At 48.0% G+C, this 55,081-nt stretch overlaps 2 protein-coding genes and 2 long non-coding RNA genes across 10 annotated transcripts; 2 read left to right on the plus strand and 2 right to left on the minus strand.

Moving 5' to 3' along the window:
- The first annotated feature begins 3,719 nt into the window (after nt 1-3,719).
- On the plus strand, nt 3,720-27,754 carry Ddx23 (DEAD-box helicase 23). Of its 2 annotated transcripts, XM_040753873.1 has the most exons (18): nt 3,720-3,841; nt 6,268-6,345; nt 11,393-11,598; nt 13,472-13,582; nt 20,418-20,508; nt 20,769-20,834; nt 21,276-21,414; nt 21,757-21,890; nt 21,990-22,102; nt 22,324-22,467; nt 22,557-22,782; nt 23,062-23,207; nt 24,122-24,299; nt 24,901-25,143; nt 25,288-25,439; nt 25,648-25,756; nt 26,428-26,602; nt 26,907-27,754. In XM_040753873.1, exons 3-18 carry the CDS (start codon nt 11,393-11,395, stop codon nt 27,128-27,130), a joined length of 2,457 nt encoding a protein of 818 aa, XP_040609807.1. In that variant the 5' UTR covers nt 3,720-3,841; nt 6,268-6,345; the 3' UTR covers nt 27,131-27,754. The 2 variants fall into 2 exon arrangements, with proteins under 2 accessions (XP_040609807.1, XP_005067249.1); XM_005067192.4 differs by lacking the exon at nt 6,268-6,345 and having other exon boundaries at nt 3,722-3,841.
- Nucleotides 27,755-28,468: 714 nt separating this feature from the next.
- Nucleotides 28,469-39,691, minus strand: Cacnb3 (calcium voltage-gated channel auxiliary subunit beta 3). Of its 4 annotated transcripts, none has more exons than XM_005067188.4 (13): nt 39,539-39,691; nt 33,084-33,206; nt 32,776-32,898; nt 32,279-32,394; nt 32,008-32,072; nt 31,789-31,808; nt 31,550-31,630; nt 31,360-31,418; nt 31,104-31,213; nt 30,735-30,886; nt 30,397-30,492; nt 30,155-30,304; nt 28,469-29,707 (listed from the first exon to the last, which is right to left on the minus strand). In XM_005067188.4, the coding sequence occupies exons 1-13, from the start codon at nt 39,578-39,580 to the stop codon at nt 29,393-29,395; spliced, it is 1,452 nt and encodes a 483-aa protein (XP_005067245.1). In that variant the 5' UTR covers nt 39,581-39,691; the 3' UTR covers nt 28,469-29,392. The 4 variants fall into 4 exon arrangements, with proteins under 4 accessions (XP_005067245.1, XP_040609809.1, XP_012966783.1 ...); XM_040753875.1 differs by having other exon boundaries at nt 33,084-33,221; nt 39,539-39,666; XM_013111329.3 differs by lacking the exon at nt 39,539-39,691 and adding an exon at nt 36,891-37,113 and having other exon boundaries at nt 33,084-33,221.
- Nucleotides 37,153-47,730, plus strand: LOC121142886. Of its 3 annotated transcripts, none has more exons than XR_005880008.1 (3): nt 37,153-37,276; nt 41,229-41,359; nt 47,391-47,730. It is a non-coding gene; the product is annotated as an uncharacterized LOC121142886 (long non-coding RNA). The 3 variants fall into 3 exon arrangements; XR_005880009.1 differs by lacking the exon at nt 37,153-37,276 and adding an exon at nt 39,772-40,752; XR_005880007.1 differs by lacking the exons at nt 37,153-37,276; nt 41,229-41,359 and adding an exon at nt 45,182-46,647.
- A 1,264-nt stretch (nt 47,731-48,994) lies between these two features.
- Nucleotides 48,995-54,368, minus strand: LOC121142887. Its single transcript, XR_005880010.1, has 3 exons — nt 54,247-54,368; nt 50,518-50,668; nt 48,995-49,189 (listed from the first exon to the last, which is right to left on the minus strand). It is a non-coding gene; the product is annotated as an uncharacterized LOC121142887 (long non-coding RNA).
- Nucleotides 54,369-55,081: the final 713 nt, after the last annotated feature.

Genomic DNA, 55,081 nt, shown 5'->3' on the forward strand with positions numbered 1-55,081 from the left:
TTCCTTCCTTCCTTCCTTCTTCCTTTCTGTTTTTTTTTGTTTTGTTTTAGGAGACAGGGTTTCTCTGTTTTGGAGGCTGTCAGTCCAGCCTGGCCTCGAACTCACAGAGATCCGCCTGCCTCTGCCTTCCGAGTGCTGAGATTAAAGGCGTGCACCACCAACGCCCAGCCTTTCTGTTTTTTTTTTTTAAGACAGGGTTTTTCTGTATAACAACTTTGGTTGTCCTGGAACTTGCTTTGAAGACAAGGCTGACCTCAAACTCACAGAGATCCACCTGCCTCTGCCTCCCAAGGGCTGGGATTACAGGTGTGTACCACCATCACCGGGCTCTTTTTATTTTCAATCATTTGTGTATGTGTATCTGTGTATGGGTGTGTTCATGTGTGAATTCCCAGGAGCTCTTAGAGACTAGAGGCATCAGATCCTCTGGAGCTGGAGTTAAAAGTTAGTTATGAGCTGCCCTACATACGATGTGGGTATCAGGAGTTGAAATCAGGTCCTCTGAAAGAGCAAAAGATGCTCTTAATTGCTGAGTCACCTCTCCAGCCCCATCCTGTGCCTCTGCTTCAAATCCATCAAATTTAACCTTATAAAGCAAAACTAGTTAATATTTGTTATATGCTTGCTATGTGTCAGAGTGCTTTATATTCTGTGATAAGCTTTTCAGGTATTACCTATTTCATTATACAGGCAAGGAGGTCCAGAGAGATTCATACACCTAAACCATGCAGCTGTGGAGTAGTAAAACATGGATAAAGCCGGGCCGTGATGGCACACACTTTTAATCCTTGGGAGACAAGAGGCAGATGGAGCTCTGAGTTGGAGGCCAGCCTGGTCTGCAGAGCAAGTTCCAGGAGAGCCAGGGCTACACAGAGAAACCCACCACCACCACCACCACCAGGGGTTTTACATAGTTTATGTTGACCTTAAACTCCCTTAGTAGCTAAGGGTGACCTTAAACCCATGATACTTGTACCTCACAAGTGCTGGTATTACAGGCATGCATCATCATGCCTGCAGAATATGCACTTTTAACTGCCTTGCTAAATACCATCCTGTAAGACAAGGGATATTCTTATTTCTGTTTTATAAGTGAGGAAATAGAAAAGCCTATATAATATACAATGTGCATATTATATAGTATATATAACATATGATGTAACTATGTTTTATGATATGCATGTTACATAATATGCATTTAATTTGTATACTATATAACATGCAGAATAGCATACTGAGAGGGACTAAGTTAGCATTCAAACAAAATCTCACTGTTAACCATATTGCACATACCCCTTATTATTAGCCATGTGACTAAATAGGAGACTAGCTTTGATGCTTGCTAAACATAATCTTGGGGGCTGGAGAGTGGCAAACATGAGGGACTGAGCTCAAACCCTTGAACCCATATAAAGCTGTGTGTGCTGCATGTATCAATCCCAGGACTCCTACAGCAAGATGGGAGGTAGAAGGTGACAGGCAGGGACTGAGACTGCGGGTTGTCATGTGACCTCCACAAAGTGGCAAGCCTGTGACACACACATGAACACACATCACACATACACCCAACACAAGCATACCTGCATTAGTCTTTATGTCCTTAATCACAAGAATAAATGTTTGTGAGAGACCTACAAGAGCAAAGTCAACAAGTGTCTTGAAGGTCACTGTCTCCCCTGAACATGTCAAGAGAGGTACAAAGCACTAGGGGACTGCCACTGTGAACTCATCTTTCTGAGTCTCAATTTATCCTTTTAGAAATTGTTCACGGGCTGGAGAGATGGCTCAGCAGTTAAGAACACTGGCTGTTCTTCTAGAGGACCTGGGTTTGATTCCCAGCACCCACACGGCAGCTCACAGCCCTCTGTGACTCCAGTTCCAGGGGTCTGACACCCTGCTTTGGCTTCCTTATGTCCCAGGTACAACATGGTGTACACACACACACACACACACACACAGAGAGAGAGAGAGAACAAAACAAAAAACAATAAAACAAAAACAAAAAATAAACCCATACACATAGAGTTAAATAAATCTAAATAGATCATTATTATTATAGTATTTAGTATTCTGAAAATAGGGAATGGTAGGAACTCCAAAATTAAATGAACACGAGGAAATCAGATCTCCATATTTTAACTTTGTGGCCTTGGAAGGTATATATATTAGGCCACACTCCTTATCAGTAAAATCAAGGGATGCCCATCTCATACTGATGTGACAACTAAGTAAGATAAGCAGCCTAAGTGTCTGGTCGGAGCTGGACATTAGAAAGGCTGTCAATAAACAGCTGAAGATGGTCAATCAATAGTTGAAGACTGTCAATCAACATCTGAAGGCTGTCAATCAATAGCTGAAGGCTGTCAACAGCTCAAGGTGTTTAAAGCTCTCAGTCTCCTTTGGTCTGTAGGGGGTTTGTTGGTGTTTTTGGTGTTTTGTTTTGTTTGTTTTGGGTTAGGGTTTCAGTCTATGAGTGGAGAGCCCTCTAGTGTTCATTATTCCCAAATAGTTCTCAGGCTGACTGAGCCCTCCCTGTGCTAGAAGTTGCAATGTGAAACGCTACTAGAGCTCTCCTAAAGTCTCCTAAACTACACTGAGCACTGTCTGGGAAGCTGAGATTTTGGCTTGGGATATATTTGGAGACCCTGTTTGAGAACAGAAATAATATACAGAGTGGAAAAACGAGACTGGAGGCTGGAGAGATAAAGGACTCAGCCATAGGATCACTGGCTGCTCTTCCAGAGGATCCAGATCCAATGCCCGGCACCCACATGGCAGCTCACAACTGTCTGTAACTCCAGTTCCAGGGGATCTGACACCCTCACACAGGCATGCAGGCAGGCAAAACACCAATGCACATTAAATATAAATAGGTAAATAAAAAGACAAACAAGACCAACAGCTCTGTGGGATTAAAGCAAAGTTGATGGGGAAATGTGGAAGGAAGTGCTGGGTACCCCAGTTTCCTCAGTCATCTTAGCAGGTACAACTTTCATTTTCTTTTGGCAGGTGCTAATGGTGCAGTTTGAACCAAAAGAAAGGAAGTGGGTATGTGATCAGAAGAAAAATTCAGTGGACTGATGTAGGGAAGTCCTGTAGGAAGAAACCAACAATAACAAGTAGCCCAAGCAACTCAAATGATCCTAAAGAAAATCATTTTCTTGGGTCCCACTGAAATGTTGAGTCAACAGTAAGAGTTTAGGAGAAAGTTCTTCCCGGGAAGCCTTTGGAATGTTCGTTTATTATTTATTGGAGGGGGACTTGGAGTATTAAGGAATTTACCCTCCTCCTGGTTGCTAAAGTACCTTCCTACGATTGTAGTAGTCCTACCACGAAAACTGTATCACCTTCATCTACGCTGCTCCAGTTAACTAACCTTTAGTTCACCCAGCAGTAAAAGGGAGGCAATAAGCTCACTCACGACTTTTATGAAAACGTTTTTTTCAAAAACAGTAAATTATTTGTTGCCGCAAAAATTCCCTGGCTGTCAGCTATGACTGCGATTAACTGCAGTGTCTATTAGAAAATTCCAGAGAGACTGAGCCACGAGAGAACCTTGCGCGCTGGGAAGACAACATTTGGAAAATTCTTTCTCCCACAGAAACCGAACCTTCGGCGGACCACACTACCCAGAAGACCTTGCGGCTCGGCGGGCCCTCTCGCCGTGCATTCTGGGATTGGTAGTTTTGGCGCCAGTTCGTCAGCTCGCGCGGTGGGGGCCCAGGAACTCGCCTTCCCGGCTACCCGCGCGGCCAGGGTGCTCCTCCGCTATCAGGAAACGTGAAAGATGGCGACTGCTCGGCGACGTTGAGGCCGCGTTAGGCGGTTCAGGCGCGGGGTGGTGAGTGTTGGGCGGCGGAGGCGGCTCCCACGAGTTTGGAGAGTGGGCAAGAGCGAGGAGATAGCCCTGGCTTCCGCTTCTGAGTGCGGACGGGGAAGAACGCCTCAGGGAAGGGGCACGAGCCCGGGAAGCTCTGGCGGTCAGGAGCGAAGGGGCACGGGCCCCGGGAGCAGTGTTGACTGTCTGGGGCACAGGCCACTTCCAGGACGGTGTTATGAGCCCAGACTTTGGCCCATGGACTTTGCGCTTGCTATACCTTAGTCAGACTTTATTCTTAGCTTATTTCCGCCAGACTGGACCTCTGATGTACTTCCCAGTCTGTGCTTTCCCGCTGCGGCGTCGCCAGTATTGCTGCATTTGCCGGCAATTAGTTCTTTTTTTTTTTTTTTTTTGGTTTTTTTGAGACAGGGTTTCTCTGTGGCTTTGGAGGTTGTCCTGGAACTCGCTTGGTAGTCCAGGCTGGTCTCGAACTCACAGAGATCCGCCTGCCTCTGCCTCCCGAGTGCTGGGATTAAAGGCGTGCGCCACCAACGCCCGGCGCGGCAATTAGTTCTAACCCTCACCCTCATCTTCAGATTCTCAGGAGCCACTTCTTCCGTGGACCCTTCCGTATCCTCTCTTACGAATGGAAAGAAACTGCTACTTTGGATTCTCGCAGTACTTACCTGAGCAGTCTTCATCTTGGCATGCCTCATGCCTTCTGCTGCTTCCTGTGGACAGAATTTCATTTTGTAACTTCCATAGGATCTAGGACTGAGTCTTGCATCTTGATAAACAGTTAAATGAAAATAGTTTGCCTTTGCTCTACAGCAGAACTGGGAAACACAGCCAGGGTCTTCTATAATCATTATCGCCTATATTTGCATTTTTGGTTTTGCAGACAGGGTTTCTTGTAGGTCAAGCTGGCCTTGAACTCAATATGCAGTTTAGTCCTGACTTTGAACTTAGTCCTGCCTTCATCTTCCTAATGCTAAAATTATGTATATGTATATGTGTGTGTGTGTGTGTGTGTGTGTGTGTGTGTGGTTAGATATCGAGAGAGAGAGAGAGAGAGAGAGAAGCAATATTAGCAGGGAGGCAGAGGCAGATGGATCTCAGTGAGTTCGAGGCCAGCCTGGTCTACAGAGTGAGTTCCAGGACAGCCAGAGCTACACAGAGAAACCCTGTCTCGAAGAACCACACACACACACACACACACACACACACACACACACACACACACACTCTCTCTTTCTTGTAAGTCACCACAGCAATTCTTTTCTAATGTAATTTTAAGTTGTTACATACTCTGCTTAAAGCTCTTTTAATGTTCTCATTGAGATTAAGTTGAAATTCAGGTGTTTTTGCCCTGGCCCCTAACAGCTTATTTTGCTTTTGTTGTCGGTTTCAGTTCTCTTCCAGACACACTCCATTCAAGTTTGTGTTCTTCCCCTTCCCACCATTGAAACAGCTGTCGTGAAGGCCACCAGTCATCTCCACACCTCCCAAATCTTCAGTGGTTCTGTGTTGACTATTCTCTTTGAAATGTGTTTGGTGTCTGCATTGTTAGAGTTTACACCCCTACCCCCATCCCTGCTGCTGTTTTTTCTAGACTTTTCTCTTGTTTCTTCCTGGTACCTTTGAGTGTGTGTGTGTGTGCTAGAGCTGCACTGTGGGTCTCCTCTTCTGCTTTTTCTTTACTCTGCTGCCTACTTAGGTGATGTTTAAGACAGGACGACTCAACAGCTATCTCTGTATTGGTGGCTCATATTTTTGTCTTCCCGTGTCTCTTTTGAGTTCCAGATTCTCTTTCTGTTTGCTTTCTAGAATCAATCTTTGGTTGCTTTCTTGATATCTCACAAGCTGGCAAAAATGGCACTTTTGTTCTGTTCCTTCCCTAGACTTCTCTGGTTGCTTCACTGATGCAACAAAAACCAGTAGGTTCCTCAAACTCTGTATTTGGGAACTGTCTTCTCACTCTCTCATCCCTTCCCCAGACTTTGACGGTAACGTGTTTATTTTATCATCAAGCAGAGAATGCAAAAGAAGTTTTGTTTTTGTAAATTGTGTATGTGTGTGTATGAGTGGTGAATCCACAGTATATGTGTTGGGGGACAGAGAAGGACTCTGGGGAACTTGGGATGGCCTCCTGCTTCCCCCTTCCTGGTAGCCCTGGAGTTGCAGGCATATTTAGCTATGTCTAACTTTTTAACATGAGCACTGGGAGCTTAGCATGTACAGCAGACACTCCTACCTGCTGAGCTGTCTCCATGTCTATCTTTAACATGGGCACAGGGAGCTTAGCATGTATAGCAGACACTCCTACCTGCTGAGCTGTCTCCCCAGCCCCAGGCTGTCCTCATGTCTCCTCTGTAGGGTTTTCTCTTTATCAGTGAGTTTTGTCAGCTCTTCTTTCAAAGTATGCCTGTCTCTTTTTGCATCCCTAGAACAAGCCACTGTCATCTCCTGCTTAGATATAGTTGCCTCTTGTAATTATCTGAGGAGAATTGGTTCCAGGACCCTAGGTGAGTAATGAAATCAGCATATGCTCATGTGTCTTCCATAAAATGTCACAGTATTTGCATATACCCTACATTATCCCCCTGCATACTTTAAAATTTTTCTAGATTAATTATAAATTATGAAGGCTATGTAAATTGTTGTTTTGCATTGTTTGGGGAATAGTAGTTTTAAAAATGTACACGTTCAGTATAGAATTTTCTTGAATAATTTTGATTAATGGTTGAATCTGTGGGTACTGATGGGTGTACAAGACTCACTGTACTCTATAGCATTCTAAGTCACTTGAGTAATTCTTTTCTAATATGATACTGGGTTTTATACTCTGTTTAAAGCCCTCCAGGCATTTCTATTGGTTTTAAGTTGAAATCCAGTGGCTTTTCCTTGGTTTCTAGCAAGTTTTGTGATTTGATTTCTACTCACTGGTCTAATGATCTAAATTATCTGTCTGTCTGTCTATCAGTCTGGTATATATGGGTGCTTTGTGTTCATTCATATCTGTGCACCACTTGAGTGACTGGTCTAATGATCTAAATTATCTGTCTGTCTGTCTATCAGTCTGGTATATATGGGTGCTTTGTGTTCATTCATATCTGTGCACCACTTGAGTGACTGGTGCTTGAGGCAGGGTGTTAGATTCTCTGGAGTTACAGGTGGTTGTGAGCCATGTGGATGCTGGGGACCAAACCTAGGTCCCCTGGTAGAGCAGTCAGTGCTCTTAACCATCTCTCCAGCCCCATCTTACCTTTTTTTTTTTTTTTTTTGGTTTTACGAGACAGGGTTTCTCTGTATTGTTTTGGAGGCTGTCGGTCCAGCCTGGCCTCGAACTCACAGAGATCCGCCTGCCTCTGCCTCCCGAGTGCTGGGATTAAAGGCGTGCGCCACCACCGCCTGGTGTCCATCTTACCTTTTAAAGAATTGTGTATTTATTTTATTGTGTGGTGTAGGAGGAGTGTGTGCCACAGTGCTGCATGCAGAGGTCAGAGCATGTAAAACTCAGCTTTCCTTCTGTCGTGTGGGTCCCAAGGATCATACAGACCATCAGGCCTGCCAGCAGGCATGCTTTCCCCCTGAGCCATCTTGTGGACCTCACACGACCTCATCTGGAATTAGCTTTCCTTTGTTGCCCTAGTGTCTTGGTGTTGTCTGTCTGTCTTTCCTGATCTTGATGGCTGTCTCTGCCATCATCAATCTCAGTAAATTCAGTAAATGTCAACCTAAGAATTCTCCCCTGAGCATTCTCTTGTTCATATCTCCATCTCACATCACCTGTTTTATTGTCTTTTTTTGGTGTTCATTCTGAGTATTAGTAATGTGCTATGCTGAGTTTAGATTGTATGAACTCAGAGGCTTTGTGTGTTTACTGTCTCATCCCCAGGACCTAGAACAGCTTCTGGCACTGAGGATGCTCAGTACATACTTGTCGAAAGAAAGAAGCCTGACATGGTGTTGTATACTTTTAATCCCAGCATTTAGGATTAAAGGCAGACAGGTCGCTATGAATTAGAAACCATCCTGAGCTACATAGTGAATTCCAAGCCAGTCAGGATCATATAGAAATACCCTGTCCTAAAATAAAAACAATAGCAAAAGTCAACCAAACCAAGAAAAAAAAAAAAAAAAAAAAAAGAGAATGAAAAAGGCCCCGGCTACTTTATAGAGAAAACAAGCTTTCTTTTGGATTGTTTTCTTGGGGTTATAAGAGGAGAGCCATGCTGAGAAATGTATGATATACTGATTTGGAATATTCTGTGGTTTTTTTTTGTGAATTATGAGATAAAAATAGGCTGTCTTCACCTTTAGAAAGTGCTATTTGTTCATTTTGGTTTTTTCATCCTTAACATTTTCCCTTCTTAAGCATATGGCAGTTACTGGCATGGGAAAGGAGGCTTGTAACAAATGTTTAGGAGACTGATAAATATTCCAGCTGAGTCACTTGAGAATAATAAACTCCTAAGTCATGGAATCATTTCAGACTTGCATGTCTCTTTAACCCCTGGCTGAAGTAGTTTTTATAGTCCAAGAACAGTTGGCAGTGTGGTGTGCTGTGCAGTGTACCTTAGGTAGGGGGGACTAGGTGAGATTCCTGCTCAGACCTTTCAGGAGGAGGATAGACAGACAACCATCAGACTGTAAGGGTTTGAGGAGAGAATGCCACGCAGTATTCTGTGCTTAATATTTTATATTGGAATAATTCCAGTTTCCTAGGAAGTTAGGAAAAGTGTGCTTGGAGTTTCTGTGCACTCTTCACCGCGTTTTCCCCATTGCTTAACTAGAGCTGCTGTTACTTTTCTCCTCCTCTGGTGTGTATGTAGGTGTGTGCATGTGTGTATTTGTATGTGTGTATGTCAGAGGTTGACATCAGGTGCCACTTATTTTACTTTATTTAAAATCTTTGACACTTTGCATTTATTCCTTTTGTGTAGACACACTCACTTGCCATAACGCAGGTGTGGAGGTCAGAGGACAACTTATAGGAGCCAGTTCTTTCCTTCCACTACTTAGGTTCTGGGGAGCAGGCTTGGCAGCTTGCACTTCACCCACATTCATCCCACCAGCCTTCCACATTATTTTTGAAACAAAAGTCTTGCATTGAACCTGGAGCTCACTAACTTGGCCAGGCTGGCTGGCCATTGGCTGCAGAGACCACCTGTCTGCCCTCATAGCACTGGGTCATGGGTGCATGCACCACGCCTGGCTTTTCCATGTGGGCAGTGGGATCCAGGTCTGGTCTTTGTGCTGTGCAGTGGGCATCTTACAGACTGAGTTATTTCCCAGCCACTACAACAGTGATCTCAACCTGTGAGTTGAGACCCTTCTGGGAAGCCTCTGTCTCCAAAAATATTTACACTACGATTCATAACAGTAACAAAATACAGTTATGAAGTAGCAACAAAAATAATTTCATGGTTGGGGGGGGCCACTCCAGTATAAGGAACTATATTACAGAGTCACAGCATTAGGAAGGCTAAGAATCTCTGTTCTGGAGCTGGGCGTTGGTGGTGCACGCCTTTAATCACAGCACTTGGGAGGCAGAGGCAGGCAGGCGGATCTCTGTGAATTCAAGGCCAGCCTGGTCTACAGAGTGAGTTCCAGGATAGCCTCCAAACAATGCAGAGAAACCCTGTCTCAAAAAAAAAAAATCTTTGTTCTAAAGGTACATTTCTTTAAACCTGAATATTTTGTTTCTCCTCTGGTGTTTTATTTTAAAAAATGGTGTTGATTACTTTTTGCTTTTGAGACAGTAGTCCTGGCTAACCTAGCTGGGCTGATCTTGAACTACAATCGTCCTCCTGTACTTTATTTATTTATTTTGGTTTTTCAAGACTGGGTTTCTCTGTGTAGCCCTGAATCTCTTGGGAGTCTGTAGACCAGGCTGGCCTCGAACCCACAGAGATCTGCCTGTCTCTGCCTCCTGAGTTCTGGGTTAAAGGCATACACAGGTTCTCTGACTGCTACATTTTGAGTACTGTGATTATAGGCTACAAATGAGTCACCACATCTAGTTCTGTGTGTTACAAATGTCCAAATGTCTGGGTACATGTTTTTCTTATGAGCTCAAGAGAATTTTCGGAGTCTTTTCGTGGCTGGACATGATGGTACACACGCTTAATGCCAGCACTCAGGAGGCAGAGACAGCCTTTCTTTTTTTTTTTGGTGGAGGTTATCCTGGTCTACATAGTGAGTGTGAGTTCTAGGCCAGCTGGGGCTACATAGTGAGAATCTATCTCCAAAAAATATATATATCTTTTTATGGTGCATGCATGCGTGTGTGTAAGATAGGTGCAGAGGAAAAGAAAGAAAGGCAATGTGTATGGCATATATTATGTGTGGAGATCAGAGGACAACTTGCCAGGGGTTGGTTCTCTTCCGTCATGAGGATCCTAGGGATAAAACTCAGGTCATCAGGCTTGGCATTAGGCAGCTTTGCTTCCACATCCACCCCTGAGCCATCTTGCTAGTCCAAGAAAATGTATTTGTACTAGATGGTAACTGATTATGGAGGGGTGAGCATATCTTATAGATACCTAGAAGCAGAAATAGATGGTGTTTGCTAATGCTTCTTTTTCACACACACCCCAGACAGAGTAGCCCAGGCTGCTCTTGAATTTGTGGTTATTGTCCTGCATCAGTTTTCCAAGTACTGGGGTTACAGGTGTAAGCTAATACATTTGGCTTCTAACACATATTTTTAATAATAATTCTTTATAGTTTAATTACAAATACATGGTATACTTATTGTATATATTTAGAAGTGAGTCTACACCTAGGTGTGGTGGTGGGCCCTTTTTTGGGGGTGGGGTGGGGTTCGAGACAGGGTTTCTCTGTGGCTTTGGAGGCTATCCTGGAACTAGCTCTTGTAGACCAGATCGATCTCGAACTCACAGAGATCCATCTGCCTCTGCCTCCCGAGTGCTGGCCTTAAAGGCATGTGCCATCACCACCTGACTTGTGGTAGCTTCTAATCCTAGCACTTGGGAAGCTGAGGCAGGAAGATCACCATGGGTTAAAGGCTAGCCTGTGCTATAAAGTGAGACCCTGTCTCAACAAGTGAATAAATGAATATATAAAAAGAAAATGAAATCACCGGGTGGTGGCACACGCCTTTAATCCCAGCACTTGGGAGGCAGAAAGTCACAGAGAAACCCTGCCTTGAAAAACCCCCCCAAAAACCAAAACAAAGCAAAAAGAAAAAGAAATCACAGGGAGACAATATAGTGCAACAAATAAGAATGGGGGTTTTTTGTTTGTTTGTTTTTTTGAAACAAGGTTTCTATGTGTAGCAGTCCTGGCTGTCCTGGAGCTCACTCTGTAGACCAGGCTGGCCTTGAACTCACAGAGATTTGTCTGCCTCTGCCTCCTAAGTGCAGGGATTAAAGGCGTGTGCCAACCTTTCCAGCATAAGAATGGGCTTGCTATCTAGCATTAGTGTTACCTCAAGCAATTAGGGTATGTACCTGTGCCTCAGTCTTCTCATCTATGAAGTAGGTATACTAATGCATGGATTGTTCTGGATTTACTACACTGTGCATATTTGTCTTTCACACACAGATGGCAGGAGAACTGGCTGACAAAAAGGACCGAGACGCATCACCCAAGGAGGAAAGGAAGCGATCACGGACTCCTGATAGAGAGAGAGATAGAGACCGAGACCGGAAGTCCTCCCCATCTAAAGATAGGAAGCGGCATCGGTCACGGGATAGGCGGCGAGGAGGTAGCCGTTCTCGCTCTCGGTCACGTTCCAAGTCTACAGAGAGGTAAAGTCACTTTGCATGTCTGTTACCCAGGAAGGAGGAAGACATTTGGTGCCTCCAGTACTAAGCAACTGCTTTTCATATAGTAACCTACCCTTGTCCCAGGTGTACCTGAGGTAGTTTCAGTTTTCTCTTCTTTTTTCCTTTGGTTTTCTGAAATGTAGTCTCACTGTGTGGCCCAGGTGGACCAGGACTCATGGTGTTCCTCTGTCCCGGCCTCCTGGACGTTGTGGTTTTAGGTGTTTCCATGACACACAGCTGAGTGACCAATTCCTGCAGGTTAAAAGGGAGCTTATAAGGTGAAGGTAAAGACGGTGAAGGACAGTGGTTAAAGGGGAACAAAGAGGAAGACGGCTCACTTGTCTCCCAGTCCATGATCTTCGCTTGCACTGCAGAGCACTACAGCGGTGTCTGGAAGAAGCTCTTAAGACAAGGAACTATGTGCTGTTAGATACAAGCCTGCGCCCAGTGGGTAGCGTGCTTGCTGTGCCAGCATGAGGACCTGAGTTGGGATCCTGGGCACACATGTAAGAAGCCATGTGTGCCAGCATGCACCTGTAATGCCAGCTGTGGCAGGGCCCTGCGTAGTCAGCCAGACATCTTAGTCAATTGGTAAGCTCCAGGTTCAGTGAAGGATCTGTTTTAAAAGAAAAAAGATGAGGGAGATGGCCCAGTGGCTAAGGCACTGGCTACTCTTCCAGAGGACCAGGTGTGAGTTCTAGGATTCCTAACACTCACATGGTAGCTCACAACAGTCTGTAACTCTAGTTCAAGGGGATCTGATACCCTTTTCTGGCCTCCTTGGGCAACAGGCACACGCATGGTGCATGAACATCCGTGCAAGAGAACACACACATAAAACAACTTTCTCTTTTTAAGGTGGAAGGTCTGGTGAGATGGTTAGGTGGTAAGCATCAGGACCTGAGTTCAAATCCCCAGCACCCAAGTAAGAAGCTAGGAGTGCCTGTAGTCACTGGGACAGGCAGGTGCCACCAGCTGACTGGCCAGTCAGCTTAGCCAAAATGGCAAGTTTCCAGTCCAGTGAATCTAGTGGTCAGGGTTCTCAGGAACTGAACTTACAGAGTGTGTTGCTATATACAGAGAAAGGGATTCACTAGAGTGGCTTGCAGACTGTGGTCCAGCTACTCCAACAATGACTGGCTGTGAACAGAAAGTCCAAGAATCCAGTAGTTGTTCAATCCACAAGGATAGATGTCTCCACTGGTCTTCATTATACATTAGAATCCTGTGGAAGTAGACTCTAAGGTCACTGAAGGAATGGACTTGGTAGCAAGGTGAAGGCAAGCAGACAAACATCAAAAGCTTCTTTCTTCCTTGTCCTTATATGGACTTCCAGTGGGAGGTGTGGCCCAGATTAGATCTTCTTACCTCAAAGATTTGGATAAGTAGATATTCCTACTTCAAATTAAGTAAAACCCTCTCACAGGTGTGCCTTCCATTTTTGGGTTTTGGTTCCAGATGTAGTCACAGTAACAGCCAAGTGTAGCCATCACAAGCGAGACCCTGTCTGAGGCTGAGAGCAGTGGAGGAAAGTATCTGTGCCCGGGGGCTTGCACCTGCGCACTACCATGCATACTCCATGCACTCACACAAACTCGCAGACACACAAATGAAACGGAGTGCAGTAGAAGCCATTTGGTGTCAGCTCTAGCCTCCACACATGTATACAGGGTATCTACATATACCGCACACATAGATCTTTCTAGAATTTCCTCATGGTTTCCCTGAGAAATGTATTTTCCAGTTTGTTAAACATTACTTTAAGGAAAAAGAAATATGGGAACCTTCTTAGGACCTCTGTGAAGGAAGAAATTCTAGAAATAGCAACTTATTTCTTAAATTTTCCATCTTCCAGAGAACGACGACACAAAGAACGAGAGCGAGATAAAGAACGGGATCGGAATAAGAAAGAACGGGACCGTGACAAGGATGGACACAGGAGGGACAAGGACCGAAAAAGACCCAGGTAACAGAGTGGGTTTTAGATGATGCTTCCGTCTCTCCTACCCTGTAGTTCAGGCTCATAAGAAAGAAAAAGTAGATTTCTCTTAGCAGATACTATTTATAGTTTCTACAGAATGGACTTACAAAGAAAGTTTGTTTTTTTTTCCATTTATTTGTTTATTTCATCAGTGTCTTACTGGCTCTGGGTGGCCTGCAACTTCCCATGTAGACCAGGCTTGCCTTGAACTTACTATCTAGTTATGAATGGCCTTGAACTCTTGCTCCTCCTGCCTCTGCCTTGAAAGTGTTGGGATTGCAGGCGTGAGTCACTGTGTTTGACTCAGCATTTATCTTCTTTAGAAAGTAAAATGGCTCTTTCTTTAAGCAGTCTGTGACCGGTGGAAATAATTGCCTACTGTCCTAACTCAGAAAACCCTACAAAATCATGAAAATCAAGGAGTTCAAATGTCACATTTACTTTAAGAACACTTGTTTAATTGCCCATGCCATCAAGGGTATGCACATCTAAAAAGCCACCAGATGTCACTTCGTAAGTTGTGCCATCCACACTGGGCAGTGGTGGCACACACCTTTAGTCCCAGCACTTGGAAGGCAGATGCAGGCGGATTTCTGTGACTTTATGGCCAGCCTGGTCTAAAGAACTAGTTCCAGGACAACCAGGACTGTTACACAGAAACCCTGACTCAAACAAACAAACAAACAAACAAACAATAAATAAATAAATAAATTGTGCCATCCCAGCAGTATAATGACAGAGTCCATAGGTGCACCCATGCCAAACAGTGGAGCTGTACACAGCATTGGTGCCTCCAAAACAGTGCTGATTTCTGCTACACTTGCAGAGTAGTGCTGAAGCTAAGGGTTTGGATGTTGATTTTCTAGTCATTGAACAGCCGGGTGAATAGAGCACCTGAGATGTGCTGGAGCTCTGACAGAGTTCATAGTCAGATCAATCCATGTATGTTTCCCTCCACATTAAGATGATTCTCTTGGAAGAGGAACACGTTTCCTAAGCCAAATGAAGAAGAAGCTATCTATACAAAAGGCAAAGACAGCCTAGAAGGAAGTGAGGAAACACAAATTTAAGACACAGGGATCATTCAGCATAAATAAATGCAAATAAAAATAAAAAACAAAAAAAGAAAGTAAAGTGGGGTAGAGATGTTCAGTGGTAAGAGCATCCCAGCACCCAAAATGAAAGCCATTGCTGCTGGGCAGTGGTGACACATGGGGAGAGGCAGAGGCATGCAGATCTCTGTGAGTTCAAGACCAGTGTGGTCTACAGAGTGAGTTCCAGGACAGCCAGAGCTACTCAGAGAAACCCTCTCTCGAAAAACCAAAATAAAAGAGAGAGAAATAAAGAGGGCATGAACACACATTCAACACACCTGCACCCACACCCATACACAAACAAAAAACTGGAAAGTAAAATAATTAAGGTCACATCTTGAGGTTCAGATTATTCTTAGAATTTATAAATTTCTATTGCTCCATTATACCATTCAATTTCTTATCTAGGCTACACAAATAAATTTAATAGAATATCTTTTAAATTTTTTTATTTGAGGGGGGGCTAGAGTGAAAGATGGTTTTGTGGTTAAGAGTACTCACAGTTGTACTCCAGGAGCTTGGCCCAATGGTTAGTTGTAGATTTCTGCATCTGCTTCCATCTGTTTCAGGAAGAGGGTTCTAGCTTCTCTGGGGTTGTGGATTGTAGGCTGGGTATCTTTTGCTTTATGTCTGGTATCCACTTATGAATGAGTACATACTAATTTGTCTTCCTGGTTCTGGGTAACCTCACTCAGGATTTTTTTTTTCTAGTTCTGTCCATTTGTCTGCAAATTTTAGTATGTCATTGTTTTTTATTGCTGAATAGTACTCCATTGTGTAAATGAACCACATTTTCTTTAGCCATACTTCAGTTGAGGGGCATCTAGATTGTATCCAAAGTCTGACTATTACAAATAATGTTGCTATGAACATAGTTGAGCAAATGTCCTTGTGGTGTGAATGTGCCTCCTTTGAGTATATGCCCAATAGTGGTATTGCAGGATCTTGAGGTAGGTTGATCCCTAATTTTCTGAGAAATCGCCATACTGATTTACACAGCGGCTGTACAAGTTTGCACTCCCACCAGCAATGGAGGAGTGTTCCCCTTTCCCTCTCCAGCATAAGCTGTCGTTGATGTTTTTGATCTTAGCCATTCTGATTGGTATAAGATGGAATCTCAGAGTGGTTTTGATTTGCATTTCTCTGAAGACTAAGGATGCTGAGCATTTCCTTAAGTGTCTTTCCACCATTTGAGATTTTTTTTTTTTGTTGAGAATTTTCTGTTTAGATCTACACCCCATTTTTTAATTTGATTATTTGGTAGTTTGATGTCTAGTTTCTTGAGTTCTTTGTATATTTTGGCGATCAGCCCCCTGTGAGATGTGGGGTTGGTGAAGATCTTTTCCCATTCTATAGGGAGCCGTTTTGTCTTGTTGCCTGTGTTCTTTGCTTTACAGAAGCTTCTCAGTTTCAGGTTGTTGCTCTCAGTGTCTGTGCTACTGGTGTTCTATTTGGGAAGTGGTCTCCTGTGCCTATGTGTTCAAATGTAGTTCCCTCTTTCTCTTCTTTGAGGTTCAGTGTGGATGGATTTATATTGAGGTCTTTGATCCATTTGGACTTGAGTGTTGTGTGTGGCGATAGATACGGATCTATTTGCATTCTTCTACATGTTGACAGCCAGTTATACCAGCACCATTTGTTGAATATATTTTCTTTTTTCTGTTTTATATTTTTAGCATCTTTGTCAAAAATTAGGTGTTCATAGGTATGTGGGTTGATATCAGGGTCTTTGATTTGATTTCATTGGTCCACCTGTCTGTTTTTATGCCAATATCAAGCTGTTTTCATTACTATAGCTGTATAGTAGAGCTTGAAGTCAGGAATGGTGATGCCCCCAGATGATCCTTTATTGTACAGGATTATTTTGGCTATATCTTCTTTAATTTCTTTCTTTAAAGACTTGAAGTTCTTGTCATACAGGTCTTTCATTTGTTGGGTTAGACTTACCCAAGATATTTTATGTTATTAGTTACTATTGCAAAGGGCGATGTTTCTCTGATTTTTTTGTTAGCCCTTTTATCATCTGTATATAGGAGGGCTACTGATTTTTTGAGTTAATCTTGTATCCTACTACATTACTGAAGGTGTTTATCAGTTGTAGGAGTTCTCTGGTAGAATTTTGGGGGCCGCTTATGTAAACTATCATATCATCAGCAAATAGCGAGAGTTTGAATTCTTCTTTTCCAGTTTGTATCTTCTTGATCTCCTTTTGTTGTCTTATTGCTCTAGCTAAAATGTAGAGTACTGTGTTGAATATAGATATGGAGAGAGTCGACAGCCTTGTCTTGTTCCAGATTTCAGTGGGATTGCTTTGATTTTCTCTCCATTTAGTTTGATGTTAGCTGTTGGGTTACTGTTTGTTGCCCTAATTATGTTTATGTATGTTCCTTGTATCCCTATTCTATCTAAGACCTGTATCATGAAGGGGTGTTGAATTTTGGCGAAGCCTTTTTCAGCATCTAATGAGATGATAGTGTGGATTTTGTTTTCTTTCAGTTTGTTTATATGGTGAATTACAGTGATGGACTTTTGTATGTTGAGCCATCCCTGCATCTCAGGTTATGGTGGATGATTTTTCTGATGTGTTCTTGGATTCTGTTTGCCAGTATTTTATTGAGTATTTTTGCCTCTATGTTCATGAGGGAAACTGGTCTGTAATTCTCTTTCTTAGTTGTGTCTTTGTGTGCTTTGGTATCAGGGTAACTGTAGCCTCGTAAAAAGAATTTGGCAATGTTCCTTCTGTTTCTATTGTTTGGAATAATTTGAGGAGTATTGGTATTAGTTCTTCTTTGAACATCTGGTAGAATTCTGCCCTTAAACCATCTGGGCCTGGACTATTTTGGAGACTATTGATAACTTTTTCTATTTCCTGAAGGGTTATAGGTGTATTTAAGTTATTTAAATGGCTGGGCGTTGGTGGCAAACACCTTTAATCCCAGCACTCGGGAGGCAGAGGCAGATGGATCTCTGTGAGTTTGAGGCCAGCCTGGTCTACAGAGAGAGTTCCAGGATAGCCTCCAAAACAATACAGAGAAATCCTGTCTCAAAAAAAAAACAAAAACAAGTTGTTTAAATGTTCTTGATTTAATTTTGGTATGTGGTACTTACCTAGAAAATTGTCCATCTCCTTAAAGTTTTCCAATTTTGTGGAGTACAAGTTTTTGAAGTATGACCTGATGATTCTCTGGATTTCCTCAGTGTCTGTTGTTATATCCCTCTTTTCATTTCTGATTTTGTTAATTTGGATATTCTTTCTCTGTCTTCTCAAAGAACCAACTCTTTGTCTCATTGATTCTTTGCATTTTTTGTTTATTTCTATTTTATTGATTTCAACCCTCAATTTGACTATTTCTTGCCATCTGCTACTTCTGGGTGGGTTTGCTTCTTTTTGTTGTAGAACTTTCAGTTGTTAATTCACTAGTGTGGGATTTTTCCAGCTTCTTTATGAACGTGCCTCTTAGCACTGTGTTCATTGTGTCCCATAAATTTTCATATGTTGTGCTATAGTTTTCATTAAATTTTAGGAAGTCTTTAATCTCTTTATTTCTTCCTTGACCCAATGGTGATTTGGTGGATCATTGTTCAATTTCCATGTGTTTGTGGGCTTTCTGAAATTAATGTTGCAGTTGAACTCTAACTTTAAGCTGTGGTGATCTAATAGGATACAGGGGGTTATTCCAATTATTTTGTATCTGTTGAGGTTTGCTTTGTTACTGAGTATGTGGTCTATTTTTTAGAAGGTTCCGTGAGGTGCACAAAAGAAATTATATTCTTTGGGGGGGGGGGTTGAGGCAGGGTTTCTCTGTGGCTTTGGAGACTGTCCTGGAACTAGCTCTTGTAGACCCGACTGGTCTCAAACTCACAGAGATCTGCCATACTCTGCTTCCCAAGTGCTGGGATTAAAGGCATGCACCACCACCGCCCGACTGGCAAGAAAGCATATTCTTTTGTGTTTGGGTGGAATATTCTATAGATGTTTGTTAAGACTATTTGAATCATGATATCTGCTGTTGATTCCCTTATTCTGTTAAACTTCTGTCTGACAGATCTGTCCAGTGGTGAGAGTGGGTGTTGAAGTTTCCCACTATTAGTGTGTGGGGGCTTGATTTGTGATTTAAGCTTTAGTAATGTTTCTTTTACAAATGCAGGAGCCCTTGTGTTTGGGGCATAGATGTTCAGAATTGAGATTTCCTCTTGATGGATTTTCCTGTGATGAATATGAAATGCCCTTTTTTATCTTTTTTTTTATTAATTTTAGTTTGAAGTCTATTTTGTTAGAATCAGGATAGCTATACCAACTTGCTTTTTAGGTCCATTTGATTGGAAAAATTTCCCCAACCCTTTACTCTGAGGTGATGTTTGTGAGGTTGAGGTGTGTGTTTCTTGTATGCAGTACAAGGGTGGATTCTGTTTTCATATCCATTTTGTTAGCCTGTGTCTTTTTATGGTGAGTTGAGACCATTTATATTAATTACCAGTGATTGTTAGTACCTGCTTTTTTGTTGTTGGTGGTGGTGGTGATGGCATTGTGTGTTAAATTCCCTTCTTTGGGATTTGCTGCTATAAGCTCGTCTATTACCTGTGTTCTTGTGGATGTAGGTGATTTCCTTGGGCTGGCATTTTCCTTCTAGTGCTTTCTGTAGGGCTGAGTTTGTGGATAGGTATAATTTAAATTTGATTTTGTCATGGAATGTCTTGTGTTCTCTATCTATGGTTATTGAAAACTTTCCTGGGTAAAGTAGTATGGGCTGGCATCTATGGTCCCTCAGTGTCTGCATAACTTCTGACCAGGACCTTCTGGCTTTCATTGTTTCCATTGAGAACTCAGATGTTATTCTAATAGGTCTACCTTTATATGTTACCTGGACTTTATCCTTTGTAGCTTTTAATATTCTTTCTTTATTCTTTATGTTTATTGTTTTGATTATTATGTGACCCCAGGGAACTTTTTTTTTTGTCCAGTCTATTTGGTATTCTGAAAGCTTCTTGTACTTTGATAAGCATGTCCTTCTTTAGGTTGGGAAAGTTTTCGTCTATGATTTTATTGAATATATTTTCTTTGAGTTGGACTTCTTCTATCCCTATTGACTGATGAATCTATTTACTCCAAATTATCTTCAATGCCTGAAATTCTTTCTTCCATCTCTTGTATTCTGTTGTTTATGCTTGCATTTGCGGTTCCTGATCGTTTACCCAGATTTTCTGTTTCCAGAATTTTCTCTGTTTGGGTTTTCTTTATTGCCTCTATTTCAGAGTTCAAGTCTTGAATTGTTTCCTTCACTTGTTTGATTGCTTTTTCTTGGTTTTCTTTAAGGGATTTGTTGATATCTTCCAACATTTTTGTTTTTCTTTCCTGGTGGTCGCCCCTCACTCCTGGGCCTGAGACTTCCTCTGACACTGCTCCTAGGTCTGAGGCTCAGGCCTCCCTCTGATGCTGCTCTGGGCCTCTTGTTTAGAACTTTTGATGACAGTTGTGAAGATCCACTTCCCTGAAGGGATTAATCAGAAGGAGGTTCAGGGAGAGTGGGGACAAGATAGGGCATAATTAGGTTTCAGAGCAGGCAGAGGGACTAGACCTTGCTTAAGAGAGCTTTAGGACAGGGGGTGACCATGGGCTGGCCTTGACTAATAGGAAAATGTCAATACTGTTTTGGGGCCTCAGCCTGAGTCTTATCCACAGGCTAGGATAAGAGAGCTATGACCTTTCTCCTTTTTTTTCCTTAAAGTTTGTCTCCTGGTCGAGGAAAAGATTTCAAATCCCGGAAGGACAGAGACACCAAGAAGGGCGATGAGGATGAGCATGACAAGAAGCCTAAGGTAAAGAAGTCTCACGGGCATTTTTGTATTTGTCTTCTTCAGCTCAAGGGAGGGAATCTTCTTTTTTCTTCAAGACAGGGTTTCTCTGTGTAGACCTGGCTGTCCTGTCCTAGAACTCACCCTGTAGACTAGATTGGCCTCAAACTCATAGAGATCCGCCTGCCTCTGCCTCCCAAGTGCTGGGATTAAAGGCATGTGCCACCAATGCCCAACTAATGGAGAGAATCTTTCTGAACCAAATTTCCATGTTTTATGCTCAGATCCAGCCACTGTCCCTGGAGGAACTTCTGGCCAAGAAAAAGGCTGAGGAAGAAGCTGAGGCAAAGGTAAGAATTTGGGGTCAATATGTTCTGGCTGCCCTAACAGAACACCACAGACTGGGCAGCTTTAACCTCAGAGCTCTAGAAGGTAGAAGTCTCAGCTGCAGCGGCAGTAGTGATGTCTTCTGAGGCCCCTATTCTAGATGGAGATGCCTTTTATGCCCTAACACAGACAGTACTCTCTTTGTTGCTTGTCTCACCCAAGATCCATCCTCTGTGTTGTTTCTCATGGAACTGGGGCTTGAACACGAGGTCTTACTTGCCATGCTAGAAAACTGTTCTCGCCATGGCACCCAACTGTGTCTGCAGTTTATGCTTTCTATTATGATGAGGGGAGCTTCAGCTAATATCTAAGCAAGTATCTAGGGGCTTTCTGGGGTCTCTGTGGCAGTGATGTGATTGTTCCTGCCCCAGGCCCTGTGATAATCATTCCCATCTGTCTTGAAGCCCAAGTTCCTCTCCAAAGCAGAGCGGGAGGCTGAGGCTCTGAAGCGACGGCAGCAGGAGGTGGAAGAGCGCCAGAAGATGCTAGAGGAAGAGAGGAAGAAAAGGAAACAGTTCCAGGATTTGGGCAGGAAGATGCTAGGTTTGTGTTCTATCCTATAGAAAGGACGGGCTGAAATCATGGAGAGAGAGAAATGTAGACTGGAGCTGTAGCTCAGGGGTGGAATACTTGCCTACTGAATGTGTAAGGTCCTGGGTTTGATCCCCAGCCATTGCAAAAGGGGGGTGGTGGAGAATAGGAACTCGTTTGTTCTAGGATTTGGAAAAGGAAAACACAGTAAAAGCTTATGGTACTATCTCTGAGATCCCCTTTTCTATCATGCATCCATTTGTTTTCCTCATTTGTGCCTGTCGACTGGATTCCTTTCAGGACCTCTTCCTCCCACTGAGCTCTTTTTGTAGCTTTTTCTTCTTTGATCTGCAGAAGATCCTCAGGAACGGGAGCGTCGGGAACGGAGAGAGAGGATGGAGCGGGAGACCAATGGAAATGAGGATGAGGAAGGGCGGCAGAAGATCCGGGAAGAAAAGGATAAGAGCAAGGAACTGCACGCTATTAAGGTGCTGGCCGTGGCCCTACAAACAGGCATTAGTTATCATCCGTTCTGGTCTTGGTCCAGGCCTTGGGACTGACAGGCTTTCTGTTCCCTCCCTGAGCAGGAACGTTATCTGGGTGGCATCAAAAAACGGCGCCGAACAAGGCATCTCAATGACCGAAAGTTTGTCTTTGAGTGGGATGCATCTGAAGATACCTCCATTGACTACAACCCCCTGTGAGTAGCTTTCTGCTCACCAGCTGGGTCTTGGACACTGGCTGGTCCTAGAAAGAGCTGGTGACGGGCAAAGTAAGGTGGACTGGAAAGAGAATGATAGACAGCATCCGCCCAGCTTTCTGGGCATGGAAAGATGCTGGTTGGAGTGGAGAGCTGGCGCATGTTGGCAGTCTGCCCTTCCCCCCCACAGTTCATTTTTCTACCCCATCTCTCCATCCCAGGTACAAAGAACGGCACCAGGTCCAGTTGTTGGGACGAGGCTTCATTGCAGGCATTGACCTAAAGCAGCAGAAACGAGAACAGTCACGTTTCTATGGAGACCTAATGGAAAAGAGGCGAACCCTGGAAGAAAAGGAGCAAGAGGAGTGAGTAATTGGGTTCAGAGTGATTGGGAGGAGCCCAGAGTCTACAGAAAGGATTGTACTGATTTCGCTTCCTTTGTGTCTTGCTTCAGGGCGAGACTCCGTAAACTTCGTAAGAAGGAAGCCAAGCAACGCTGGGATGATCGTCACTGGTCCCAGAAGAAGTTAGATGAGATGACAGACAGGGATTGGCGAATCTTCCGGGAAGACTATAGCATCACCACCAAAGGTGGCAAGATCCCCAATCCCATCCGGTCCTGGAAAGATTCGTCTCTGCCCCCACATATCTTGGAAGTCATTGATAAGTGTGGCTACAAGGTAAAGGGGAAGATTGGCCCAGGAGATCTGTGCTTCCTCTGTTACATTCTAGGACAGTAAATGTAGTCGGAACTGGAGAGCTTTGCTCCTTTCCTATCTGTCTTCTCTGTCCCTGGGCAGTCACTCTCTGGGGGAAGTGTGGGCCTTTGGAGATTGTGTTCCTCCTTGCATCCCCCTTTCCTATGTCCCAGGTACGTGGTATAGCATAGGTGCCTACTGTTAGTACTATTCCAGGTAACGTGATTCTCTACCCATGGCTTTTGTTCTGGGTCACTATAGGAGCCAACACCTATCCAGCGTCAGGCCATTCCCATTGGGCTACAAAATCGTGACATCATTGGTGTGGCTGAGACTGGCAGTGGCAAGACAGCAGCCTTCCTTATCCCATTACTGGTCTGGATCACCACACTTCCCAAAATTGACAGGTAGGGTCAGCCATTACTGGTTGTGTGGATTTGGTGGGTAGGAAAGATGAGGCAAACAGAGACAGTAGGATTGTTTGCTGTTTGTTGAGCAAAGGCCTGAATCCCTTTTTTTTTTTAAATATTTTATTTATTTATTATGTATATAATCTTCTGCCTGCATGCCAGCAGAGGGCATCAGAGCTCATTCAAGGTGGTTATGAGCCACCATGTGGTTGCTGGGAATTGAACTCAGGACCTTTGGAAGAACAGTCAGTGTTCTTAACCGCTGAGCCATCTCTCCAGCCCCTGAATCCCTTTTAACAGGATAATCTTAACTGATCCTCCTGCCTTCGACGCTCACCTGTGTTGATATTACAACTATGAACCACCACACTCAGTTCTGTGCCGCTCTGGGGATTAAACCTAGAACTTCATACATGTTAGGCAAGACTCTTTTTTTTTTTTTTTTTTTTGGTTTTTCGAGACAGGGTTTCTCTGTATTGTTTTTTTGGACCATGTCCTGTCCTGGAACTTGCTTGGTAGACCAGGCTGGTCTCGAACTCACAGAGATCCGCCTGCCTCTGCCTCCCGAGTGCTGGGATTAAAGGCGTGCGCCACCAACGCCCGGCTTAGGCAAGACTCTTACCTCTCATACCTTCAGCCTGCCTCCTCTCCCCAAACTGCTACTTTTTAAAAATTTATAAAGTTTTTAATCAGAAGCTCTTTATTCTGGGTTGGATACTAGGCAATGAGTAGATCTTATCAAAGGGCAAGGATCTCCCTGGAGAACTTGGTTATCTTGTAGTCTGATTTTGACATGGGATCACCAGCCTGCCCATTCCCATAGCTGCCATGAAGAGTGACTTTGTCTTGCTCCTGCTGTGGTTATATAAGACCAAAGCTTATGAGCCTGTGGGATGCCCCATTTACCACAGGATCGAAGAGTCAGACCAGGGCCCATATGCCATCATTCTGGCTCCTACCCGTGAGTTGGCTCAGCAGATTGAGGAAGAAACCATCAAATTTGGGAAGCCACTAGGTATCCGCACTGTGGCTGTCATTGGTGGCATCTCCAGAGAAGATCAAGGCTTCAGGCTACGCATGGGTTGTGAGGTTTGTGTTTCAAATGAGCATTACTTAATTATAGTAATATATACTAATTAGTAATGGTAATAACTAATGGTCATCTCAACAGCCATATGAGACTAGGTAGTAATATAGATTGTACACTGTTTTATAGATGAAGATGAGGTTAGTAACTCGTCTACAGCCCCACATGGCTGTCATGGCCATGTGGTGGAGGGAATGGCTCACAGCCAAAGCCTGTGTTCTTATTACTCTGTCAAACCATAGATAAAGAGATCCTTTGAGGTGTCTGCTAAGAGTGGAGTAACCGTGTGTAGACTTTCAGACTAATCCCTCCATGTAGCTCCTTTCACAGCATTAGCCTCCTTTCTGTCTAGCAAGTACCTTTTGATTATGCCACCTGTCTAACCCCTGGATCTTAGGAACCCCATTCATTCCTGAAGGAAACGGAAGGTAGCAGATGACTTCATGTCAGTTCTCAGGAGCCCTAAGTACCAAATCTGACTGGAGGTTGGGGTCAACCTTCCTTAGCATTGAAGGTCTCCTGCTAAGTGGGTGGGTAGTTCGCAGCAGAGAAGAAGGGGAAGTTGCCTGCTAAGACCATGTATGATTACACTGTATCTTCCAGATTGTGATCGCCACCCCAGGACGTCTGATTGATGTGCTGGAGAACCGCTACCTGGTGCTGAGCCGCTGTACCTATGTGGTTCTGGATGAGGCAGACAGGATGATCGACATGGGCTTCGAGCCAGATGTGCAGAAGATCCTGGAACACATGCCTGTCAGCAACCAGAAGCCAGACACAGATGAGGCTGAGGACCCGGAGAAGATGTTGGCTAACTTTGAGTCAGGAAAACATAAGTACCGCCAAGTAAGGAAACGTTCTTGGGAGAAGAGGGGCCGGTCCTTTCTGCCTCTGCCTCCTGAATGAACACACTAGACGAGCTCCTTGTGGTGACAGTAGGGTCTGTAGTTCCATCTGCCTGGACCCAGGGCTGAACCTCCTGTTTTATAGACAGTCATGTTCACGGCTACGATGCCCCCAGCGGTGGAACGTCTAGCCCGGAGCTATCTTCGGCGACCTGCTGTGGTGTACATTGGCTCTGCAGGCAAGCCCCATGAGCGAGTGGAACAGAAGGTCTTCCTCATGTCAGAATCAGAAAAGAGGTATGGGGCAACTGAGCTGGGAGCCCTGGATGGAAAGGGGGCTTCCGTGTGACAGTTTTTTCCATCGTGGAGCGGCTGTGGGGTGGTTGCTTTGCTTTTGAGGAGCTTCTGTTTGTTGAGGACCCTAGAGTTTGTTCATTGCTATGGTTGAGTGTTTCACTAGGTCAGGGGTACCGTGTATCTTATTTTCTTCCTCTCCCTCCCCCAGGAAAAAGCTGCTCGCAATTTTGGAACAAGGTTTTGATCCACCCATCATCATTTTTGTCAACCAGAAGAAGGGTTGTGACGTGTTGGCCAAGTCTCTTGAGAAGATGGGGGTATGTCTGGCAGGCAGAGCAAAGGCTAACTGGGTGCTGCTGCTCTCTGACACTAAGGATAGAATGGGTAGTGTCAGCTCTCCTCCATGTTCAATCTCTGCAGCATCTAACAAAACAGGGCCAAAGAAAAGCATGGCTTGAGGAAGGCAGTAGCTGATGAGTTACCAGGAATCCCTTCTGTGCCAGCAACGGCAACCAGCGCCCCTGTGGCTGTCCCTGTAATGGGTGGGGCCAGAGGACAGAGTACAGTGGGAGGCTGTGGGACAGAGTGGGTCTGCTGTCTGAGAAGGTGTGGTGAGGGGAGGGTGCTGAGGACCAGTCCTTGAACTGCAGTAAGGCAAAGGTGTCCTCACCACTCAGCTCTTGGTGTTCTTAACCTTCCTGGTTCCTGTTTCCAGGCAGAGTTCCTTACCCTAATTGTCCTTTAGAACTTGTCACCGCCTAGCTCTTCATCTCACCAGATTGCTCTGTGACCCTACCCTGTCTGCCCCTCCGCAGCTCTCCTTGTTTCCTTTCATTGTTTTTGCCCTAGCTCACTTGTTCTTTCCTCACTGAACTCCTTCTCTAGTTTCCTGGGCTCTACTTCCGCTCCTGAGTCCCCCTCCCCACTCCCTCTCCCTCTGTCTCTCCTGAGCCCACTGCTCTCTACCTCCCTGTTGTTCTTCCAACAGTACAATGCCTGTACACTGCATGGTGGAAAAGGCCAGGAGCAGCGAGAATTCGCACTGTCCAACCTCAAGGCTGGAGCCAAGGATATTTTGGTGGCTACAGATGTGGCTGGTCGTGGTATTGATATCCAAGACGTGTCTATGGTTGTCAACTATGACATGGCCAAAAATATTGAAGGTGAGTACCAGTGAAGGTGGCTTCAGTTGGAGTAAGGAGAGACGACTTATATCCTCCTCCTCATCGTCAGAGTGCACCGAAAAACTGTTCTAGTCTGGGATGATGTTGTCCCAGTGTCTAGGATGACACTGCTGTATGATTAGTCAGCAGCAAGAGTGGGAGACAGAGTAGCAAATGCTGTGGGTTCACCAGGTGTAGACAGCAGGAGGTGGGTTGCTTGCCCGTGGAGATTGAGTGGCGTGGAGTGGATACCACTCACCAGGACATCTGGCTTGGTCTGGAATGACATCCTTCTGCTCCCCAGATTACATTCACCGAATTGGCCGTACGGGAAGAGCAGGCAAGAGTGGCGTAGCCATCACCTTCCTCACCAAAGAGGACTCAGCTGTGTTCTATGAACTGAAGCAAGCTATCCTAGAGAGTCCAGTGTCATCTTGCCCTCCAGAACTAGCAAATCACCCCGATGCCCAGCACAAGCCAGGTACCATCCTCACCAAGAAGCGCAGGGAAGAGACCATCTTCGCTTGACACAGCTCTTGATTGGATATAAAGACGTGCCCAGAAGCGGGTGCCTGCTTTTTTAAACCAAACCCTCACCCCTCTCCCTGGCTCTCATTCTTGGGTTCTGGGGGGTTCAGGAAACAATTGCATTCCCTGGTCTGGAAGCCTGTGAGGTGGGCTCCATAGGGACAGGAAGATGTAGGAGGCAGGAGAAGCAAACTATGTCAGGTTTGGCCCAGCTCTGCCCCTGCAGCCTTGCTGCTGTCCTGGTTACGGGCCAGCTGCCTCGCACGACATGTCCACCAGCCTGAACAAACACCTGCCACCTGGAGGGGACTTCCTTCAGCACATGTCTGACTGTGTACTGTGGTACGTTGTTGCCCTAACTGACCCAGGGGATCTGGCATCATGAGAATTGTGGACCTTGGACTCTCTGTCACTCTGACAACAGGTTGAGAGCCTTTAGAGCTGTGCACAGCCCTATGCCACAGGGTGCTGTGCACTCGAGGCACCCCTCCATCCCGGGGAATCTTTTTAGATAGGGGACAGGGTGAGCTGACTGTCCATCATACGTCACTGAGTGGAATTTCTGTTTTCTATTCTCTGAGAAGATAAGTTTGTATGTTCTGAGAATAAATCCATGAATATTAAGGTTGTATCTAGTTCTGGCTAATCCCCTCTCTGGGAACCACAGAAGTCAGCAAGAACAGTATTGGCTGAACATGTGTTCTGAGAAAATGAAAGACAGCGCACCTTACAGCTCCACTAGTACATTCATCTGTAGGTGACACTTGAGGGCAGATGGGAAAGCATGGCAGCAGGATTGCTGTGTCTCTCCGTAACCCGGGGCTTTGTCCAGGGAACCTGAGGAAGCACCTGGAACCACACTTCAGCCACCCTGTGCCTGATCCTGGCTTCGCTTGCTCATGGTAAGACGGCGGTGATAGAAGAGTCAGCATTGGAGGTCTCAAGGGCTCGGTTCAGCTGAGTTAGGTCTGAAGAGGACCGTAGATCCCTGTCCTCCATTTCAGGCACATGCTCTCTTTGCCCCTCAAAGTTAGGCAAGCATGTGAATTCAAGTTGTAGCTACTCGTGGAGCCCTCTGGTCTGAGGTGGGGCAGTAGGAAGCTATGACTGTGATGCTTCCTCACTTCTCAGAGCAAGTCCCTTTTACACTGCTAACTACCTCCCTGCAGACACTGAGCCTGGAGTGTGGTATGCCCACAAAAAGGTGCCTCTTGCAGTTGCTGTTTCCCCTCCCCAGGAACCCTTGGAGAAAAGGGGGCCAGAATATTTCACCTCTGCAGACTTAGGCCAAACAGTAATATAGAGCCACACAAGCCAACACACCAGAGACACCCGAGGGACTGTGCATGGTGTTTTATTGGAGATGACAATGAGGGAGCAGGTTCTTAATGGAGCATGCTCTGTGGGTCACACGCTAGAGCCATAAGGCAAGGGTAGCCAGGCAGACAGCCTCTGGGGGCCATCCACTGTGTCCTAATGTCCTCTCTAACCCTAACTTAACAAGCGGCGGCTACGAGTCAGGGAGCCCTGATCTTGCAGGAGGCATGGAGGGAAAAGAGCAGACGTGACAGATGCAAGGGCAAAAGAGTAAGAAAGGCAAGGGGGCCGGAAGCTGTTCCTCCCTCCCCCAGTCCAGGCTGGGTTTTGGCTTCACGGCGCTCCAGTTCCCTAGCTGACCGATGCTAAGCTTCCAGGTTTGGAGAGGAGGGCCTTTTCCTACCAGAGCTTCCGCTGCGAGCTGTCTGTCCCGCCTCACCTGCACTGCTCCTGTCTTAGGTGTAAATGCACACCCCAGCTGAGGGTACACAAGTGCCACCATATTGAGCTCTGAATGTTTTGTTCCCGATGTGTGGCAGTGAGGTGAGTGGAGCCCCTTTTAGGTCTTAGGCTGTATTGCCCACACTCCCACTTTCCTGTTATTAGAGGGGCATCCATTGTGGCTGGAAGTCCCCTGCTAAGTGATTCTGGCCTGAGATCATTGCCCACTGGGGCAGCTTCTTGTGCAGGTGAGGAAGGTGCCAAGGATGCAGAACACAGCTAGTACCTGGGATGAGAACCTACAGGGTCACTGTGCCCAGGAGGTGAGGGGGCCCCTTGCTTCTCCCAGAACCTTGGGACCACAGTCAGCCCTGGACTAGGGGCTGGGCAGAGGGTTGTGGGAGCTGAACCTAACGGCAGCCTAATGCCAGTTTAACTCCAACCTGCTTGAGGTGGGCACCCCAGCCGCTGTGCCTGTGCCTGCCAGGATAGGGCAGGAGGTGGTCAGTAGCTGTCCTTAGGCCAAGGCCGGTTCCGCTGCCAGTTCCGGTCATTGTGGTCGTGCTCCGAGTCCTGGGCTAGGAGCCGATCTTGGGGGTCATGCCCATTAGCACTGGGCAGCCCCGAGGTGTGTTGGCGGTGAGGCTGGTACAGGCCCTGGTAGGCATCTGCATAGTCCTCCTCCAGATGGCGGGAGCTGCGCTGTGAAGATCCGGTCCAGGCCTGGCGGGAGCTCTCGCTGGCCTCATCTGAGGGCATCAAGCTGTCCCGCTCCAGGGGTGAATGCTCCTCACCTCGCTCCCCCAGCAGCTGCTGGTTCTGGGGGCCACACGATAGCTCTTAGTAAGGTGAGGCAGACCTGGCCTTTGCTCCTAGGACTCTGGCAGGGAGGTGGGGTTCTTCCCCCTCTATTCTCAATTCCCAGGTTTTGTTTTAAATCATGTGAGGAAGAGGCAAGCTGGGGCATTCTTCTGGGCCACATAAAGACGGAGCTTGGGCTCCTGCAAACTTAGGCTCTCCCTGAAAAAAGTGACTGGGAGAAAAGTGTGGAAAGAATGTTTTCTTTGACCCATCACATTCACTGTGCTCTTCAATCAGGAAGTTCCTTGACCTCTATGCCCTGGGTCTGTAGAGCAAGCTGAAGCAGAGCTGACAGCCCAGCAGTCCCTGGCTTCACATGCTGACCAAGGACAATCCCTTGGGCAGGGCAGGAGCTTTGCTTAGACTGTGTAAGCCTGCACATTTGTGACCACTGGGAAGGGTTACCTGAAGTCCAGGGATGGCACTAGGAGGACCTACAAGTCCAGGGCCAGGTGCTGGATGGTGGGTAGCTCGCCAGTAAACCTCTAGATATTCAGCCAGGTGTTCACAGGCGTCCTCCAGTTGGTTCTCATCCAGAATCACATCAAATGACTCCTGGAGAGAAAGGAAACAGGGAGGCTGGCTCCTCAACAGCAACCCCGCAGCTCCTGCACCCTGAAATAGGTGCTCCTGACCCAGGCACTCACCGGTGGGCACTGAACCAGCTTGTCATACGCCATCATCTGTACAGTCAGGTGCTTCATCTGTGACTTCCCCCGGGAGCGGATGAGTCGCTGGAGTACCTGAGTAGGAGGGCAGAGATAGGCCTAGAGTCTCATGGGGCTTGGGCAGAGCTGGGCCTGGAAGGAACTAGGCACATTCCCAACTTGCGATATGGCATTACTAAGTAGCAGGTGAGGATGACTCAGTGTGACGTTAAGGGGCAGCAGGAAAAGGAAACGGTCACTCCAGGCAGGGCCCAAGCAAAGGTGCACTATTTCCTAGGGAGCATCTATGGGGCCCCAGTCACTCCAGTTCCACTTACCTTTGGTGAGGATACCTTGACAAAGACGATGATGGGGGCCAATGAGGTCTTGGCTAGCTGTGCTGGGTGGTTGATGGTATCAGCATCCAACACCACTAGCTGCAGGGATTTGGCCAGCTCGAAAATGCGCTCAATCTCACTCTGCACTTCAGCTAAGGAAGGGGAGCAGCTCACCAGGGGCTCTGCCCACGGCTTAATCCAGGGCTTTGAGGGCTGCTACATGGTAGGCAGGAAGAAACTGACAGCCTGGGCAGGCAGTGGGCTGGGCAAGAGGGCAGCTCTGGGGCAGGTGGGGGCAGGGGCCAAAAAGGCAGGGAGAAGCTTTGACTAGTGTCAAACAGGCACAGAAGTGAGATCAGGAGCCCTCACCAATGCTGGAGCGGGCAGAGGAGCGCTCAATGATGGTCCTCTTGCCAGGGTTGTTGAGTACAGACCGCTTGGCCAGTGAGAGGTCAGCCGTGACTCTTGTGATGGAGATCCTGGTATGGAGGGGCACAGCTGCCTTCAAACCCAAGGCCTCCTTTCCCAGCTCTCTAATTCTCCTTGAGAGGAGACCAGCTCTGGGCATGAGGAAGACATTGTTTTCTTCCTGATTCCTATTCCATTCCCGGCCAGGGCAGCTTACCTGCCATCAAACCTGTGTTTTAGGAAGTCGAAGAGAGCCTTCTGCATCATGTCTGTGACCTAGGGGAGAGGGTGTGGCACTGGCAGAGGGCCCCAGGAGATAGGCAGTGTCCCTAAGTAGAGGTCACACCCTCCAGACACTTCCCACTGCGCCCTTGAAACCTTCCAGTGACTCGGAAGTGATTCCTTACCTCATAACCTTTCAGAGAGGGTCCCACCAGCACCACAGGTCGCATGGAGGGCACCACATCGTAGGGGGGAACATGTTCTGCCTGCAGAATGGCCAGGAGGTCAGACAAAATCTTGGTCTTGGTGCCCACTTTATTTCTGATGATTGCTCATGGGACAGAGTCAAGAGTGACTGACCAGAAGGGTCCCCAGAACCAAATCCACAGCCCCCACCCCTGGCCCAGGTCCCCTTCTGACGTACCTGTTTTTGCTTCTGCTTGGCTTTTTGGAAAAGGAAATAAAAGATTAAAGTTGGTGAAGGGAAAAGGCCCTGGGGGTGTGGCAGTCCCTTCCCCGGGGGAGACGACGGCTCTCCCTGCTATTCCCAGCCCTCTCTCAGCCCCTTCCCATAAAGTTCACTGAGGAGGACGCTCTTCCAATGTGCCTTATTTGCCCATCTACCCAAGCTGAGGGAGGCTACCTAGAGATGGAGGAGGAGAGCGTCGGTTGCCAATGTCACTCAGGCTGGAAGGGTTCCCAGATCTCCTGAAAAGGGGAGCAGGGTGGTAAAACATGTGTCTGTCAGTTCTTTATGTTATTTAATATTTTACAAATTAGTAACTACCTTTATGACAGCCAAACATGTGTTCCGTGTGCGTGTGTGGTCCTGCACAGTGTAATGAGCAGCCCTGTTCTGTGGTCAGGAGTATGTGTTTGGGTTTGTGTTTATTGAGTCTCAGCTCTGTTCTCACCTGGCTTTCTGTTCCTGTTTGAGCCGGATACTTTCCAGGCGCTGGGGGCTGGGGATGAAGGCGATGTCTCCACCCTCTTTCACTAGCCTCCCGATCCACCAGTCATTACTGTACTTCTGGGAGTGGATGAGAACGGGGAGGAGCTGTGAGAGGCTCTTGCCCAGGCTTCTGAGCCAGGGAAGACTTTGGGAAGCTGGTATGAGGAAGGCAGAGGAAGGGCCAAGGAGAGTTCAAGCCACAAGCGGTGTGGCATCACGGATGCCACAGAAGACCAATGGTTAGTTACTCTAACTTCCCACTTAGACACAGAGCTAGGATCGGGGCTGAATGATGGGAACCTTGGAATGAGGTCTATGTATGAAGGGTATACAGGTGCACACACACACTGGAGGAGCCAGGGGCTTATTTTAGATCTAGAACTAAAGAGGTACTAGAGCCTGGGACAGCAACAGAATTAAGTGCGAGAGTAGGCTTCTGGGGAGAATCAGGCTGATTACCTCTTTAATGTGCAGGAAATCTTTGGCCTCAAAGTTGACTCCAGAGCCCTGGACCGGGCACTCCTCATCCAGCACCCCACAGTAGCTAACATTGGTCCTCACAGCAAATGCCACAGGTTTGTGCTGGAAAATTTGATCATCAAGGCAGTGAGAGACACCTTGGGGTATCTCATGCGTGAAGGGTAAAGGCAGAGGTCCCAAACAAGAAGCCTTGCTTGCCACACGTACTTTTCCACATGTAAGTACACCCTGACATGACCCTAGGGACCCACTCTTACACCCAGCCTGGCCCCTGCCGGCTGGCATACCTTGGCTCTCTCCAGCTGCTGCTGAGCCTGACTCTCCACTTCTCGCCTGGCACTCTCCCGGTCCTCCTCCAGGGAGACGTCTGAGTCCAGAGAGGGGCGGCTGGTGTAGGAGTCGGCTGAACCCTGGGATGGGAGAGTCTGTGTAAAGGGGATCACATAGGGGACTTCACCTTCTAGGGGTGATTTGACCCTCTAAGCTGCTTGTGTGCCTCCCAGTGTCTCTGAGGCTTCAGGGAGGCTGGCCCAATCCACGCGTGCGAAGAGTGCCCCTCTGCCCCAACCTATCAATACCTAACTCTGAACAGAATCTCCATGTTTTTGTCTCCCCGCCCCCTGCCCCCTGCCGTGTCCTCTGAAGCAGAGAAAAAGGGGAATATCCTACAGATGATGTATTTGGAATGGTGCTGAATCTAGGGAACCGGATTTATCCATGCTAGCCTAAAACAGCCTGGACCTTATCTCTGTAAGATAACTGTTCAACAGCTAGCATGGTGGCGCGCACCTATAATTCCAGCACTTGGGAGGTAGAGGGTCAGGAGTTCAAGTTCAGTTGCAGCTAGAGAGGGAATTAAAGGCCATCCTGGGCTACTTGAGACCATCAAAAAAGAAAAGAAAAAAGAAGCCAGATGGTGTAGGGATGGTGAGATTGCTCAGCAAGTAAAGGCGTCTACTGCTAGGACAGCGTGACCTGCGTTAAATCCATGGAATCAACAGCGGAACAAGAAAACCCATCCCTAAAGTTGGTCCCTGATTACACACATGCACTCACACGCAGGCACGTGTACACACTCATGGTTGGCCCTGTCAGGATGTGGCCATTTGACCACTAATACTCTCGTCAAAGTTTTTTGTTGAGTGGGTCCACTATGTAGAATTGGCTAGCCTAGAGCTTTCTATATAGACCACACATAGATATTTGCCAGCCTCTTCATCCCAGATGCTGGTGTGCCAACCACAGCAAGCTTCTAACAAGGTTTTGAAATCTGCTAAATGGATGAGTACTTGCCTTTTGGTGTGAAGATCAGGCCCCTAGCTGCAGACTCGTAGAAGTTACCACTCCTTTGCCCCCCCCATACATACACACACACACACACACACACACACACACACACACACACACACACACAGTACTTTCTTCCCACACCTGCTGGGACTGGAAACTGGCCAGGTATAAGCAGCAAGAAGACAGAAGAATGAGAGCAACACAGCTATCTCCCCGGGTACAGGTAGGCCATCACATCTACCACCTGCCCTGTACCTCCCTAGCCTTCCCCTGGGCCCAGGGGATATCAGGTCCTGGAGGGAGGCTGCGCTGGTGCCAGGCAACCTGGCTGAGGTACAGGACCTTGGGGATGGGGGTGCCTTTGTAATGTGAACAAGGAGTGTCTGAATCCTGCCCATAGTAGGATCTTGGGTTAAGGAGTGTACATTATATATGAAGGGTTGCAGAGTTCACCTTTGAGGCTTTGAGGAAGATGCCAAACAAATAAGGAAGTTCAACTTTGAGACAAGCAGCTGAAAGTTATGTTAGGGAAAAGAGAATCTTCCGACTCAGTTTCTCCTTATGTGCAGCTGCCGAGAGGGATTCTTCCTTCAATTCTGACTGCCAGCGGCCCAGAAAAGGGAAAAGGATGTGTGTAAGGAAAAGGTCTCAGAGTGTTCAGGTTGAAGAACAGTCCCTGGAACTCTCAGGCTGTCATCCCCACAAGGCAGCAGAAGCCAGACTCACTTTGGAGAAGGCAAACACCTCCCTGCTGCTGATCCTGCCTCTGCCCAGCCCTGCCTGTGTAGAGGGCTGGTCAGGCTGGTGTCTGTCAGCCCTGGAATCTGAACTGGAGACTGTGTCATTGTAAACCAAAGGCTCACAACACCACCGGACTGTCTGCTGCACCCCATCTCTCCAGCCAAGGCAGAACAAGATGAGTCCCTGAAAAAAACTTTGACATGGAGTACGGAACCTCCCTCCCAGGATAAAAGTGGTAGCTGCAGGGTGTGGCTGGCCAGGGGATGGAGGCCAGCGAGAAAAGCTGGAGGCAAGGCAGGGTGACCACCCGCTGTATATGTATCAGGTACTTCCTGGGCACCCAGCAGGTGGTGGGAGAAGTGTGGCTTTGACCTCTACTGGTAACTAGCTCTCAGCTTAATTTAGTCGGATGCCTTTATCTGGGGGAATTTAGGCTGGATGGCCTCTTAACCCTGGCTAGGCAAGAACAACAGGGTCTCTCTCTAAATTGTAGTTGTGTTCTAAATGGGAAACCACTTTCCATAATTCCCATGTCCTCAGGGATTACCTATGCTGGCCTGGTATCAGTTAGGAAGGTAGGAACACCCTATAGAACATATTAGGGTCTAGGTTCCCCAGTGCCCCAACAGCCCAAGTCTCAGTGCTCTGGAGTTGCTGGAGTTGGCACAGTGCCCTGGTGGTTGCCCCCCTTGCCTGGTGAGTGTGTGGGCAGGCTGCAGCTCCTCTCTTGCCTGGCACGGGGGAAGGAGAGGAGGGAGATGAGCCCAGTGGATTTATTTAGAGCCTGATCTCCCTCCTACTGCTTCAGAGGGGGCCTCAGGGAGAGCAAGGAGCTGGCAGGAGGAAGCGAAATGGGGGGAAGTGATCCAAGAAACACAGGGTCAGGAGGGAGCAATGGGTCAGCAGGTTGCCCTCAAACAGCATCCACATGCCAGTGTCTCTGGCCTGACTTCTCACCAGGGAGAAGAAGGGAGCACCCAAGGCCCTGCAGCCTCACAGGTCTGTTCCCAAGCTCATCTTGGCATCCTAGGCTACACCAGCTGTCCCTTCAACCGTCAGAAAGAGGTGTCCACCAGAGCCTTGAAAATCATCTGTCCGCTCTCACTGCAATGTAATTAGCCCTAGAGCCCCATGGAAAATTGGGCCCGGAAGGAGCCTGGTCCCAGAATCAACTAACATATGCCTGTCCTGGGCCTCACTACTCATCTATCCTGGGCCTGAGACAGGAGACTTGACCTAATCCTATCAGGGATGTCTTCAAGCCATGCAGTGGTCCTTTCCCAAGGCCTTCATGTGGCAACTCCAAGGGGCTCTGAAACTGCTCCCCACTCTTGCCCCATCTTTCCAGGCACTCTCTGCTTTCTGAGCTCCGGGAATCACTGCCTAATGAGCTGATTTGTCTCAGTGGGTCAGGAGATAAAAGCAAAGAGGAGAATTAAATATTTATTGCTTGCCTGGTTCTCTCAGCAAAGAGCTTCCTTTCCATCCCCAAGCCCTGAGCTCCCCTGGCCTCATCTCCAGGTCCTCCATGCTGAGCTGGAGCTCAGAGGAGTCCTCAGCAGGGGCTGGGGGGTGGACTGAACTCAGTGTGATGACCCACCCGGGTGGTTGGTGGCCTTTGGGAGAAGCTGGGCCATAGTCAAGGCCATGCTCAGGGGTGGCAGGCAGAGACGAATAACAGATGTTGTCAAGTTCTAGAATTCCTATCTGCAGAAACTGGTATTCGACTCTAATGTTTCTCCAGTTCCTCGATTTGTCATTTACTTGAGTTCCCACTGAAACCACGGTGCCAGGGCCTTCAGTCCTTCCTCCATCTGCCCCTTATGTCCTAAGCTTTGGGGCCACCTGCTCGAGCCATTTCGCCAGTGTCCCTCTGTGAACACACCCGGAGTACCTGGGAGACCTGGCCGTGAAAGCCCATATTCCCACTTTCCTAGAGAGCCCCCCTCTTACGCGTTCTCCCCGCTGTCAAGGCGTTTTTCAAAGTCCTCAACTGGGGGAAGGGTTGAAGAGATAGGTGTCATCCCCACTCCCCCACCCCCACCCTGCCCGTGGGCACTCACCGCCTCCGAGTCCTCAAACCCGGGCACGTAGGAGTCGTCATACATGGGGGAGTCCGGAGTGGGGGGGGGGAGCGAGCGGCGCCGGGGGCGAGGACGGCGGGCCGCGCCCGAGATGCCACCGAGCCGCGCAGCCCTGCGGGCGGCGGCGAAGAGCGCGAGCGCGAAGGAGGGAGCGAGCTGCGAAGACCAGCTGCTCGCAGCTCAGATCACCGCTCCCCTCCCCACCCCCCAGCCCAGTCGGTCCCACCCCGAGCGCGCCAGCGCGGCTGAGGAATCTGCCGCCGGCTCCCACAACAATAGTGTCCGCCCACCTGGCCCCCCTCCCGGGAAGGCGCGGGCGGCGGGGACGCCGGGGCCGCGGAACCGGGCTCACGCGAGCCGGGAAGGTGGGTCCCCGGCACCTCTGGGGCCGGGGCGGCAGGGAAGAAGGGCGGAGAGGCTGCAGGCGGGGCGGATCCCGGCGGGGAGGAGGCGGGGCGAGGAGAGACGCGGAGACAGGGACTCTCGCAACCCAGGAACTGCTCCACCGGGAAACAAAGGGCTGGCGCGGGGGAGGGGAAGGGGCGAGCCGCTGCTGCGAGACGCGACCCCAGCAGAGAATCGAGAGGGTGCGGGCGGCGGGGAGGCTGGCTGGAGAGAGAGGAGGGCTGGAGACAGAGAGGACGCGCAAGACAGGAAAATGGAGAGCTAGACGGGGACGGGCAGCGGATAGGGCGAGATCTCAGGTGATAGTGCAGTGTCGGTTGCCTGCATGTCCAAGAGCCTCCCAAAGGAAGCCTCACAGTGGTACTGAGGAGGAATCGTTTGGAGATCCCAGACAGGTGCCATGAAAGCAGCTCCTGCCCCAACAGGTGCCCGGCCCTCTGTGTTCCGAGCTGCAGCAAAGGGCCGACCCTTGAGAAGGGGGAAGTTCGGGTACGCTGGCTAGGCCTCCCCACACCTGTTGCACGGGCAGATCTCATCCAACTTAAACCAGGATGGAGATTCTCTTCCTCACTTCCCTGCCAAGGACTGTGCCAGACATTGCCAAGGCATCGTGGGAACTGGGGCAGAAAGGGGCTGTTCTAGGTGAGCCTAAAGGGGGAGATGAATCAGGAGGCTCGGGAATGGCCGCGGCGGGGAGCTGAAGGTGGGGTCCTGACTCTGAGATTGGGAAAGAAAAAGGGTAAGGCCAGGTGTGTGGTGGGTAGGATGCACCTAGCTCCACTCAGCCCCCATTAAAGGGAGGACCGTTGAGGGTGGAGGAAAAGAGCGCAGTCCTCCCAGGAGCCCTCCCCATCTGAGCACCCTCCTCCTTTCATCCCCCACCAAAATTTCCCTTTTTGAATTTTGATCAACTGCCTGGGCATCCCAAGAGGTTATGAGACGGGCATCATCAGCCATGTCTGTTGTCTCGCCCTCTCAGCCCAGTTCCTTTCCACCCCTAGTTCCTCAAACCCAGGACTCTGCCCACCCCTTCCCCTCCCTGGACTAGCGGGAAATCAGACAGCCACAATTTGCAAGGGTTAATGAGGTCTATTAGTGTGTGGGGGAGAGGAAGACCACCCAAGTCAACTGGTTTCTCACCTATGTTTCATCTTCCTGTTTCCTTGGCAAGAAAAAGCTGGGGGGAGGGAGGGGGGTCATCTTATGACACCCGAGTCTGTATCCTTCTGATAGAAGGATTGGCAGGCAACTTTATTGGAGCCCTTGCTACTGAGGACAGCAGCTGAGATTGGGGGAGAGGCAGCTTCCACGGCTCGAATCTGCATGTTTTTAGGGATTAGTAAAATAGTCTGTGTTCCCAAGCACCGTCTTTTCCTTGTACCTTCCTTTTTGTGGTCTCCTTAGTGTCGTGCCCCTCCCCCCCTTCCAGAGGATGGAGAGGTCTGATCAAGGAGTCAGACCCTCCCGGCTCTCTTCTGGGAGATGATTCCCACGTGGAACCTCTTCTCGCCTCTCACTTGAGGACTCTCCACCCACAGAGGGTCCTGAGACTGTAGGTAGCTGTGGATTTACCACCAGCGGCATCCCTCACACCTTGTTGTCTTCATTCCCAGCTGGGACAACGGTATCTAAGTCTGCTCCCCGAGAAATTCGTTGCCATGCCAACCACCTCCCCAGGAGATGGGTTCAAGTTCCCCATACCTACAGGCACCCCCTGGGTCCTGCGGGCACTTATCTTTCCTCCCGCTACCCATACCTCTGAGTTTCTACACGGTCTCACTCCAGTCACACCTGCTTATTCCGGTTCTCATGCCAATCTAGCTCTGGCAGCAGGGTCAAGGAGGGAAGCCTAGTGTGCCAGGAAGCTGGGCAGATCCCAATTCCAAGGCACCAAACGGGGAAACTGAGGCAGGAGCTAGGAATTCCACACCAGGTGGAGGCCACTAGCATTCCAGCTACTAGGTTGTCCCCCTCCCCCAAAGGAACTCAGAGAGGGTCGCAGAGGGAGCTTGGCACAGTCCTCCTTCCAATCTAGCCCCTTTCCGGGCTCCCTGTCAGCCCTGTCTGCACATTTTGGAGGAGCCGCCAGTTCCAGCCTTCCCTTCCTCTCCCATCCAAAGGTCTCACCTCCTGTTTTCCCTCCCTCCCTCCCCGTGCGGCAGTTTCTCCCGAATGCCGAGCTTTCCTCCCACCCCTCTGGGGAGGGGGGCCCCAGCGGTTACCTCGTTCAGCAGGAAGGTTGCACTGGAGTCAGAAAAAGACATAGACCGGGCTAGCGGCCTCTCCCCCTCCCCCGGGCCAGGGGCTCCGAGGCGGGAGCAGGACCCAGCCGCGGCTCTGCACGCTGCTCCAGCCTGCACGCCTAGCCTCGCCCCACGCCCGCCCAGCTCCAGCCGCCCGCTCCCTCTCCCGGCTCCTGGTTCCACCCCTTTTCCTCCTCCCCTCCCCTTTCTTTTCTAACCTCCTCCTCCAATCCTTCTCGCACTCCCCTTGCCTTTCAGTCCAGCCTCTCTCCACTCCAGTCCTTTCCCCTCCGCCACCCCAGTTCCCTAGTCATCTGGTGTTTACCTCGGTCCTTCCATCCTCACCTCACCCCCCCTTCCCAGTCATCCCCTCCCCCTCCACCAGGTCTCCGGAAAGGACAGGGTCTGTGGAGCTCTGCTACCGCAGGCAGAGGGCGGGAAAGGTTCAAAAGCAGGCACAGCACCGGGGCTTTAAGGGGGGAAGTTCGGCCCCCTCCAGGCCCCAGCTCGGTGCAGCTAGTGCCCCCCCCCACCTCCCACTCCCAAGAGCCCCAGGAAGAAAGCCCTGCTGCGTCCCCTCAGCTGGGTAACAGACCGAGAAGGAAGCGTGCTGGTGTTCAGTTCGCTGGCCCAAGCCTCAAGATGCCCCTCTGAGTTCCGGGGAAGCCACGTCCATCCACCCCTTCCAGGTCCCGTCCCTGTGGCTTCTCAGATTCTTAGGGAGACAACCCAGCAGGGACGCCTCCTGTATCAGTGAGTGCGCCGCAAGTCTCAGATCCGCCAAAGGGAAGGTCAAGGCGAGGTGAGGCGGCTGCCTCCCTACCCGCTGTAGCGCCCCCTAGATTCGATGGCCCGGTGTCCGCACCCGCCCTCCAGGTGGCGGCACCCGCCGGACGTGCTATCTCCTGCCGGCAGGAGGCGCTGTCGGAGAGGGCGCAGCCTGGATCTAGACCCAGCGAAGCCTTTCCCCCTTCCAGGAGCCACATCCCAGCTCCAGAGCCCCCGGGAGAGAACCCCAGGCTGCACTCTGTCCCCACCCCTGTGGGGTTCCTTTGAGAGACACTTGTGACCCCTCCAAAGCCCCAGACTGCTCTTACCTCCATCCTGGTCTCAGGGGGAGCCCAGGCAAGCCGGGCAGCATCCCAGCTCAGTCTGGGCAGCAGAGAGCACAAAGTCGCAGGACTGCTTCTCGGGTCAGTACCCCTTCTCGTCCCCTCTGGCGGGCACGTCAAGGCGGACAAGCCCAAGTTCTGGCTGGGGGAGGGGGGAAAGCGAGGGTGTAATCCCAGTTAGCTTCCCACACCCTCCTAAGCGGACCAACCTCTCATTGGTCCTTCCATACTGGACCCTTCCCTGTTCTTAAGACAGTGACTGCGCCTGGGCCTGGGGCGGGTGGGAGCAGACCCCTTCATGGAGACAGAACTGAGACCTTAATGACCAGGGTAAGTCTCCAACTTCAACTCAGCATCAGCCGGAAAAACCCCTTTATCAGCCCTTCTTCGAACCCACTTTCTCGGGGTAGAGGGGGCTTGGAACCCCTCCCCTCCACCTCCCTGTTCACTGAAGCTCTCTGGAGACTGTTTTTCCTTCTCTGCTGCTGTCTGTCCACTGGTCCCATCTCAGAAAGGGCTGAGGTGGAGGAGTGTCCATTCTGAGTACTCCATTCCAGGTTCCTCTTGGACGGCTTTAACCTGGAAAGTGCCTGGGGAGGCCACTGCCTCCCGTCCCTCTGTGGTCTGTTCCTGCCACCCCAACTTACATAGCGGCAACCCAGCAGAAGAAATGCAGGCTTGAGGAGGGGTAAGAGGGTATTCATTCTTTTCGTTTTGTTTTTTTGGGGGTTGTAATAGTGGGAACTGAAGTTTTGCTTAGGCAATAAGACCTGGAGGGAGAGAGTAACACCCCCTCCCCCTCCCTCCTTGCCTCCCCTGCTGACCACAGCTAATGGACTAGCTCCTCTGGGCCTTGGGGCGCTTCAGTTTTCACAGGAGAAGCAAGTGTGCCCGGCTTCCCTCCTCCCTCTGCCTGAACCTACACCCCTAAAGCCACGGCCACTTCTTTAAAACATAGATATCAGTTCTCCGAGTTTATGGGAAGGAATTTGAGACTCAGGGGCAGCCCACATCCCCCTGTTTGTTAATTTTCACCCACACTGTGGGATCTGGAGCACGTGCCTGCTCTCTGCTATGCCGAGAAGGTATGCATCAGGACTGAGTGAGGGATCCCAGTCTTTAGGACTCCAGAAGTCCCTGTCAAAGGCCCTCCCAGGGAGGTGGTTGGCAGGCCACGCATACTCTACCTCCCCGCTTAGGGTCCTTTAGGAATCGAGGGACAGGTTACCTAAGAGAGGCCCCTAGCATGCCTACCTTTCTGGAGCCTCTGTCCCAGCCCAGCTGTGCAGATCTATGCAGAGTCCCCGAGGCCCTGTCAGGAGTCATGATGCTGGGCAGGGCCTCTGCTGACCATCCTGACTAGGTTGCCCTGCTTGATATAGAAATGGCTATCAACCTCTTCGGAATGGCATCATGTGGACAACCCTGCTTAGTGGCCCTGGTGTTTCGAAGTCTGGGTTTTACCAGGACAGAACCAGTGGTCTACCATATTCAAGATTTTGTATCTACTAGACCCAAAATGATGCCCAATCCTGAGAAAATTCCGTGGAAGCAACTTTTCCAGGGAATCCCCATGGTCAGCTCTAAATATTACTCTGGGGAAGTGCCTCCAACATCAAACCCCAGTCTCTCCTGCTGCAATCAGTATTCTTTCTCTAGGCTCCGTCTCAGGGCCTATAGAGTTATTTGATGCTCTGAGGCACTTTTAGGCTCCATCCCCTGATGCAGCATTTGCTATAAATATGTCTGAAGAGCTTCTTGCTGACGGTGCCCAGAACGATTGCACCTTCCCTCTTGAAGCCAGGACCCGAGAGGGAATGAGGAGTAAGCTAAAGCTTCTAGACCCAACCCTTGCCCACTTTGGGGCAGACAGTGGATCTCTTTTGTACCTGTGGGGATCCCTCTGTACTTGAAGGGGAGAGTAAATATCCAGAGGTGCTTGGCTCCAGGCTCCTGCCTGTCAGAGTCTGGGTCAGCTGGGTACAATCTAGGGGCTCTATAAATGTTTCTTGTAGTTTTTATCTCAGTTTGCCCTCTAATGCCATTGCATGCATTAGGTGACCAGCTGCAAAAAGTGGGTTGCAGTAGGACCAGGACTAGCAAATGAGTAGAATTCAGGCTGTCCCCGGTGAAGGAGAGGGGACCCTGGGAAAGAAAAGTCTCTAATGCCGGGCAGTGGTGGCGCACGCCTTTAATCCCAGCACTCGGGAGGCAGAGGCAGGCGGATCTCTGTGAGTTCGAGGCCAGGCTGGACCGACAGTCTCCAAAACAATACAGAGAAACCCTGTCTTGAACAAAAAAAAAAAAAAAAAAAAAAAAAAAAAAAGAAAAGAAAGAAAAGTCCCTAACACGGGTTAGACCTTACTACCATCCCTCCTTGGTACAGAATTTCTTGGCACCACTCCCAACATTTAGGATTCTGAATCCCTTTGCCACCTGTGGGGTCAGTTCAGGTCACCCCCCCCCACAGTCTGCAAGTACTTGAACACCAGCAGTGGTTAGCCAGAGAGGCTGGGGTTGGAGAGATGGGGGTAGAATGGCAAACCCAAGAAGAGGTGCAGGGTGTTGACAAAGGTTACAGGTCTAAGTGGCAGTAGTCCCAGCAGAGCAGGACTCCTGAGGTGGGGGCAGCTGAGACTGTCAGGGGCCAGAGGGTCTGGGCATCCACTAGAAAGGCAGCCTGCAGAGGCTCGGCCAGGCCAGGTGTTGACCCTGGCACATGCACTCAGGGAGCCGGGTGTAGGCCCTCTTTAGCAACCCCCCAACAACACCGTCTCCCTGGCCCCCTGGCATCAGCCCAGATGGCCACCCGTTCCACCATGTGCAGCATAGACCTGGAGGCTGGGCACACTCTACTCTTTCTTCTCCCAGCTCTCCTCAGCTGTCAGCCACCCCACAGAAGGCTCCGAGCTGCCACAGCCATCTCTGGTTCAGAATGAGGGCACGGTGCCTGCAGCTTGCTAGAGAATGAATTATTGAGGAGACTATAGTGCGAGCTGTGAGCTGCCGCTGCCTCTTGGGCCCAACATTGCCTCTCACTCTGCTTCTCACTGCTGTGAGGGACTTTGAGGCCTGAGGCAGGATGTCAGGAAGAGCAGGGTGTGGATAGGGGTGGGGGAGTCAGGGTGTTTGGCTTGGGGAGAGTCTGCCTGGAAAGGATGGCAGGGTTTCTCTGTATTGTTTTGGAGGCTGTCGGTCTAGCTCGGCCTTGAACTCACAGAGATCTGCCTGCCTCTGCCTCCCGAGTGCTGGGATTAAAGGCACTGCACCACCACCACCCAGCCACCTTTTTTTTTAAAAATGTATGCAGTGGCCTGTATGTATGTCTGCACACCAGAAGAGGGCACCAGATCTCATTACAGATGGCTGTGAGCCACGAATTGAACTCAGGACCTCTGGAAGAGCAGCCAGTGCTAAGCCATCTCTCCATCCCCAGCAGTCATCTTTGAATCAGGCTGGGGGCTAGAAATGGAAGGCCCTGTACTTAGTGGCTGCCTGAAGTTGCAGGTTTGGATTCATATAGACCTCTGGGGTTATAGAGCCAGGAGTCTGGGTTTTTGAAAGACATGAAATTAGCACAGTGATGACATCACAGTGATGGCATTGAGGGTGGCTCTGGGTGCAGCATCAGTGTACTCCTACACACAAGATTGTGTGTGTGTGTGTGTGTGTCTGTAGATTCTGTGTGTGTTAGTGTGTGTCTGTAGATTCTGTGTGTGTGTCTGTAGATTCTGTGTGTGTTAGTGTGTGTCTGTAGATTCTGTGTGTGTCTGTAGATTCTGTGTGTGTGTGTCTGTAGATTCTGTGTGTGTTAGTGTGTGTCTGTAGATTCTGTGTGTGTGTGTCTGTAGATTCTGTGTATGTGTGTGTGTGTCTGTAGATTTTGTGTGTGTGTAAATTCTGTGTATATGTGTGTTAGTGTGTGTCTGTAGATTCTGTGTGTGTGTAAATTCTGTGTATGTGTATGTGTGTTAGTGTGTGTCTGTAGATTGTGTGTGTTAGTGTGTGTCTGTAGATTCTGTGTATGTGTGTGTGTTAGTGTGTGTCTGTAGATTCTGTGTGTATGTGTGTGTTAGTGTGTGTCCGTAGATTCTGTGTGTGTGTCTGTAGATTCTGTGTGTGTCTGTAGATTCTGTGTGCATGTGTCTGTAGATTCTGTGTGTGTGTGTGTAGAAGTGGGCAGTTAAATATGGGGGCTCTGAAAGGCCATCAGAAAATCTTGAGAAGAAGGCAGCATTTGGAATATAAAGACCAGAAGAAGGGCCTAATTCTACCAGTTACTACCTGCAAGTATTTATCACCTCAGCAACTTCTCTTTAAAAATGGAAGGAAGGGACTGGTGGTGGCACACGCCTTCAATCCTACCACTTGGAAGACAGAGGCAGGCGGATCTCTGTGAGTTCCAGGCCAGCCTGGTCTACAGAGCGAGTTCCAGGACAGTCAGAGCTACATAGAGAAACCCTTTCTTGAAATACAAAAAGGGAAAAAGAGACTGGAGAGACGGCTCAGGGGTTAAGAGCACTGGCTGCTCTTCCAGAGGTTCTGAGTTTCATTCCCAGCACCCACATGGCTGCTCACAACTGTCTGTAACTCCAGTTCCGGGGGATCCAACGCCCTCTTTTGAGCTCCTTGGGAACCAGGTGGGCACATGACACACAGACAGATGTGCAGGCAAAGCACACACACACATAAAAATAAATAAATAAATAAATAAATGTGTAAGGGAAAGGCGACGGCTGAGTCTGTGGCTCAGCTGGAAGAAGGCTTGCCTAGCACACAAGACTCTGAAGCCCTGGGTTAAATCCTCAGCCCTAAGTAATGGCAGCATGGTGGCACTTGCCTAAAAGCCAGCACTCAGGACATGGAGACCAGACAATCAGAAGTTCAAGATCACCAACGGTACAGGAAGTTGGAGGTCAGTCTGGTTCACATGAGACCCTGTCAAAAATAAAATAAAATAAAATAAAATAAAATAAAATAAAATAAAAAAGGGAGAAAGATGCCAGAGAGCTCAGCAGGTAAGAGAACTGACTCATCTTTCAGAGTGCTTGGGTTTGATTTTCAGCATCCGCATGGTGGCTCTCAACCATCGGTAAGTCCAGATCTAAGGGGCCTGGCTCCCTTTTCTGGCCCTCAAGGGCACCAGGCACCCACAGACATACATGTAGGCAAAACATACGCACATAAAGTTAACATTGGAAACAAAAAAATTAAGGGTCAAGAACAAAACTGGGCACAGTGGTGCATGCCTGTAATTCCCACATTTTGAAAGCCCAGTCAAGAGGTTGGAGAGTGAGGGCAACCTCGGCCACACAGTGAGACCCTGTCTGTCTCAAGGCCGATCAAGAAACAAGCCACACCAGAGAAAACACGGGAAAGAGCAGCATCCGTTTGTCTCAAAGCTCTGTGAGAACTGGACAAGAGTGGTCGAGGTTCACCAAGTGTGAACCGGTCTTCTCGAGCAAGGACCGGGAGGAATTCCCGAAACCGGAGGGGCAGAGCTGGGACTAAGCCGCCACGGAGGGACTTCTGAGAGTAAATGACTTTTAAAAGCCACAGCTAACCAACAGTTGGATCTGGATTCGGACCCAGATCTTTCAGTTCCAACTCCCGGCTACTTTCCATTACTGCGCATGGCCGGATGCCTCGGTCCACTGGGACTTTCCTCTCACTCGCTCAGCATTCGGGACTTACCCCAACAGTCCCCTCCCCCCCCCCCCCCAGATGCCAAGGCCATTAGCCCTTCATTCCTATTATGCGAGGCCACACCCCGCTCTCCTTCGGGAATGGTGCAAGTAAGGTTTCTTGACTTCCCCCCTGAGGCAGCATGAATCAAATATCTGGAATGTAGTTCTCAAAATAACCTTTGATTATTATACAAGTGTTGCCTATATGTTGCAAAAAAAAAAAAAAAGGAAAATGAAGATCAGAAGCGGGTGGGGTAGTTTACAGCTGCAGTCCGGACAACAGGAGCAGGTAAGTGACTACCTTCAAGTCCAAGGCTGCTCTAAAACAATATAGAGAAACCCTGTCTCGAAAAAAAACAAACAAAAAAAAAGTCCAAGGCTGGCCTGGGTTCAATAATGGGTTTCAGTCAGCCTGGCCTAGAGAGCGGAGTCCTGTTTCACACCCCACCTCAAAGAAAATATAGATTAGGACTAAAACAAATCAAAACATGTTACTCCCACCACCTAGAAATGACTGCTGCTAACACTTCCGGTCTGGCCAGGTTCTTTGTCTCTTCTTGCAGTGTTGCAGAACAAACTCTCTGCCTCTGACACCCACACCTCCAGCCTCTGGACTTCGCTTTTGTTTTAAGTAAATCCATGGTGGTGCATGCCTTTAATCCCAGCACTTGGGAGGCAGAGGCAGGCAGATCTCTGTGAGTTCGAGGCCAGCCTGGTCTACAGAGTGAGTTCCAGGACAGCCAGGGCTACACTGTGAAACTCTGTCTCAAAAAACAAACAAAAAAAGAGAGAAAGAAGAAAATTGAATGAAAAGAGATATAATTGAATTGCATAAACTACAAATGTCAAACACACAATTTGGTAGCCTTTTTGCATTTATGTATATGAATCTAATCCTGTGTAGCCTTAACCAAGTCAATATTTAGGCATTAACCTCACACTAAAAGCTTCCTTCTGCCCTTCCCACTTAGCAGCATCCATCCCCTCAGGATGTATGGCGTTAAATTTAAAGTTTAATTTCTTTGTTTATAGGTACATGTGTGCATGCTGTATGTGTCCAGATGTCTGCAGAGGTCAGCAGAGGGTGTTGGATCTCCTGGAGCTGGAGTTACAGGTTGTGAGCCCCCCAATGGTTTCTGGGCACTGAACGTGGGTCCTCTACAAGAGCAGCAAGCACTCCTGTCTGCTGAATCTTCTCTGCATCCCCTTTGGCCTTGTATTTCTGAGATTGGTCCTCATCAGTATCTTGGAGTGGTCCACTCTTTGCAGTAGACTATTTTTAGACTATTCCATAATTTAATCTATCCATTCTTCTGCTAGGGATGATTCCAGTAAGGTCTATAGTAAATAAAATTTCTATGGACATTCTGAATATGTCTTTGGTAATCCTGTGAATATGTTTCTCTTGGTTATATAGCTAGAAATGGAATAAAATTTATCTCTTTTCATGCACAAAAGCACTAATGCTTTTGTTTTTTAGAAAAATGAGATTGTAATGAAAATGCTGTTTGGAATTTGCCTTTTCCGGGGATGGGAGGGAGGATTGAGACAGGGTTTCTCTGTGTAACAGCACTGTACCAGAACTCACTCTGTAGACAGGCTGGCTTTGAACTCACAGAGATCTGCTTGCCTCTGTTTCCTGAGTTCTGGAATCAAAGGCATGTACTACCATGCCTAGCTGTCTTTTTTTTTTTCATTCAGAAATTTTTACCTTTACACTTTGTTAATTTTTATCTCATCTATTCTTAGTCAATACCTAATTCACTCTAAACTATCTTTTACAAATACTGATAAATTCCCTCTGGGGGCCCAATCCTTGCACATGGTGGACAGGCTTTTCTGCTGTTGACAAGCCTTCCTCAGGTCCTGGTAGCCTGTTGGCTGGGTATATTTGTTCCTTGCTATTGGAATCTCTCTGTAGTTCCACTATAACATGGCAGCTTACTACTGGGGGTGGGGTGAAGGGGAAGTAGAAGCCACAAGCTTTTTTTTTCTTTAAGATTTATTTATTATGTATGTAGTGTTCTGCCTGTATGTGTCCCTGAAGGCCAAAAGAGGACACCAGATCTCATTACAGATGGTTGTGAGCTACCATGTGGCTGCTGAGAATTGAACCCAGGATCTCTGGAAGAACAGCCAGTGCTTTTAACCTCTGAGCCATCTCTCCAGCCCCACGCCCCCAAGCTTTTTGTAATCTAATTTTGAAAAGGGGTAGTTGATCTTTAGCTGCATTATACTCCTTAGAAAGAGGTTGTTGCTATAGAGGGGACCCTTGCAGAGACGCCTAAAGGACCCGGACCCGTGGCTGTTGTTCCAGCTGCCCAGCGTGAGAAGACACAAGAAATGGGAGAGGCGCTTTCATGTATTATTATTCACCTTTAAAACATCCCTGCAGTGCCAGGGTGTTGTCCGGTACCATAGTGCTTGCCTAGCACTTGGCCGAGGCCCTGAGTTCAACCCCCCCCCCAGCACTGAAGAACAAAACCAGCGTGACCAACAATGCTGTGAAGGCAAAGCTCACCTCCATCTTCCCCAGGACTTGACAGCCTCAGGCTTCCCTCTGCTCCCTGCTTGGAATCTATCACTTAGTTACCCTTCTCACACTAACATAAACAAAACAAACACCAAAAGAAAACGAAACAGAAAGCCAACATTTTATTCTGAGCAATTTACAGTTCAGAGCAAAAAAGGGGCTGGAGAGATGGCTCAGTTGTTAGGAACCCTTGCTGCACTTGAAGAGGACCCAGGTTCCATTGGCAGCATCCATGTAAGGCAACTGCTCCCAGCAGCTCCCAACGCCGGCTTCACAAGATCTGATGTCTTCTTCTTACCTCCATGGGTACACGCACACACATGTATATATATATATATATGAACACACACATACATATTTAAAAAAAAACACTCAAAATTCAACAACCTTCACAGCAACACTAAGCAGAGCAGACTTCCTGTACTCCTGTGGCTCGTGCACAACCTCCCCAAGTCCCAGCAACTCAGTGATAGATCTCGCCTACCGGGAAGTCTGTGTTTGTGTCCAAGCTCACTCTCAGTGTAGGCTGCGTGTGTGCAGGCTGTGACTATGTACACCCAACATCACTACATCACACAAGCAGTTCCACTAGAAACCCACTCATCCCTTCCCCCACCCAGCTCCATTGTTTTGTGTCCAGAATGTCTTCTGCAACACACAGGAAATAAACAACTAAGTAACTTTACCTAACATCAAGTTCAGAATGAAAGTAAACAATGAAATTCATGAACTCTCACTTGGCTTGAGGTATTTAACCCCTTGCACTAAACAAACAGACAAATTCCAGCCTAAAACAAATGAACAACGGTACAAGCCAACTCAGAGGACGTTGATGTGTAGGTTGTCTGGGAGCCCCATCCTGTTACCAGTTCCAAAGGGTTTCTCCACAGTTTTGCAGTCCCCAGTCCCCTTGTGTGGCTTCCTGGTTCCCTGGACCCCCAGCGCCTCCTGCCTCCTGTCTATTCGCGTGGGGGTGATGTGGGGACACTTAGGACTCACATATGCAGTGAGCACTAGAATTATTCTGATGAGCGCATGCAGTGAAAACCAATTCAGCTGTCCCTGCTGGGCTGTACTGAGGTCTACCACTCCAGCTCTCTGGAGGTGGAGGACTGTTCCAGATCATCAGACATGGCCAGTCTGAGCATAGCCTGATTTGACCCTGGCTCAAAACAAACAAACCCAAACCAAAAAAAAAAAAAAAAAACCAAAAAAAAAATGACTCTTCAATTGTAATAAAAAAGCAAACAAAATTGCGACAATTTCCATAACAAATTGATGTGGGGGTATATCAAATATGGGATCATTTCTAAGTAAATAACTGTTAGGTGACCCTGGTTTGTTGGTACCCGGTTCATGGATTTCACCTACACTTCAATTGTACTTCTACGGGAAGAAGGAAATTTAGAGAGACCATGGTACTCTGGTTTTTTGTTTTGTTTTTGTTTTTCGGTTTTTGGAGACAGGGTTTCTCTGTATTGCTTTGGAGTCTATCCTGACACTCGCTCTGTAGATCAGGCTGGCCTCGAACTCACAGAGATCCCACTGCCTCTGCCTCCTGAGTGCTGGGATTAAAGGTGTGAGCCACCACCGCCTGGCTACCATGGTACTCTGTTATTTCCTCACCTGAAGTGTTTAAATGCTGGTACCCCGGGGCTGGAGAGATGGCTCAGAGGTTAAGAGCACTGACTGTTCTTCCAGAGGTCCTGAGTTCAGTTCCCAGCAACCACATGGTGATTCACAACCATCACAATTCAATCTGGTGTCCTCTTCTGGCCTGCAGAGACACATGTATATGTAATAAATAAATACATCTTTGAAAAAAAAAAATGCTGGTACCCAATCTTGGAAACTTGGCATTTTCCATCTTGATAATTTCTAAACCAACAGAGAAATGGCCAGAAAGATACAGTGACAGTACACACATCTTGTCTAGACAGACTGGCTCTCAGAGTTCTCTCATTTGCTGACGCTTTCAGATATGCACCTCTGCAGAGCCACCTGAGAGTGTGAGAGCAGACACCAACTGAGTTCCCTAAAGTCACTGCACCTCCCGTCCCCCCCCCCTTCCCCTTCTCCCGTTCTCTACCCTACCATACTCTGCCTTACCTTACCTGGCTTGAATTCAGAGCCTCACACGTTTCTAGGAAAGCTTTTATTCAGCACTATGGCCATTCCTTTTCTCTTTTTAAACTTTAAATTTGTTTTGAGACAGTCTCAGCAAGTAGCCCAAGCTATCTTTTGCCTTGTGGTCTTCCTGCCTCAGTCTCCTAAGCAGACAGACCTGACTCAGTTCCCAGCAACCACATGGTGGCTCACAACTGTCAGGAACTCTAGTTCCAGAGAGAGAGGCCCAGAAAGACAACAGACATGCACATGGTACAGAGACGCACATTCAGATAAAAACACTAATTCACACAAAACAATTAAATAAACCTGCCGGGCGTTGGTGGCCCCTTTAATCCCAGCACTCAGGAGGCAGAGGCAGATGGATCTCTGTGAGTTCGAGGCCAGCCTGGTCTACAGAGCGAGTTCTAGGACAGCCTCCAAAACAATACAGAGAAATCCTGTCTTGAAAAGCCAAAATAAAAGCCAGGTGTTGGTGGCGCACGCCTTTAATCCCAGCACCAGGGAGGCAGAGGCAGGCGGATCTCTGAGTTTGAGGCCAGCCTGGTCTACAGAGCTAGTTCCAAGACAGTCTCCAAAAACAATACAGAGAAACCCTGTCTCGAAAAACCAAAAAAAAAAAAAAAAAAAGAAAAAAAGAAAGAAAAACCAAAATAAATATATAATAAACAAACAAACAAACCTGGGACCAGATCAAGTGTTATGTAATAATTTAGTTAGGTCCTTCTACTTTCATTAAAACTACTAATCCTCATCTTTTTTTTCTTCCCCAGCACTGGTATTTTTGGAGTGCGGTCCGCTGCCTTAGAAGTGCCCTTCCCCCCATCTGTTTGCCCATGATTGGATTCAGGCTGAGCATTTCTGGTACAAATATCACCTTGGTGACATCGTGTCTTTCCTACTCAGTCCCTCTGAGGTCATATGATTTCAGTTTGTCCAGCTTTGGTGCTGTTGAATTTAGTTTTTTTGGTCAAGGCCTCTCCCACGGCATTTCTCTCAATCAAGGTGTTACTCCCAGAAGGAGAGAAATGAAGAGGGCTGCCAGGAAGAATGAAATGAAGAGAGCTGCCAGGAAGAATGGTGGGATCTCTGGAGCCTTTGGAAAGGCAGCCACTGTTCTGAGTTTTTCCCGTGGCCAAAAAGCCACCAGACAAATCCACCTCTAGAAGATTCCTCTCTCAGGAGGTAGCAACCTTCTGTTCTGTCTTAGCCAAGCCAAAAAGTGTCCTCTCAGTCTCCAGCCCTCCCTAGGAACTCTTGTCCTAAAGTAAAGGCTGAGATCCATCTGGGTCAAAAGCAACTGAAAATAGCATCCTGTCTTGAGTGTCTGGCCCCTAACATCTCTAAGCCATGCTGGATGGGAACAGGGGGACATCTGGCTTCTGGTGTCTGTGTTCAGATCCTGGCCCAGACCTGGAGCTTGTACAGTGGGATTTGGGCCTTTTACTTGATTTTTTAGAAATATTTATTTATTTATTTGTATACAGTGTCCTGCCTGCATTTTACCTGAAGGCAAGAAAAGGGCACCAGATCTCGTTACAGATGGTTGTGAGCCATCATGTGGCTGCTGGGAGTTAAAGCCAGTGCTCTTCAGCTCTGAGCCATCCCTCCAGCCTGCAGTTTAGGCCTTTTAAATAACAATCCTCTCACTCTTTCTTGCCTCTGGCATATAATGCTTGCGTCTTGGATCACTTTTGATAAAAAGCTATGTTAACTTTTCCCAAAGCAGTGACTTAGTCAGGGAGATTGGGAAACAAAAGGGACTATAGTCTGCTCACGGCTCTAAGCATTTTAAAGAAAAGTGCAGGGATGTGGCATTCTACCACCAAGTGTTTCGGCAATATTTCCTCTCCTTCTTTCCCTCCCTCCCTTTCTTTTATTAGCTTTTTTAAAAAAATAAGATCAATCCTTCTGCCTCAGTCTCCTGAGTTGCTAGACTGCTATAAGCAAGCGCCATCATATCCAGCTATGGGCTAGTTTCCAAAGTGATCATCTTCAAGGCTTGATGTGTGTCCCGGTGGTAGATACTTATCATTTGCTTGCCTGCCATGCACATGGCCTTGGGTACTGTCCCCAGCATAATAACAGATGGATTTTGTGCTGGTTTGAGTGAGAAGGAGGTGTGGCCTTGTTGGAGGAGATATGTCACTGGGGGTGGGCTCTGAGGTTTCAAAAGGCCATGCCAGGCCCAGGTCCCCCTCCCCCCACCTTTCTTTGGATCAGAATGTTCTCAACTACTGCTCCCTTGCCATGCCTGTCTGCTCCCTGTCAAGAATATCATGGACGCCGGGCGTTGGTGGCGAACGCCTTTAATCCCAGCACTCGGGAGGCAGAGGCAGGTGGATCTCTGTGAGTTCGAGGCCATCCTGATCTACAGAGCGAGTTCCAGGACAGCCTCCAAAGCCACAGAGAAACCCTGTCTCAAAAAACCAAAAAAGAAAAAAAAAAAGAAAAGAATATCATGGACTCACCCTCTGAAACCATAAGCAAGTCCCCAATGAAACACTTCCTTTTATAAGTCAAAGAATACTTACTGCAACAGTTTTAGATTTGGGAAGGACTTAAGCTTCAAGGACTTCAGGGAGGAAATGAGGTATCCCGTCTTTCCTCCTCCTCCTCCTCCCTCTTACATAGGGTCTTTTAAGCCGTCTAGGCTGCCGTCCACCCCACAGTGATCCTCCTGGCTTAGCTTCCTGAGTACCAGGATTGCAGACGCGCCAACATACTCATCTGGGAAATAGCAGTTTGAACAGGGTCTGACCAGTGACCACAGTCCTTTCACTGTGGCAAGCAGACCAAGATGGCTGTACCGCCCCTCACATGCTGGTTTCATACCCTTGTGTAATGATCTTCCCCTTAGCAAGGCTGGCCTAGTGACTTGCTGCAGGCAGGAAAAGTCATGGTGGCTTTTTGGTTGGTCTACAAGGTTGTACTTCCTGTTTTGCCAGAAGGTTTCCCTTGCTGCCATGTTGGGAAGCCCTGCATGAAAATTCATGCAGCCGGCTGACAAATCCTGGGCTCAGCAGCTGAGTGCTTGTTGCTCCTCCAGAGGACCCAAGTTCAGGCCCCAGCACCCATTAGGGCAGCTCACAACAGCCTGTACCTGCAGCTCCAGGTGAGCATTCATAACTAATTATACGTCTCTGTGTCATGATTTGGGAGCTGGTTGGTGGTTCCTCCCCCCCCCAAAAAAAACCAAAAAAACCCCCAAAAAAACAAATTGCTGACCTCATCTGGTGATAAAGCTAGGAAGATGGCTGTCCAGCTCCTTATTAGACCAATCAGGTGCCTTAGGCAGGTGAGGTGAAACAGGACCACTGTCTGTAGTGAGATCTGGCGCCCTCTTCTGGCCTGCAGGAATACATGCAGGCAGAACACTGTATACATAATAAATAAAAATATTAATTATATCCCACAGCAGAAACAAAGGAAACACACCTTTACACAGTTAAAGTAATATTCTGCAGCATAAACAAATATAACACATCTTTGCCCAGTTAAAACAATATTCCACAGCACTAAATCCTATCAGCCATCAAAACTGGCCCTCTGCTTGTAATTTTGTTATCCTAAGGCAGAGCATCCTGGTAAGTCATCCTCCATCTTCTGGTGGGCAGAACCATTTAATTAGAAACATGTGTTTTAATATACTAAATTTGTGATGATTCCGTGCACAGCAATACATAATGCCCAGACTCATTTAACAGCCTTGCACACTGAGGTCATAGAGTTCCTCCCCCCCCCCGAGACAGAGTTTCTCTGTGGCTTTGGAACCTGTCCTGGAACTCACTCTTGTAGACCATGATGGTCTCGAACTCACAGAGATCCTCCTGCCTCTGCCTCCCCAATGCTGGGATTAAAGGCATGCACCACCAACACCTGGGTGAGCTCCTTCTTTGAAGACTCAGAGAGTCTTGCCTAATTGTCCAACATCCCAGGCATCTTCTTGGCTGCAAAAATAGAATCAGATTCTAACTAGTAGGGTTTGGGAGACATTTGCCAGGATGATAGTGAGACAATTAATCGGCACTTGGAAAAGCCAGAGTGTCAGGGTTGAAAACCA

The sequence above is a fragment of the Mesocricetus auratus genome, unplaced genomic scaffold, assembly GCF_017639785.1.
Source record: "Mesocricetus auratus isolate SY011 unplaced genomic scaffold, BCM_Maur_2.0 Super-Scaffold_100010, whole genome shotgun sequence".
Classification (NCBI taxonomy): Eukaryota; Metazoa; Chordata; class Mammalia; order Rodentia; family Cricetidae; genus Mesocricetus; species Mesocricetus auratus.

Bases quoted from the DNA above. Each gene is read 5' to 3' on its own strand.
- Ddx23 (XM_040753873.1), top strand. From the start codon at position 11,393: ATGGCAGGAGAACTGGCTGACAAAAAGGACCGAGACGCATCACCCAAG. The intron at 23,208-24,121 runs GTAGGGTCAGCC...CATTTACCACAG, and splicing joins ACACTTCCCAAAATTGACAG to GATCGAAGAGTCAGACCAGG. The intron at 25,144-25,287 runs GTAAGGAAACGT...CCTGTTTTATAG, and splicing joins GAAAACATAAGTACCGCCAA to ACAGTCATGTTCACGGCTAC.
- Cacnb3 (XM_013111329.3), bottom strand. From the start codon at position 36,935: ATGTATGACGACTCCTACGTGCCCGGGTTTGAGGACTCGGAGGCG. The intron at 31,809-32,007 runs GTAGCCTCCCTC...TTTTCCAAAAAG, and splicing joins CTCTCCTCCTCCATCTCTAG to CCAAGCAGAAGCAAAAACAG. The intron at 31,419-31,549 runs GTAAGGAATCAC...CCTCTCCCCTAG, and splicing joins CCTCTCTGAAAGGTTATGAG to GTCACAGACATGATGCAGAA.